This window comes from Coptis chinensis, chromosome 9 (genome assembly GCF_015680905.1).
Source record: "Coptis chinensis isolate HL-2020 chromosome 9, ASM1568090v1, whole genome shotgun sequence".
NCBI classification, from domain to species: domain Eukaryota; kingdom Viridiplantae; phylum Streptophyta; class Magnoliopsida; order Ranunculales; family Ranunculaceae; genus Coptis; species Coptis chinensis.
The window spans coordinates 29,435,589-29,496,536 of record NC_141464.1 but is presented as its reverse complement, the minus strand read 5'-3'; the positions used below and the strand labels follow the sequence as shown (position 1 = coordinate 29,496,536).

At 36.4% G+C, this 60,948-nt stretch overlaps 2 protein-coding genes and 1 pseudogene across 5 annotated transcripts; 2 read left to right on the top strand and 1 right to left on the bottom strand.

Moving 5' to 3' along the window:
• The first annotated feature begins 6,394 nt into the window (after window positions 1–6,394).
• On the top strand, window positions 6,395–12,928 carry CRLK2 (Protein kinase superfamily protein). Of its 3 annotated transcripts, none has more exons than XM_086582972.1 (8): window positions 6,395–6,537; window positions 7,526–7,925; window positions 9,318–9,471; window positions 9,925–10,051; window positions 10,588–10,673; window positions 10,796–10,867; window positions 12,031–12,234; window positions 12,335–12,928. In XM_086582972.1, the coding sequence occupies exons 2-8, from the start codon at window positions 7,618–7,620 to the stop codon at window positions 12,635–12,637; spliced, it is 1,254 nt and encodes a 417-aa protein (XP_086439098.1). In that variant the 5' UTR covers window positions 6,395–6,537; window positions 7,526–7,617; the 3' UTR covers window positions 12,638–12,928. The 3 variants fall into 3 exon arrangements, with proteins under 3 accessions (XP_086439098.1, XP_086439101.1, XP_086439099.1); XM_086582975.1 differs by having other exon boundaries at window positions 6,402–6,537; window positions 10,594–10,673; XM_086582973.1 differs by having other exon boundaries at window positions 6,411–6,537; window positions 7,531–7,925.
• A 2,225-nt stretch (window positions 12,929–15,153) lies between these two features.
• LOC147475476 (phosphatidylinositol 4-kinase gamma 7 pseudogene) lies at window positions 15,154–17,704 on the bottom strand (annotated as a pseudogene). Its single transcript, XR_015208450.1, has 2 exons — window positions 17,562–17,704; window positions 15,154–17,443 (listed from the first exon to the last, which is right to left on the bottom strand). The product of XR_015208450.1 is annotated as a phosphatidylinositol 4-kinase gamma 7 pseudogene (transcript).
• A 3,375-nt stretch (window positions 17,705–21,079) lies between these two features.
• Window positions 21,080–28,306, top strand: BIM2 (BES1-interacting Myc-like protein 2). Its single transcript, XM_086583444.1, has 8 exons — window positions 21,080–21,211; window positions 21,311–21,441; window positions 21,526–21,631; window positions 23,215–23,284; window positions 23,360–23,452; window positions 23,848–24,296; window positions 27,005–27,134; window positions 27,767–28,306. Exons 2-8 carry the CDS (start codon window positions 21,348–21,350, stop codon window positions 27,869–27,871), a joined length of 1,047 nt encoding a protein of 348 aa, XP_086439570.1. The 5' UTR covers window positions 21,080–21,211; window positions 21,311–21,347; the 3' UTR covers window positions 27,872–28,306.
• Window positions 28,307–60,948: the final 32,642 nt, after the last annotated feature.

The window sequence follows — 60,948 nt, the reverse complement described above, 5'->3', positions numbered from 1 at the left end:
AAAATATCATATTGACAACATTGTACAACTTAGTCGATCACTCGATTGACGTCCGAATCAACTTAGTCGATCACTCGATTTCCAAATCAAATCAAATAAAAGCCCAAACATCATTTCCAAATAACATAAAAATTAAATTAAATTACACTTGTTCCAAATTACATCAAAATAACATGTCAAAATGAATTTACAAATTACATCAAAATATCATATCGACAACATATACAAACAACTTAGTCGATTACATGTATTGTTAGGTCTTCAACGGGATCGTCTTCCCATATTAGATTGGGAATGTTCAATGCCATAAATTGCAATTGCCTTGCTGTGAATGCCAAATTCCAACTTTCAGCAATATCATATCGAGCTCTAAGCCATTGGTGCATTACTGGAGGAACCAGACAATCTTCAACAAGTTCAACATTGACAAAATGATTTCCACCAATATGTGCGCTACCCAACACTTTTTTCACTCTCTCAGGATTTGCTTGGGTTCTCAGCGGCATGATAATGAAGCACTGCGACTTCCTAAATGCAGGAGGACAACATTAAATCTTGACGCAAATAGGTATCCAACAAAAGGCATGCTCATCCACTTATTTAAAGGTGCGTAACTTTTTTCATGTAGGATTGTTTTCTTCACATAAACAACCTCATTTTGACTATATAAAGTACAATAAAAGGGGAGGTGGTCAATAAGCTCTTGGTACAAGTCCTTTCTCATCCATGACCAATCTTCTTAATTTCTTCCTAATGCAATGCACAAAGCGCATCTCTATAACCGCAATTGCCATCGCCAACAGGGTCATTGACTCTAACAATGTATTTGTGTATTTCTTCATGAATATCTAACCCATAATCCTTATAACCCATCGCCTTTCCAAAGTCTACCACATCTTTCACATTTCGTGGTGTGGTTGTTTTTGGAGAAGCCTTATTTCTTGGTGTGGTTGTTTTTGGTATTTTTGGAGAAGCCTTCTTTATTGGTGTGGTGTGGTGTGGTGTGGGTGTTTTGGGTTGTTGTTTTTAGATAAGGCTTCTTTCTTGGTGTGGTGTGGGTGTTTTGGGTTAGTGTTTTTGGAGAAGACTTCTTTCTTGGTGTGGTGTGGGTGTTTTGGGTGAGCGTAGTGTTTTGTTGTGACGTGACCCACTCCTTATGGTCACGTTGAGAATGTTCAAAATAAGATGGATCTTGCTTTGAAGAGTTCTCATCTCCACTTGGAAGCATTCTCTTGCAGCTACCTTTCGACTGACCTTTGGTTTTTGCTTCCTCACAAGGCGATACTAGCCATGTACTTTTTGGTATGGCAATCTCCATAAGCTTCCTAATCATAACCCTCTGCTCTTCTTCAGAAACCATTGCAAACCTTTTCATGAACAAGTCCATCAAAGGTTTAACATCGGGACCAACACCCACTGACACATTGGGAGAAGCAGACAATGTTTTCCAAAAGGGGTCGATAGCAGTCAAAAGAATGGACCGCTCTTGCTATTCAAACTCAATTAATTCATGAGCACATAACAGTCCATGGCTCGTGCGCAAATAGCACCAACACCTTATCTCTCCATCTTTAACACGTTTTACATAGGTATTTATTTCTTCAAATAGCAAGTCCAAACATTTGCGTGAGACAAGGCCTCTGAGTTCATAAAATAAAGGAATCTGGTGGTGGTGTTGAGTTATAATCATACTCCTCTCGAAGGTAGCTCTAATCTCGGACATCTGGATCTCTAGAATCGGGTGGATTAAGCTAAACATACTCAAAAAATCATGATAGTTTGCATTTCCTAGTACACGCTTCACCTAAGCATGAGACCCTTCAACTCTATTGGTCGTTGTACTCCCAAAGTGAATATGTTGGTCAGTCCAACAACATACGAATCAATCCCTGTGAGAAAACCAATTCTCTCACAAATAACTAACAAAATTAGAGTACTCAACCCTGTAATATTTTTCCAAAGCATCCCATCTACACTGGAAAATAACATCTGTCTTCGATTTGACTACAGTGTTCAACGAGAACTGGGACTTCTCTACAAGTTCTGTGCTTGGAAAAATATCGTAATATTTTGAAATGACGCACGTAGTAATATGCCATCTACATAGACGCTTGTGTGCGTTAGGGAAAACTTTATCAGCGGCACTCATCAGGGCCAAGTCCCTGTCAGACACGATCACGGGTGGGCTTTTATCACCAAGCAAGCCACTAAACTGATACAGGGCCCACTCATAGTCGACTGTTGTTTTAGACTGAAGCAGCACCTGACACACGGTGAAAGACTTCTACGTTGAATTCACCCCAACAAACTGTATGAAATGTCACTGATACCTGTTAATTTTGTAGGTAGCGTCTAACATGAAAACTGTTGGAAAAGTCCGAGCTAACTTAACACCTTCTGGATAGGCCCATAACAACCCCGTTATCTCCTCGGTATTTTCATCCTCTCTCAACTCCTCAAAATAATATTCTTTTGCTAACAACTCACGCAATCTCTACAATTGTGTGAGACCGTTCATATCCAATCTCCTCATCTTCAGCCTTGCAGTGTAGACTTGGGATATACTGGATATGTTTTCATGATACCTATTCTTGATGGAATCCAAAATTTGTTTAGGCTTTATTCCAGACTTACTCATCTCTGACAAGTACTCGAACTCTGGAACGGTCAGACAAGTAGCAAATGCATGTCCTTCAAGGGTCTTCGCCAATACATGGTTGTGAATACCATTTCTAACTTCTATTTTCCAACTATTGATAGTGCCGTGTTGGAAAACATCTTTTAGCTTAAATGGACATCCCAATTTCTTGGTTTCCGACTTTCTCTTATTAGCCCTCCCTTCGCCTTCCTTCTTGTGTGACCGATACACACCCGAGCACTCACAAGCCAAATTCAATCTTGCTACTCGGTTTCCCTTAGTATACTTCGACTTTTCAATTACCACAACCACATTAACTTGTTTTCCTCTAGCGGTTGCCCAACCAATTGTCTCGCTATGTGTATGAAAGACCTAAACACATAAAAAAACAACAACTATTATTAATACACTAATAATATTACATTTAGAAAATAAAATAAAATAAAATCAGTGCCTACTCCATCATACCTTTTCTATAGTAAATATTTCTATTGTATCACTTAAAATCAGTTGACAATCCACGTCATTCGAGTTTGCAGAGGATCGGTTCTCGGATAGCGGCAAAGGATCCTACATATAGAATAAAACAAGAGTCTAAAACAATTTGTGTAATGAGGGATTTCAAAGTCACCAAAAAAAATGAACTTCTCACTAAATTTAGTCCAAACGACCCAGCTACATTGACCAATAGGGACCCTAAACGACCCAGTCATGTAGTTCCATAGAGGGTCCAAATGACCAGGCCATGTTGATTGCTAGAGTCCCCAAACAACCCAGAGTTGTCGTTTGGCCTCGAGTTCTAAATGTTGTTGATTGATTCATTCATTCATTCATTCAAGTGTTTTGAATTCATTGATTCATTCAATTATTCAAGTGTTTTGCATTCATTCTAATCAATACTCTCTTGTAGATTCATTCATTCATTCAATCAATCAAGTATTCTGTATTCATTCTAATCAAGTGTTACCTCATTGAATTGCACAAATTCTTTGAATATTTAATTCCGTCGCCTAGAACTTGTCAACCAACAAAAATCTCAAAAACTGCAAAATAATCAATAAAATATGATTAAAATAGCGGTAAGTGAGGTATCGATCCACATCTTGAAGTGAATAAATGGGGGAGAAAAGATTTCATAAACCAATAGCTAACTTGGTGATTAATATTAAAACAATTGTTGAAGATTTCTAATTTCTTATCTAAACTAAAAATAAAAGTAACTTGTAAGGAAATAATGACTAACTAAAGCAATTAATTTTCAAATATCAATTTATCAAAACCCTTAGTAGAAAGTTACTAACTCACCAATAATTCTTGTATTTCATTTTTATACCTCTTGTTAAATTTTTCCGAAACTTCACTAAATCTTAAATGCTAGTTCTAGAATTAGTGGAAAATATAACTTGAATAACATAATAAAACATCTCAATATTAAATTCAATCCTCTATTCTCTTTTACTCCAAATGAGGAATTTTCAGGCATTCAATGTCCACAATAAGAAGTACAAAAAATACCAAAAATCCCTTAATAACTAATAAAGTTGAGTCTAAAAGATTTTTAACAAAAAGAATAAACTAACAATGGAAAATACCTCGTATTTTTCACGGTGATAGAAACCATGCACATTTAACCTTAGTGCAAAAATCAATTAAAAAGAGATACCATTGGATTTGATCAAAAACACATACAGTGGAGATTCTAACAAAAAGGACAAAAACAAAATAACAAGAATTTCATGGATAGCTTTCACTTTCGACCATAGGGTGGAAGCTTACCCCTCTATGCTATTAATTAACATGAAAGAATAATTAAAGACGAGATAGAGTGAACATTGAAACCGCCTTTATTGCTTTGATGTTGATCTTCGAAAAATTACACACTCAAGAGAACTCTTCCTCACTAATTAAATGAAATAACTAAAGAACTAGCTTGCTATATTTTTCTCTCAAGTCTGGATGTCTTTAATGCCAATTCTCTTCTCTATTTATAGCTTCTACAAAGAATATCTTGGTGCATAATATCTTCACATGAAATGGAAACAATCTTTGTGATATTGGAAGATAATATAAGATAAAGAAATTTTGGAAATGAAATATAGAAGAGTTATTATCAAGGCATGATGAGGGAAGGAAATATAAATTGGTAATCAAATAAAAGATAAAATGGAATTATATGATTTTGAATTAGGAATGGAGTGATTGGCAAGAATATGGAGGATATGGGGGAATATATATGGTGGCAAAAATATAAGGTAAGAAGTGATTTTGAATTAAGGAATGATTTGATATGATAAAATCAAAATAATAAATGATTAATGGAAATGGGGATATTTAATGGGGTGAAAATGGTAAAGGATATATAGTGGTAGTTGTGATTATCCTTTCTTGATTTCCTTCCATAATTATTAATTCTCTAACATTTCCTTCCATTCTTGATAGCAGAATTTATTCCATGAGCTCTCACTTATTGATTATTTAAATGATCTTTTTTAGCTCATGGGCTCGGGCTTTTATTGGGCTTTGACCAACATCTTTATTTCCTACAAAAAAAATATTAAACCAAATTAATAAAACATATTTTACATGGGACTTTTCCAAAGACATGCACATATATGCAAATAAACCTTTATGACAAAAAAAATGTACATAATGTCATAGAATAAAGCAAATGTATGGTTTTACGTTAAAAATAATGAGCATAAATGATATTATAAAGTACCTATAAAACTATATATAAAATATACAATTTTAAACACTTATCACTCATCATTTAGGTTTGCTTGTCTTTGTCGTCGGCGATTTCTCGACATCTCATTTGCTCGACTAGTCGCATCTTCTATTTCTTCAACTTCTTCACCTTTACTTTCAACATTTTTTGTCACTTCTTCACTTTCTATTGGTTGTTCTTCACCTTCAATATTTCTTATATTTTCTCCTTCTCTAATTTGTTGTTGCACCTCAAGCATTACCTCAAATGCTTCTTCATCATCTTTGTGTTCCATTTAGGATGTTGATTGGGTTTGATTGAGTATGAAAATAGTAAAGAGTAAATGAGAAACTTGAGTATTTTATTGAGTATGAAAAAAGGAGTAAGGAGTAAATGAGAAACTTGAGTATTCTATGTATAGATATTTGAAATTTTGATATATTTCGAATAATTGAGTGAAATATGTTTGTAAACCCTAAACCTTAAACCCCAAACTAGTTTATTATTCACAATTAAAAAAAATAGCAAGTTTATATATAAAACAAATTATTATTTTAATCAGGAATTTCCTTGGTTTAGAACTTCTCAATTATTTTAGTCCAAACGACTCCCCCATGTTACTCTATAGAAACCCCAAACGACTCAGTCATACTGCTTGCATGTGATACCAAACGACATGGTCAGACCGTTCCATAGAAAAAGCAGAGAGCTCTGTCTCAAACGATATGACCAAGCCGTTTGAGTGTACACTCAAATGGCATGCTCAGACCGTTCCATGGAGAATCCAGAGAGCCAATTCTCAAACGACAAGCTCAAACCGCATGCATGTACAATAGAACGACATGGTGGTATCGTTTGAGTATACACTCAAACGACATGGCGAGACCATTTGAGTGTACACTCAAACGAACCGAGAGTTTCGTTATGGCGAGACCGGTTGAATTGATTATTGGGCCTGGGCTTTGATGGCAAACTTGTAAAAAAAAATAAAAAATTGGGTTGCCCAATCCGATCCAATTTTATGAGTGCCCAATTAAACTACATTTTACAATCCAACACGCGATACGTAAATAGAAGACCAACACCTGAAATATGAGTTTCGTCTTAGCTGTAACCAAATTATGTTTGTTTTTGGACTAAAAAAACTTTTCTCTGTTCAAATACAATTAGAACGTGTTTTCTGTTCTTGAAGGTATGTTTTCTTGCTATAGATCATTGTGTATTCGTTACTTTTTTGTACAAATTTTCTTGTAACTTAGTTAATGGTATTGTTTTTTTTTTTTTAATGCTTTATGACTTCGTGTGTAAATTCTTTGTGTGGGCAGTTTCTAGAACGACCTTATTATCGTTATAGTGTTGGCACACCATGTAGGAGTATGTTGGTTAAGTTCAAGGAGATCATATGATCAAGTACAATAGATTCTCGTCGACACAAGTGATTCTCTTAACATACGTACCCGAGGGGAACCTTACCTCATTTTGCAAGATTAAGCTAAACGTAGATCTAGTCGTCAAGATATATTGAATCTTGAATGCTGGGAAATGGGTTGGAATCGGTCTTTAGTCCTACCTTGTTGTATTTTGAAAGATCACATGTTGTGAAATGCTGAAATGTGACTGTGTAAGCAAGGCTTCGGTGAAATAATGCATAATATAGATGCTAAATTGCTGGTTAGTGATTTTGGAATATTCATGAAATTTTGCTCTAACTATTAAATAAAAAAATGAACACGCGCCTCCATAATCATAGGCATTAGGCAGTGTTTTCTAGTGTGGGTGTTGAACAACAATTTGAACCCTGAAGAGGGAGGGAAAAAACCATATTAGCAAAACTTAAGTCAACCAAGCAGGACTTTTTCTTTTTACTTATCTTTTGCGCGAGAAGCAATTAGTTAGTCGTGCTAGTCTTATCTTTAGTGTCTCCAAAAACCAAAGGAGTTGTCTGTTTGTATTTTTGTTCATGTTTCTTTACTATGGCACTCTTTGAGGTGTAGTACATCATTTTGGAACTGAAGAAGCTGATAGCTGATGGTATCCTTTATTGTTTGAGTAACTTGGTACTATTTTTTGTCATCTCTTCTTATTCAGTAGTTTTTTTCTAAATTATTAGAAACTACAAACTTGGAGAAGGAACATAGCTAAATATGCTCATCAATCACACTATTTACATTGTGATGTAGGGAAGATTACGTCAAGACTGTTATTGTGAGCTTGAAGTTGCTTAAGCGCCGCAAGATGCTGTTACTTTCCGAGTGTCAAAAGAGATCAAAGAATGGCACATCAAGCTGATCTAGTTATTGTTGGTGTCTCTGTTGGTGTAGCCATTGGCTTTGTTTTAGCAGCTTGTGCATTTTTCGGGGTTCGATGGTATAGAAAACGATCTCGTCTTCAGCACAGTTCAAGCTCGCGTAGTGTAACAACTCTTCCTATACGTATGAATGGTGTGGGCACAAGCATTGACTCTAGTGCATCACTCTCAAGTTCTTTTTCTTTTCATGGACCGCAGCAGCTCACAAAAATTAACCAGCGGTCTAAAGATCTTTATACACCAACCTCTGGCATTCTCAATTACTCATACAAGTATGTGTTCTATAGTGTGCAAACACAACTCTTTCTTCATAACAAGGAAATAAAACTAAGACAGTTTAACAGTTCTAAATTCTTTAAAGTTTAATGTTTCTTATTCCGTAATTGAATGGAGCTAGGTTCATCGCATCTTTGGATTTTAATATCGATTACAACATCTGATCTGAATATCATTTTAGAGATGTGTTCTTTTTCCCTCTTATCATTTTGAGTTTTACTGTCCGTTTTGATTGCCTTAGTATTTTGGTCCTTGGTTCATTATCTGTCTCAAATGGTATATTATGACATTGCTACCTATTTATTGGTTGTTGGGAGTGACACTCAATCAGCCAAGAAATTAAAGATAATTTGTAGACCCCTTTCTTTTATTGAAACCTCCCTTGTGCATATTCATTGTGGATTGATAAGAAGTACTCTGAAGATATTTGGGGACTCACTCTTTTGAAAGCTCTTCAGATTTTGATGAAGTTGATCATTTTTTTCCTTGAGAAACCTCTAATTAGGCTCTCCTGTGACAGTCCACTAGTTTTTTCAATGGAGTATTTAACGTTGAAAGGGATAACCTGGTAGCTGAACTAGTGGAACACACTATACTTGTTCTCACACACTTACGCATTCACAAACTTGTAAACTGACCCAGGGCCATGGACGACCCTTCTACTTGACAGGCTTTGTATATGGAACTTAAATTTTGAGATGCGTACCATGAATTAATAAGGGCAGATTTGTCATTTACGATGTATGTAGAACTATACTTTTCTTTTGGATATGAAGCTTAAGTGAGAGAAAGAGCAAACAGTATCGCCTGAATGCGAAGGGACTAATTGCTGCATCTTCTAATTTCAGTATGTGGTAAAGCTGGGGGCAACCTTGCAATTATATTGCATTTTTAAATTAGCAGTTGAAAGTCTGGCCTGGAGTGGACTACATGGATTGCTGCTTTTAGAATTAGTAGGGCCAATATATTTAGATGAGGATAAATCTAACATATGTGTATAAGGCTAGGTGTCCTCTACACCTGTTTATTCCAACACTTGGATTTACAGTTGCTTCTCGATCTTTTTATATATGGACAATGGAGGCTGTCTCTCGAAAAGGTCCCCAACAAATAAAGGCTACAGCTCTCACAAGTATTGTAGATGAACTTTTATCTGAGAACACTAGTTACTTCTTAGCTCATGTGATTTGCTTTCTGGAAATTATGCCATCTTTGCAATTGATGGTCCATCTGTTAAAATCTTTGTGTTAAGCACTCCACATTGGGAGATATTATGGTCGTAGTTCTAATATTAGTAGATTCCCTTAAAGTTCAATGATCACCTAGTCAGATGATTGTAGTTTGATGTGGATATACTATGAAAATTTAGTTTGATTCCTGTTTTGTAGGGATGTCCAAAAGGCAACACAGAACTTTACAACTTTGTTAGGACAGGGATCTTTTGGTCCAGTCTACAAAGCTACGATGCCTACGAGTGAAGTGGTAGCCGTAAAGGTCCTTGCTTCTAATTCAAAACAGGGGGAAAAGGAGTTCCAAACAGAGGTAATAGCTACTTCCACAGCATACTCTTTGACAATAACTAGAATAAAAGTGATGAGATGCAAGAGTATGACTGAAATGGATGAAACTTGAGATGTTCATAATGTCTTCACTAGTGATTCAAATGAATTCTCTTATTATGTAGCATGTGTACCCATGAAAAGTTCTTAACCATGATTGGGGTAGATTTTCTTATTCAGTTAGAGAATGTTGTAAATTGCTGACTAGACCTACTTGTATTTACCTATGAGCATGTATTTTGGATGTAAAATTGTTGTTGCCTTCTAATCATCTTTTGCTTCTAATACAACTTCCAGTGGTTGGTGTCATTATCAAATCAAATTTTTTGTTTTAAGTCATGTGGCCATTTCAGAGGAGAATGGATTCATCTATGGCTTTCCATGGAAATATTGTGTGAGATCTGTGGATTTTGTATGTAAATCTGGTGTTTTGCAGGTACTTTTGCTAGGTAGGCTTCATCACCGCAATCTTGTGAATTTGGTTGGATATTGTGTGGATAAAGGTCAACACATGTTACTCTATGAATACATGAGTAATGGGAGTTTGGAGAACCTTCTGTATAGTAAGTTCAGATATCTTACTTTTCTTATTTATTCTTGTTTGTGTTGTTAGAAGATTTTCCTTGAATTTGAAACCTGTGTATCTTGTTTCCTCGTAAAGAATAAGACTTCTTATATTCTGACCTTCTGAATCAAAAGGTTGCTTTGGTAACAATGAACCGGTATACTAAACGCCCATAACGAAGTTGTTATCCGTATGATTCTTATGTTTTTCGGATAAATTCGTTGATTACTAGGATTTCCAGTTACATGGTGGTTGGTTATTCATAACTTTGGGCTTTCTATGTTGTGAACTTTCATTTTCACTTGATCATTTACACAAACAACATGCTATTCTTATGCCCTTATTTTTTGATTAAGTCCAATATGTGTGAGCCAAGATTCAGAACTTTTAACAGCATAGCAGCTAGTTATGAATATGATGAATTGCAATCTCTATGTGTGTCTGTTTTTATGGGAATTATTCTGACTGCTGAATCACAATGTATTTGATGAAGTGTGATGGAATTCAATTCTTTGGTGGTCTAACTGCATTCAGATGAAGGTAAACAAGTTTTGAGCTGGGAGGACAGACTTCAAGTTGCTCTCGATATATCACATGGAATTGAATATCTTCATGAAGGGGTACGTTTTGCTTCTTCGTAAAGCCTTTATTAGTCTCCTCAGAGAAGTGAGCAAGTTTCAATATATATATTTTTTTTATTGAAGCAAGTTTCAATTTTGAAACTAACACTTTTTAGTAACAGGCCATCCCTCCTGTCATACATCGAGATCTGAAGTGTGCTAATATATTACTGGACAAATCAATGAGGGCTAAGGTATGATGATTGCCTGCACATACTTGCATTAGCATATTATTTTTATATATAGTCGGGATTACAACAGTGCATTAGTTAAATTGTGTATCGACTTGTCTGACATCCTATGTACTGTTTATTCTTGTGTTTTATAGAATAGTATAATACCCAACTAAATTTTAGAAATGAGCAATGCTTTGCGGTTAATTCTTGTTGTAGTGTTTTATTTGATAAACTGAATCTTGTTTTCTTTGTAAATATGCTTAATGAGGTGATATCTATCCCTTTATACTGTCTGCTCTCATCGTATTCTGGAAGCATGGTAACATGTACCCAACGACCTGGTTTGTGGTTTAGGCTGTTACAAGTACTGTATCGGAACTCAAACACAGTCCATTGCAGTAATAGAAATATGATGAGATAGATCATGAATGAACAACTTATTGAAAAAGTTCTTGTACAGCCCACAAAGGATAACACGGATGCATGTGATAAGTGTGTTAATGATTTTGAATTATCAAATAATTGGAGCTGTGTTTACACAATACTATTCAAAGGATTAGATCAGAAGCACGATACCTCTCAGTAATAGTTGTTTTTTTTACATAGTTGTCACAATTTGTGTTTGTGTGTGTCATGAAAGATACTTCGTCAACATGACAGGAAGCCCTTCGAATATGTGACCGTGTGTGCTTTCTTATTTACAAAGATGAGTTAAGCTTACTTATGTGACTGAATTTCTTTTTCATTTTGTCAATCTGCCTGCCTTTTTTATGGCAAGAAATCTTGGAAGTGTTTGTTTGTGTGCAGACTGTCAAACAGTCGTTGGTTCCCATTAAACTCTTGTCCATCAATTGGCTGGGATGTGTGCATGATTCGTTTAAGAACTGAAATGGTAGTATCAGCACCTTTAGCCTCATGGCCCTTGGTGTCATCCTAAGACTAATACTAAGATCCCTTTCAAAGCATCAAAAGAGTAATATCGCATGTCTGCCTGTAAATTTTGCAAGTCGGCCTGCATATTCGTAATTGCACATTTTTGTATCAGCATATAGAATTATAGTACATGAAGAAACAAGAAGTTAGTCAATGACATCTGTGGTTATTAGAGCCAGGCCTTCTTTTGGCGATTTGTTCTATGACTTCTATCATGTTTTCCTCTTCATTACATCCTGTAATATTAGGTTGCAGATTTTGGGCTGTCCAAAGAAGAGGTGTTAGATCGAAAGAACTCTAGCTTAAAGGGCACATACGGTTACATAGATCCTGAGTATATGTCTACAAACAAGTTCACAAAGAAGAGTGATATATACAGTTTTGGAGTCATCATGTTCGAACTCATAACCGCAATCCACCCACAGCAAAACCTAATGGAGTACGTCAATCTGGCAAGTATTCCTAAATCCTTTCAGCAAGTATTTGAACCCTTAATGAAAGCCACAGGCAATAGCTTTTCTAACTTCAGTTACTTAATATCTTCTCTTAAAGGCCAGCATGAGTCCAGATGGCATAGATGAAATACTTGATAAGCAACTCACTGGGAAATGCAATCTTGAAGAAGTGAGACTTCTTGCCGGTATTGCGCACAAGTGCTTACACAAAGTACCAAGAAAACGTCCACAGATGGCAGATGTTTCACAAGCCATATCAAAGATAAGACACCGACGCCTTCACAAGGAAGATACCATGTCTTTTTCAGTCAGTGATGTTCCTCAGATTGTGAAACGGATCGAGGATCAACAAGTGGAGATGAGCAGTATGGCCAGCTTGAAAGAGAGTGTAGAACAGTGATCCCAAAGTTCGCAATCTTGCTTTGAGCGTGAAGTTTTGTATGGCGCATTTCAAGCACTCTGGAATGAGTCAGAAGCGTTTTCATGTTATATTCAGAACTCCCATCATGTCTTATGGGTTGTTCAAACTCGTAATTGATATATTAAAAGAATGTTAAAAGCATTTGTAGATGTACTCATATTCCACTTGATCAAAATTAGTTAGGAAAAATTTGTATAGTTTTTTTAAAAACGTGAACCTGTCACTGACGAAAGGATGTACTCATTAACAAAAGATGCTTTGTTGCGGCTCTTCGTTCCTCTTTTATCCTGTGGTCTTTTCCGCACGTACGATATTTAGGTTAATGTGCTTGTCTTCATTACTCATTCCTGCAAGATAAGAAGCTATGGCTAATTTTGGATCAGTTCTTGTTGGACCATAGATAATTTGTAATAAAGGGAAAATGGTCGCCATTATATTTCGTTTGTAATATCGTTTGGTTTAGGAAAGTTTCATTTGTGTGCTATCATTAAGTCACTGTAGTGAGTATTAAAACGAGGAATTGTATCCGTACTTAAATATAAAAGCATATGCCCATCACTCTAGCCATGGCACCGAAGATGAAATATAGAGTCTCTCAACAAATAAATAATTGCCTTCCTCTATTGGCAGTTGCGGGCTCAGACCACAGAATGCAAGATTGCAAAACCCACTGCCACACATACTTCACATTTGGTTATTCGCAAGCGCAAAACTCGAGAAGAATACCAGTTCATTGTTTATCTTCTGGATCGTGCATAAGTTGCACATCATAGATTGTAGGACTAAGTAAGTAAGTTCCCAAAGTGTTTCGCGTATTTGTAGCTTGTACAAAGAATTCACCATATAAATGGCATAACTTTGAGTCCGAGCCTTGTAGCATGTAAAGATGAAAGTAAAAAATCACCAGTCAAACCCATCTTTAAACACTAACAGTTTAGCTTCAATGGTATTAACAGCCATAATAATAAGCAAGAATATGTTTCTATGGTAACTTATCACGCTAGGGTGGCTTTAGATATATCATGGCCTTGCAAGTTGCAACCATGAAAACCTTGTCTTTTGAGACTTCACTTTTTAGTAATGTTGATTACTGGTGTTGGTGATGTCTGCCTTGTGCATCTCAGTGGTTTGTGAATCTCTTCAAACACAGGGTAGCTGTGCAACTCCATGTTATTTACGCATATCTCAATATTCAGATACGAGGTGTGCATTTCTCTCATACAATGATTTTCCATTTGGGCACTGGCTCTTAATTAGACTCCAACACAGAAGTGAAGAAAAAAATGCGTTCCTACAAATATCGGATAACCACGATAAAGGCCTTAAAGGGTGGGTGTGCTGACTGAAAATTAATTGGATTTTCGTTTAGGATTGTTTAGTTTTAACCAATTTCACTATATCAATTTGATATTTTAGGAAAAAAAGGAAAGCAAACTTGGAATGACAAAGACATCAACTTTGTCAAAGGAAAATAAAATGATAAGGCATCATGTATTGGGGATTTTTATACACACTTCTTGCATTGAAGCTTAAAAAAAGCAAGGCAAAAAATCTCGGATATCTCGAAAATTTGGTTAAAAAGTGGTTAACAAGTCAAACGAGATATCTGTACATCTAGTTCATCCCGGAAATTTGGTTAAAAAGTGGTCAACAAGTCAAACGAGATATCTCGTTCATTTCAGAAATCTCGTCGATATCAAAATTCATTTCGGAAATTGCGAGATATCTCAGAAAAAAATACGTTAAATATTCGGTTGAAATATCTCAAATATTTCGATTTCGGACCCTTGAAATACCAAGATATCTCATTGAGATCTCAGAAATCTCAGCGAGATTTTCTGCCTTGAAAAAAAGCCATTAACGTGATAAAGGCAAACAGTATTTCACATTTTCACGTGATCATTTGGTATGTTAGAAGTATAAAGTTCCAAATGAGCTTTGTGCCTTTGTGTTTAATCACCTCCCGAACATGGTTTCGGTTGTATTCAGTATCTCTTGATATATAAATAAACCCCCCTCTACCCCTCTATCCCCCCCTCTACCCCTCTATCCTTTCCGGAGTTTATTTTGCCGTTGTTAAGCAGATACTTCATCACATGATTTTTTAATCTGAAATAGTGCTCAGCTCATAAGCTATGTCAAACTGCCAATACACTTGGACATACACTACGTCACTGCAACAAGTAAATGGATGTTAATGTGTTATGAAATACTGGAGGGAACCAAAACATAACAATTCATAGAAATGTGCACATTGGCGTGCGACCTGAATGAAACTTCAATTGAGTACATTTTTTCCGGTGACTTCCCTCCTGGGAATATTTACAGTGTCACTCCCAATTACAAAAATGGAATGCTCATATCTGAGTTTGGGGGAAGCAGATAAGATGTGACTCTTCTTATCTTTCTCCCATTTGCTTGGGATGCAAAAGAAATCCAAAGATCATCCAGCATTGCAAATGGCCTCCCCTGCTGGCATTGGTATAGTCTTTAGAGATAGAAATGCTGGTATAGTCTTTAGAGATAGAAATGCTCAATTTATGTTTTTGGGAACAAGTGGTATCAAGCAACGTCTACAAAACCTTTATTCAACCACGGCATGCAAGACTTTCAACCTGAACTCTCTCTCTCTCTCTCAAAAGCACGCTGACAATTCTCTTATTTATTCTTTTACACTATTACCTAGTTCTCTTCAATAAACTAATCGTCTCAAAACTTGCATGAAGTTCCAAGCCTCTGCCTCTGTCCATTGCCAATAGATTTCCTGCTGACAAAAGCAGGGAACAGCAACTCCTGGAACTTCTCAAGGAACACCGCCCACTCCTCCTCGTTCATGTCTGCCAGCTTCACAAAGCATGTGCCGCCAGGAAACTGGTCATCTGCACTCCTGTTGCCCGATGAAGCGACTCCTAGATGATTACCTTCTGGTTTTGTACTGTCAAATTGTCGGCTTTTCTCACCCAGACTTGTATTCTTCAGCGATTTTGAAAGCTTGGAAACTGTTGGTCCTACTGTTTGATGTTTTACACCTGTGAACTTATCAACTCTAGCAGAATCTTCTTCACCACCACTCTCTCCCTCCTCTATGCACTCCTCTAGTTTAGAAAGTAGGTTTCGGCCATTCCCATACTTGAAGTTACAAGAAAAGGGTCCTTTCACAGTTGAATTATTTGCACTTTTAAATATGAAGTCAAGTTCAGCATCCTCACACTCCATGTCGAACTGGGATACCTCCTCCGTGCATCCTGCCTCTGCATCGGGAAAGAACAAGTTCCCCTCTACTATTTTCATCCTTGCCTCAATGCAAATTTCCTCAAGCTCGCTTGGTTTCTCTTCCCTGCTCCTGAATTCCCTGCTCATCATCTCACCAATCTCAGAAAGAGATAGGCCAAAGGCTGCTGCTTCCTTGAGAAAAATCGTGCAAAGAACCAACACTCGGAGGCAAGCCTCCCTAATCATGGGAAGCTCCATTCTAAGCATCTCTGAGTCCCTAACTGGGTCAAGATTCATTATATACTCGAGCTCGTCTTCGGAGAATGGTAAGGATGCTTGAGGCCAATGGACCCACTCAAAATATGGGTCTTCCAAGTTCTCTGGAAGGCAAAGGCCATGATCAATTGGAATGAGCTCCACCTGGCCAAACCTCCCAACTCCATCAAGCTTTCGAACCAAAAGATTTCCTGCATGCCTGTCTGTGTTGAAGATCCTTACATCTAATATACCAATCCTGTGCACCGCAGAAACAGGAAAGCTTGATGTCCCAGAATCACTAGCATCAAAATCATGAGGGATATATTGCTGAAATGATGCAATCTTACTCACCTGCTTTTTCTCATGACCTCTAGTACTGTTTACTTCTCCATTGACATTAAATATAGAGTGAGTAATCTTAACAAGTGCAGTGGGGGGAACATTTGCGAAGCGGTCGTAATCGAGGAGATAAGCTGCAACTTCTCGAAACCCTGTCTCACCAACCCTCACAGACCGTTTCAGGCCTGGCTGTCCAAGAGCTTTTCCAACAAACCCTTTTGGATTATTTGGTGCAAAGGGTTCTTCATCAGTTGGCTTAACAATTGCAATGCTCTCGCCACTATGGCTTCTGAAATAGTAAGCACCTCCAAGTCCACTATGAACAGGGAAAGGATCCACACCAACCTTTATGGCCTTCACGGCATCCTTTGCTAGTTGTTTGGTGCTATCATAGTGACTTGAACACCCTAATATTTCAATCAGACTGCTCTGATCCCTCTTCTGAAAATCCTTGTCATTAGCTGATATACATGGAGTTGATGAGCTTCTGTGTAAAAAGTTACGTGTGAGAAGAAGCGGAGAACCATTTCTAACAGCATCCAGATCATTCTTTAGCACATGATCACCAAACATCAAAGAAGTCTCCTCTGCTGGAACATTGAGTGCTACCTGCAACTTCCTTTTCAATATATGAGCATTGTCACTCCGATCTAAATCTATCCCCAAAACGCAACCAGTGTCAGTTTGCACAAAAACACGCCTCCTCCCTACAGCTTTTCCATCATAATCACCGTTAAAGACCGAAACTACCTTTTCCAAGTTAGGAGACATGGAAAGAAAATGAATACCACTGTCTTTCGCTAAAGGTGGTAGAGTTGGCGGCAGCTGCAGAGAGCTTCTTCTCCTCCTCTCTCAACTGGGCAATAATGTAAAAGAAAAAAATATATGTTTTTTCCCAAACAAACATTAATCAGTCTTGAGTTGGCTTCACCGATGGTCTCCTCATGACAAATGGATAAGCTGGGTAATTATCATCTGACTCAGCAACAAAAATAAAACAGAAGAATCAAAATTAGTAATAAGAAAAAATTCGACATGGACAATTATTACGATATAATCTTTAACTTCATCCAACAAATAATCTTTAACTCACCAGATTGATAGAGAGAGACCGACCGCCGCCTCTTAAAGCTTCTTCTCCAAGCCAAACAATATTCTCTCTCTCCTCACCTGGCTTCGATTCTGCCTAGATTTCGTTCAGAATCTAATACTTAAAACTAGAGGCTTTTTAGTTTTATTCGGTAAGAAGTTGATGACTATATATATATAGGTGACCAGGTTGTTGACTTTTAGATTGAAGAAATAACCGATGGTAACGTGGTAACGTGGAACTGGAGTGACCTCCTACTATCGTGATCTCGTCACAACATTTTTTATTTCAAACAAGAAAAAGCGAGTCAGTAATTACGGCCCAAGACAAAGCCCTTTGGCAATAACCGGGCTAATATTATCATATGTAAATTTTACATAAGAAAATATAAATTTATATATACTATTTAACACTAGAGACAGTATGAGGATATGTTATACCTTCATACATCAATAGAAGTTATGCTTATGTATTCTTCTTATGAGGATCTCCCTCCCTCATATATGCACTATGTTATACCTTGATTCATACATCAATAAAAGCAACGCTTATCTAAAAAAAAGAAAAAGAAAAAAAAAACTTGTTCCGATTGCCATTATTAAAAGAAAGCCAAGGTCCATGTTTCACTCCTTCATACTGTGAGTCAACAGAGAAACAATGGCAAACCATGGTTGCATCAATAGAAATGTAGATGGTTTTAAGTTCTTTTCACATGTGCCTGTTATTGGTTTATATATAGCTGCAGCTTCTTTGGTGTGCATGCTATTGATGCTTTGTGATATCGTAGCTGGAATTCGTGCTAAAAAGCAATGGCTACCCTGCAAGCTATTAACACTCAATTCTGTTTCTCTAACTCTTCTTTCCATAGCAACTAAACTCTCCGTCAATCTAACAACCTCAATGCCGAGTGCCCAAGATCAATTTTCTAAACTCTGTGGGACTACATTTATATGTGTTTGTATGGGTTTTCTCATGCCTTCTATTGGAAATAACAGGGATAGATGCTGATATTTTTTCAAATTTGATGCCCTTGAGCATTTTTGTCATATCCATAGTCGTAAACATCTGTATACAAATACATATTGGAGTTATTGTTATGTTCATCATAGAACATATCATAGTCTTGTGCTTTATGGTGTTATTGCTCTTAACGTTATCGCAGATTTATCCGTATATTAAAGAGGATAATAGTTTCACCACTAGTAGCTATAATGAGCTTGTTAGAAAAGGGAGCAATAGCATGTTTGGTCGATTGAAGGGATGTTATCTGTGCAATTATTGCTATGATCCACAACTTACAATAAGCACAAACCTGGTGTCTGCCGGTGTTGGCACAATCTGCCTGTTGTGTTTAGTCATCGTAATACAAGCTTTACTAAGATCTCTCATTTTGAAGCGGGTGAAGTTTTGTTCTGGGATGTCTGATTATGACTGGTCGATGCCAATAATAGTTGTCATCCAGATTTTGACTGTCATAGTTGGAACTTTCCCAATTGTCTTTAGATGGCTAGCATTGTTTAGTCGCATGAAATTCTTCCCATAGAGAGTTAATTCTTTTGAAATAAGTAATGTACTCGATGCTCTATTGGGAACACCTCATATCGAACCTTGAAAAAGGGGGCGACTGTCTATAGATTATCCAAGTTCTATTCATCTTTATTCAATAGAATAGTCTTTATAGTGTCGTTGTTGATGGTGTTCCCAATAGCGCTAATGTGTTGCTTATTTGGTTCGTACATAGACGATACATTCCCCTATGATCTCTATGATGAAGTTTGAATTGACGCTAGTGAGTATATTGTGCTAAAAAGTGTGGATGATATAATCAGATTTAGGGAGGTTTGCTGTAGTGAGCCACTTACTAATCTACTGCAACTCTTTCGAAAATACCTATACCACCGCTCTGATTTTATTGATAGAATGGAATCTACAATGGAACATCCTATCACTCTTCCAATGGTACTCCTTGTGAAAATTGCACAAGTTTCCTTACCAGGTAATCTTCGCATTCAGACAAGGCCAAGAAATCATTCTCTTCATTGAGCAAACACTAATGCCACCAATGGGGTTGTTCACAAAAGATTGGTTTTCATATGCAAAAGATTTGTGCAGAGATGGCGACTTTAGTGGTCTGCTCCCTGAGGAGTATCATCAACGTCAATATCCTTTTAAAATTGAAGGAATCAAGGGATCTGGAGCTTCTTTGGTTTCTTCGTGATGACATTATTGATCGCATCCTTGCTCAAACCTCCTCAACACTTGAAGATCTATATACATCTATAGAGCAATTAATTGTTTGCTGTAACGTTGCATTGGTCTTTTAGTCAACTACCGATTGCTATATTCAAAAGTTTGAGTGAGAGCCCAACTGAGGAGTTCGAAGAAAGAGTACGACTTGCCATGAAATTCCTCTTTCAAATCGAATCTTTGGACGATCATATTAACTGGTCACTTCCCGAAGGATCTTATATCTCATCTCAGAGTTTCTAACCGAAATGGATAAAGCTTCGACAGAGTTTAGAGGTCCACTGGCACGGCTGAATGAGATTGTTCGGAGGCCTGCAGGGGAAAGAGGAGTTTAATGGGTGAAAACGAGACATAAGCGCCAAAATAAGGTTTTTATTTTTTATTTTTTATCTGAAGTGTAAATGCTAAAGTTTAATTAACTATTCCATTTCATTTGTTTGGAACTAGGAGTTGTCCATGCCTATGCCCGTCGAAGAACAGTCAAGACACTTACCCTTTAAACCTTTAAGCCTTTTACCCATAGGCCCAAACCCAACAGCCTTTGTTGACTTGTAAGTCTGATCCAGTGTCACCCAGCAGCCTTCTAACCATCACACTACTTGAGCTCACTTGAATGTGTTATATCACAACTTGTGAAATACAATGTTAGCCATTTGATGGCCCCCCAACCCCCACACCAAGCCTTTTTATTAGATAGCTAATAAATGTAAACGTCAGCCTGATTTTAAACTTACAGTGAAATTAAAATGGGTAAATTAGCGATTGCCCCCCTATTTTGAATATTGGTTTTGCAATACCCCCACAAAATAATTTAATTCGGATTACCCCCCACATTCTAACTTTTTGTCAATCAAACAGTTAGTTGACTTCGTTAACCGTGGTCAAGATTTCAGGCAAATGATAGATGTCTTGTATCATCGTGATACATGTCATGTATCATTGTGTAAGAGGATGATACATGTCATATATAATGATGATACATGTCAGTCATATATAATAATGATATATGACATGTATCATCCGCCACGTCACTGTGTCGGATGAATATGTCAATTTGACTGATGGGAAGTTAGAATGTGGGGGATAATCCGAATTAAATTATTATGTAGGGGGTATCGCAAAACCAATCTTCAAAACAGGGGGCAATCGCTAATTTACCCAATTAAAATTGAAATTGAGGCGAACAAATTTGGGAACAAATTATGTAGGGCTCTCATCCATCCATGGTCCACGGGCTTAAAAAGGCCCAAAACATAGTAAGGCCCTACATGGCCCTCGTAAATGTCAAACTTGATCACGACAAAGCGCATATTAGCATAACCCAGAATCAAAATTTCCAGCGAAACAAAAAATCGGAGGCCAGAAAAAGTGAGTCAACCCAACCCAGCTGCTGTTATTTATTTCAAGTAAGTCTCTCTCTTGTTGTTTCAATTACTATTTCAAAATTAGGTTTTTTTTTTTTTTTTTTTTTTTGTATAAATAGATCTGATTTGTATATATTGAAGGTGTTGTTGTAAAAAAGAAGAGATTTTTATTAATTAAATGGAAAGTATGGACCCAATGACGAGAGATTTACAAGAAGATGGAGATGACGATGAAGAGGAGTTTATGAAGAAAGATGGTTCTTCTCACAAAGGTATGTATATATATATATTATCTTAATTTTAACATTTGTTTGCATTTGTAGTGAAATTGGTATGTTTTTTCTTTTTTTTTTAAGGTTCAAGTGGGAAAGGTGGGGATGGAAAGAGTGGTGATAAAGCTAACATGCCGCGGTCAAAGCATTCCGAGACGGAGCAGAGAAGGAGGAGTAAGATTAATGAAAGGTTAGTTATTATTAGCCCTTTGACAGTATTTTTATGAGCTGGTAATTTGTTAGTTGATTTTGGACACACCACACTTACAAACGATGCGCTACAGCTTCCTATGTCACATATATAGTCATTGCATACTTGAGACACTTGTAGTGAGATGTGAAGCGTATGATAAGGAAACTGGGGCCTTATTACTTGTTAGAAATCAACAATTGGTCGGTTTGGTTAAAATGGAATTCGCAGTTGGTTGTTAAAGATGGGTAACCCGGATTGATTCCCGTACTTTTTTTGGGTGAGAGGGTTGATTCAAATTGAGTAAAGGTTTTAAGAAGTTAGATTTCCACTGTTTCAGGATGGTGTGCTGAATAAGAGCCTAATGGCGAGCTTAGTGGTATGCAGTGTTAAAAGCACATAAAGTGATCATAGGGTTTCTTAGTTGACGTTATTTTTACATAGACTTTATGAAGATGGGAAATTGGGAGCAAATTGATTATGGGTTATTTATCTTGAGATGCTATGTGTGTTAGCGTAGGCATTTTGCAAGAAAAGTTGAACAAACTTTTCATTGTGCTGAAGGCAAACAGAACCGTAAAGTGGCATGAAAGGTCTAAAATTCAGTTGGGAATTTTAGAGGTGGGGATATTTGTCATTCGTAGTGCCGGTAGGTGCAAGTAATTCCGTTCATCGTTCTTTTATATTCCTTTTCCTTTTCTTTCTTTGGTGGTGGCTTTTAAGAGAAGGAACTGTTGGAATATTTTTTAGAGGAAGAAGTACTTCGGAATGATCTTTAGAGGACATGAAAGTGGGTTTCAAATGCTAAAATTACTTAAATGAAGTGTGGAAGGATTTGTTAGCTGTTGTTTTGAAGTAGTTTTGTGTAGATTGGTTTAGATAAGAAATCGCTGGAAGTTCTTAGGTTTGATATTTCTGGGAAAATACATTGTGATGAGTTGGTATGTAGACAATCGATGGAGTTAGTTAAAGCCAAGATTTTGAGAAGATCTGAAAGTGGGGTATAGATACTTGCTTTCACAAATTGGAAATCATCTGTGCATCTTGTGTTGTCACTAGTATTGACGTAATGACATCAACTTGGGGACCATGGCACTCCTTTTTCGTTTATGAGGTGAAGTTTTGTATGGATGACTAGGCTTTGCACAATGTATCTAAGAGAGGGTGTAAACAGGCATATGCGTAGAAACTAAGACATCCCAATTAGGTTGGCGACCTCTGTTGCATGAGAACGGCTTGGACATGGGATTTTCATTTAAAAGTGGACACAGGTGCTGCTTCCATTTTGAAGCACCCATTTAACAGAGTTGGCGATCCTTGGCCCACTCATCCTTTCATATTCTACCTATTTCACCCAGCCTTGTGAGCTATTCAAAAGGAAATTGTGTCAGAGTTACATCCGATTGTTACAACACAATGAAATCTCTACGAAGTACCAACTCGTGAATCCCAGCCTTCTTTGTACTTTATGAACACATTCTTTTGTTGGCCAACCAAAGAGATCCTTTTTACTGTCTTTGGTTCTTGTTTATATGTAGCAGTGACTGTTGACTTATGGTACAAATTTCATCTTTATTATGCAGGTTCCAAATATTGAGAGATCTCCTTCCCCCAAGTGATCAGAAGAGAGACAAGGCATCATTTTTGTTAGAGGTAGCTTCTGAGATTTTTTAGGTCTTGAATCCTCATTTTACTTAAAATAGGTGACCTACCGAAGTTTATGTGCAGGTTATTGAGTATGTTCAGTTTCTTCATGAGAGATTACACAAGTATGAGACCCAGCATGGAGGGAATCAGGAGCCTACAAAGTTGGCCCCTTGGGTAAGAATTTTAAGAACTTCCTTTATCCACCGTGGTATTGTCAACTGTAGCTTGGTCCCTGGACATGCAATGGTTATAGAGTTAGGTCTTTGGCTCCAGTGGATCGGTTGAGGACATGCAATTTACTTCTGTGCATTTGCATGCCTACTTCTCCCTCTGGAGCATTTGTAAAATGCTTAGTCAAATGAGTTGGTTTTTTTGGGTGGTAAAGTAGACCGAGCTCTGCATCGGGATAACTGGATAATTAATCTGGTGTCTGTGGCATGTGTGTTTAGTACTTATCTGGAAATGCATGTGCCAATAATTGGGAACATTGCATGTTTTTAGTTTAAATATATTGATAAACACCCAATATTAATTTGAAATATTCTGACTATTTTTCTTTTCTAATGCAGAGATACAGTTACTGGACAGGAGAAGGTATGGTTGAAAATTCTCGACTTGTGAAGAATGGTCCTGGTTCGGGAATAATGTTTCCTGGAAAGGCCAGTGAGAATAATGTTAGTATCATGCCCGCAATTCCACCGAACCCAATAGAACCTGACCAGAGCATGGGTGGCGTCTTTAAACCTGTGGATCAGCATGGACTTCCAAGCAGGGAAATGCCTCCTCCAAGTCCTTTGCAGCCAAATGTTTACACTCCTGTTAGTACGAGTGATGGGATTGTCCAGCCTCTACAGAGACCGATCTCTGACGACGAGAACATGGCATCCCAACCTCCGACGCAGTTATGCCAGAATCAACCTTGGACGACAGATTGTCCAACAAACGAAACATTGAATCAGCAGGAGGAGATGACAATGGAAGGGGGCACTATCAACATAGCCAGTGTTTACTCTCAAGGGTGAGTTTTTGTAAAGTTTGTTACCTGCCAGTATCTTCATATTACAACCAAACAAATTAGACATGCAATGTGTGCTTTATCCTTGTACATTTATAATCTGTAAAGCTGATATTGACAAGCTTTAGTCTGCATTAATCTCACAATCATTGCTTATATTGATATATAATGCAGTCATCAAGGTTAGAAATACATGTAGACGTCTTGGTCATGTCGGTGACATGGTTTTCACATGTTTGTTTTTGTTGTGCGTTTACTCATTAGCGAGACTTTTAGTTTGTGAAATAGGTTTTGCAAAATGAGGTAAAGTTGTACAATGTGATTTGTTACTTTTCATGAGGATCTTTGCCCGAGTGTACTTTCTTGGAGATAATGTTGTCCCATTACTATGATTCTCTATGAGCTCTGTAAGGTTCAGTTCAGCTTCAAGCTTATTATACTGGTTAAAAATGTATGTAGAAAATGATACTTCTTTATCTATTTTAAGACAGCAGACTATTGTATTATCTGAACCTTTTTTACTTGAATTTTCAGCATGAGACAAAGACGAAATGAAGCTTTATGAATTATATTTTTCTGGTCTCTTGTTGTTTGCTTTACCCCAGTGTGACATAATATTAAGCATAAGATTGCGTTCATATTAGAGTGTTGGATTCCTAGAGGGTTTCAGAGTGGGCGAGAACCAGGTGCTTGTTTTTCATCTGTAGTATGCAGATGCCATTGTAGTGTTCTCGAACAGGGACCTTACTCAATTGTGATTCTTTCGGGGGATTCTGTGTTGTTTTGAAGCTGTGTCTGGTCTTAAGGTAAATATGGAGAAGAGCAAAGTTTAGGGTGTGGGCGATACTGTTGGTATTGATGGTGATGTGTCACGCAAATAGAGTGTGAGGGTAGTTTAGTATTTTCTTATTAGTATGTTTTAGGCCCAGCCCATTCGGCGTTGGTTAGGTTTGAGGAGGTTTAGGTTTTAGTATAAATAGAATAGTGTCTCCATTAGTTTTTGGTGGTTTTTGGTTAAGTTATTTGATTTATAAAAGATTATGATTTCACGAGTGATTTTATAAAAGATTATTCTTATTGAGTGAATTGGTGTGGGGCGGGTACTCTTCCCTCGGGCTACCCTGGGCTCCCTCTAGGAGCTCGTGGTAGATCCGTGGCGATTTGGGACCCTATGGTTGAGAATTTCAGGTGGAAGTTGGAGGTTGGCATGGGAGTCCTAAGGAGCTCATGTGATTTTGATTAAGAGCACCCTCTCAAGTCTCCGTGTCTATGTTATGTCTCTGTTTTTTATTCCATGAAGTGTGGCCAAGGGGATTGAGAAAATTATTGGCGAAAGGTGTGTTTGTCTAAGAGTCAGGGTGGTCTGGGTTAGTGTAGGATGCATGTGTTTAGTCTGACCCTTTCAAGCTGATGGTGGTAGGATTAGATCCTGGGAGGATATTTGGTTGGGTGAGAGACCGTTGTTCTTGGTGTACGCAAGATTTTATGCCATCCCAGTCTTTAAAAATCACCCCATATGTGACATCATGCGAACTGATAATGGATATCTTGGTTGGGATTTGGATATTCACCATGCTAGGACAGATAGGGATGTTGTAAGCTGTGCTGCCCTCTTGCGTATGTTGGAGACGATCCCTGATGGAAGACAGGACAGAATATTGTTTCTGGATTTGTGACAAGGACGGAAACTTTGTTAAGTCTTTCTATTTTTCTATTTGTGCCCGCGTCCCTGTTAATTCTCATGTCAGTCCTATACCAAACTTTCCTAGTTCTTTGATTCAGAGTTCTAAGGTTCCCTGTCAAGTGATTTTTACTTTGTGTTGTGCGCAACAATACAAATTCTCACTATAGATTATCTCATTAAGAGGAAGAAAATCATTATCAATTTCTCTTGGAGGTTTGGACTTACTTTTCCACCAGTCAGTGAAGGATCTATTAGCTGCTTGGGTTCCAAGGGTAAATTCCTGAGAGAGTTGCAAGCTGTGGAATATCCTTCCTTGTGTGATTATGTGGTGGCTCTGGATGGAGAAGAATAGAAGACACTTCGAGGATAGATTGTCATCAGTAGAAGAGGTCATTATCTCGGTTAAAGGCTTGATATTGCTTTGGTCGAATGTTTGGGAGATATTGAGGGATACACCTTTTGAAAGATTTGTGTTTGGTTGGGAGTCTTTGCTTCACATGTTGTAATTGTTTTTTCTTTCTCTGTTTCTTTTTGTTGCCTTGTGATGCGATATCTCATCCTAGTTTGTCTTTCTATATTAATATGAATCTCTACTTTGCCAATAAAAAAAAATTCTATTCTACAGGATGCGTATACTTCTCGTTGTCTATTTCATAGACTTTTTGTGTTATCTTATTTTCTCGTGTACAGTCTATGTTACCTGGAAAGTCTGTTGGACTTATCTGTAACAAATTATACTGCATCCATACCATATCCTGGTTATCACTCTACCATACTCGGGATTATATCTCTAGTATATTTAGAGATGAGTTGATTATTGTTACCCTGTCAATGAAGTTGTTTAGTTTTTCTTATTTTATCTCTTTGAATGTCGTGCCCTCAATGAGTTATGCTCTTTTTTTGTTTGACCAATATAAATATGCTTTACACATTCAAAATCTGATGATCACAGTTGTGTTGCAGTGTATTTCTCTGTAGAAGGAGCTTCTTAGTAAAAGTGATAAGTTTTATTTATGTATTTGAACAGTTTATTGAACAATTTGACTCAAGCACTGCAAAGTTCGGGTGTGGATCTCTCACAAGCTAGCATCTCTGTGCAAATTGATCTTGGAAAACGAGCAATTAGCAGGTCGACCACTACAACATCTAGTGCCAAGGTACGGATGTTTTAAATTATCAATTTGTTTTTTCTTAAAGCAGACGTTAAAGTTATAATTCATCGCTGCTGGTCTGAAATCTAGTTGGGAGATTTGGATCCAGTATTTTTTATGAATATAAGTATATTAGTAGTAGCTTATTTCTAGTTCTGCTGTCCTGTAAACTGGTAAATCCTCAATATTTAGTTAGGTACCTTGATTTTTGTTCTGATTAATTTGACGATGCTTTGTTGAATATACAATTTGGAATTAAATTCTGATTTTGCCTTTGTTTAAATGTAGTCAGGTCCCCAGCAGTCACCAATATATATTACTCAGGCCTGTCATTGTTTGTATTGATTTTTCATGTGCACGGAGTTTGGAATGTTTTCCTGCATTTTGTTTTCCATTGTGTTCACTGATAAAACTTTTCTTCCGTAACTATGGGGAGTTAGAGCGTTTTGTAGGCCCAATTATGTTAATTAACTTACAAAGGAATCCAACTTATGGTTTACCTATTTTTCCTTTAGATATATTAAGTGGCTTGAGGTTGAAGTTTTGCCTCAACCGCAGTATTTACACCAGATGACTCTGGACTCCTTGTTCATAAAGGCGATTCAGCTGATGGAAATATTTCTTTTATTGCCCCTCAGGATCATGGGGACCCTTCTACCACTAATCAAGCTATGAGACATTCTAGAAATGGAAGCAGTGGTGAGGATGTGGATGAAGCGCAGAAGAGGCAGAAGATAAATTGAAGCTAAGTATGGAGCTCTCCGTCCTACATTTGCTCAAGTTTGATCCAACAAAAATTCATCTTCAGTTTGGGGTCATTTACTTTCTCTGGTCCGTGAACTATCTTGACCTTGTGGTCGACTGTACATGCTCTGATTTCTCGGGTTGTTTTGACGCAGAAGAATCCTTTAGACTTATGTATTCTTTTATTTGTATTTCTCTTCCTTCTAGAGGCTTCTTAAAGTTTTTGTGAAGCCGCTTTCTTTCAAGGCTTCCATTTACATGTGAAGTATTTTTTTTTTCTCCTTGTTTAATTACACCATATTTATATTTTGAGTTATTTAACAGTCTTCTGGTTCTGCAATGTCATGGACTCATGGCTGCTTGGGAGCTAGTTGATTAGGTAATCTTGAAATATGGACCAGGAACAAATTATAATTGGAAATCACTTTGTTGTATATTCTTCTCTTGCAAGCTTGTCGACATTGATTTGTGATCTCTCACTTAATTTCTACAATGTTGCATTTAATTTGTATCAATCACACAATTTCTTGTTTAGGACTCTGCCTAAAAGCATCTTTGTATTGTATTAACAACTTGATGCAGCAGTCAAGAAGGGATCACATTTGCCCGAAGGTGTATCCCTTTTGGCCTGAGTTTGTTGGAGCTGTAGAATAATGTTCTCGTAGAACTTATTTTTGGTTTGCCTAAATTGTTCGATATTCCCTACACTCTGTAACATTTTTTCTCTACACTAATACGAAATACCTTACTTCGCTATGCCAAAAAAAAAAAAGTATTAACAACTTAAATGTCCGACCTCGTGAAAGAGACTGCTGATTTCTGTGAAATGTGGAGCCTGGATATCCTCACAGAATTCCAGTCAAAGGGTTCCCAAGATAGTTGAACTTGAGTCGCGGCTGTAGGTTTTAATCCACAATGAACAAGCTGGCCTGTGCCTTGGGTACGTTTCCTTATCATATGACTTACCAACCATGCAGCCCGACCAAACCCAGTATGTCGTCTGGGACTGTTAATTTTTCAAAAAATATTTTGATTGGGCTTTTGTTCACCTATAAATTTAAGGCCCAGTTAATTTGGGTCCTTTTAATTTTTAAAAACTTTTGTTAGACTTTTGTTAATGAATTTAGATTACGTAAAAATATAAGTGCGTACCACTTAAGAGTTCGGCACTTTTTTCTGAGAACAAAGCTTCAAACATTACCGACAATTGGGGTAAAAAAACAATTAAATAAGCACTTGGAAGTTGGTGTACAATATTCAATATTGTTTCTACTTTCTACTTTTTTTTGGTAACCAATATCGTTTTAACTTTATCATGGAGCACCAGCCTATCAATGAAAACATACATTCTTGAATGAAGGTTTCTGCTGTCAAAACTTGAAAATAAATAAATAAAAGGATTGTCACCTCTCCAGCCTACCTTCTTTTCTAGCAAAAAGTGAAATCAATCATTTCGTCTGTATTTCATCTAAATCTTGGCTAAGTGATGCGACAAAGCCAATCTATGCCAAAGAGTAGCAAAACAACAATATTCACCTGGAATAGAGACCGACATCTTACAATTGTGCAATTTCATCCCCTAGATATATGACAATAATGGAAATCTTTTAGGTTGATATCATTACATTCTTAATAGCATCACCATGCCACCACAATTTTATAGGATTCTTACACATAAAAAAAAAATAAGTTTAATTAAAATACACCAATTAAATGGATAGATCCTTGCCTCTTTGGGCAGTTTGTAACAACATAGAACCATCTCAAAGACATTAATCATTCCCCTACAAAACGGTATGATAAACTCATTCACATCTGACATGCCTACAACAAAGCTTCTCAATTCTAGGCACACAAGCAAGTTATGAACTACACTCCTCATTCAAATTCAAATGAATTCATCTCACCAAACTTAGCAAAAGGGCACAAAAGTCAGTGCCACATAAAAGGGCTCTCGCTTATACTAATATCCTCCAAATTTCCCCTTCTCCATATTGTCCTAACTATCCATCATGTAAAACTGCCACAAAAAAGCCAACTGCTGCAAAGTCATAAATCATAAATGTAGGGGGAATAGTAAAATGCAAAAAAGTAATGAAAACGATGCATGAAAGGGTTAGTTTTCATCAAAATTATGTTTTAAATCCATCTAATGTAGAAGAATAATCTATATCAAACATAAGTTACCTGATTTTTATGATAGGTATTTGAAACAATTTATACAACAAAATGCTTTAGGCAAATTTGGATGATTAGTACCTTTTTTTTGTAGCTTGAACAACAGATGATGTTGTGAAGCTTTCTCTTCCATTTGTTTACACCAATTATGTCAAATAGACCATATTGGTTCATTAAAAAGAATAAAAACCCATCGTTTGGCCACCACTGGAGTCATAAGTCCTATGAAAAATTAATAATCAATACAAATCTAACATGCTTCAATCGAAATGGCGTATAAGAAAGACTATCCATAGTTACAAATAGAGAAATGAAGACCGTGTTAAAATACATGAATCTAACCAAAAAAAGGAACTCAAATCTTACCGAAAAATTTCACAATAAAATTTTCGTTTCTTGAGCAACCGCCAAGATATGAGCAAATTATGACAGCCATGAAGAATTTACTAAAGCTATAAGCCTATAATTCCAAACAAACACCAAAGTTAGATGGGATTCACTAAAATTGATACGAACAAGTGCAAATGTGCAATCATTCACGCTAAAAGTAGTAGCATCTATAAAGCTTGTAAACGTGATTATATTTAAGCTTTTATATAACTCGCACCACATAAAACAAAACAATATAATAGGTAAATTTTATAAGTGAAAAAGAATAAATATGTTATAAATATATTAGGAAAAAAAAGGAGATATTCTAAGTAAACACCTCTATATATTAATCAATAAATAAACCCTACGATAACCTAGCATTTGAGTATTTATTCAATCTTTTAGCTTCCAAAGACATATCTTAAATATATATATATGTATCATGTATTGAACTAAAACGTTTTTTTATTCATTCAATGAAGTTATAGGAAAGGCACCATCTACGTTTCCATTTCTTTGTGGGTCTTCAGTAGTTCAAACTCAAAAACTTTGAATGTCAATTCCTCTCGCACTATGCACTGTACTCACTTAACAATTTTTTCCCCCAACAAAGACGCCATGTAAATTCATTCTCTCATTCAAAATGGTTAAAACCATCTTGGCATTGTTTTTATCAATAGCAGGCTAAGCAATTGTATCAATCAAATCACACTATCTAATTATCGTAATATTAACTATGCTTAGTTATGCAAGACTTGCTCAACAAATTACACAGGTAATGTACTTAGAATTGAAGCATAAAACTATTGAAAATATGATACATTGGAGCAAAGGTGTTTGAGTGTTACCACGTAAAAGAAAGAAAATTAACAAATTCGGGTCCTCGAGTGCACTCACATATACAAACAATAAACATAAGCATAGATGAACACCATAAACGGTACCCATGCAAGACATTAGCTATAATCTCCTGTACTACAACAACAATGCTATAATGCATTGCTTTTAAATAAACACCATGAAAAGCAGATTAAGACACTTCATTATATTCAATTGAATGTCTAACACCTCAAATATATTGTCTCTTAAACATCATTACCTAGTATATTAGATAGCATGGCATCGCATAAATAGGAATGCATAGGTTATAAACATAATCAATAGCTTTGCTTTCATTGAGGGGCTTCAAAATTCTTTAATGATGATCTGACAACCCATGGAGTCCGATACAACTCTATTCTTCTTCATCTTATACCAACAACTTGATATAATGTTGCTTTTATGGTATGCAACTTTTGCATTAAGACAACCTTTGTCGCATAATAGGCAAACTGGACATCGATCACCTAGATTTAGATCCACCATCCCTAACTGCATAGATTGTCAGCAAGGTACTTAATTTAATAGTAATAAAACTGATATTAAAAGAAAAGGTTCAATTCTTTTAATTGAGGGTTATTGCAAGGATATTTCAAAACTTTAAATCAACCTCAGCCACCCTTCATATGGAACCAAATATTAGATTTTTAAAGAAGCAATTCGACCAAATTGCATTGGTGAAAAATCAAGTTTGATCAGAGTTCATCTTTACATGCATGTCGTATATTATAGAAAATATACTAATTGAATTGACATAGGAAAAGTTGAACATGGAGTGGTAGTAAACAAATTCTCGTGTTTAATAGGAAGAGAGAAAATGAGGAGACTCATCACCAAACTTGGAACTAAATTCCAACACTTCCAACAAAATCACTTCAAACCCAATTGATCTCCAAATTACTACCATAAAAAAAAATCCGCTATTTCTATATCTTAAACGCAAAACCAAAACGATATTTCCATAAAATCACAAAGTCAATTCCTATCCCATTTTAATTTTAGCTTAACTCTTATATTACTGAAACTATAAAGCATTAAAAACTTGTTTAACGAAAGACTATCCGCATCCCACTCACTCCTATCGACAAATGGATCATTTCCCACCTCATCATAACCAAAGAATATACCGACCTAAGTCTCCACTGAAGGCCTTTGCAGTTCAGGACCACCGTACTTAAGCAACAGAATGTCAAAGGTACATAGAACAAAATAGCTCTAACTCTTATCTATATACCAACAAATTTGTTGTTTGGCTAGTTAACCAAAGGATTAGAATGAAATCTAAAAGGAACAGAAGAAGCTCTAATGAAGGGTTGGGAGAGAGTTATGATGAAGGGAAGGAAAGGTGGTACCATACATGATCAATAAAGTAAAACATATGATAGCAATATATAACATCATCAGAAAGCTACCCTAATCATAGGCTTATGTTTGCTCACATAATTGAGCACCACGATCCAAATGTTTGCCCATGCATCCATGATCCAAATGCACCAAAGCCTCACTGAAAGTGTGAAAATGTAGAGAAACTTGCGTAAATGAGACAAAAGTTTGTGCGATTATGGTTGCAAGTTTTAACTGAAAATAACATCTTCACGTAAATATATGATATAATTATGAATTTATGAGAAGTTTGTTATGTCTATCACATAAGTAGTAGTGTGCCATGGAAACACTCTTGGTCACATTACATTTTTGTTTTACTTTTTTAAAATATCAATTTTTGTATCATTCAAATTTCTTTTCAAAATCTCATATTAGAAGTCCCATTAAAAGTATAAATGGTTTACTACAATGCAACCTGCTCACAACGGGTAGAACTAAAAATATAAAGTTAAACCTCTAGTGAATAGATTGCATTGGCAAAGTGGAATTAACTTTAACAATGAGGAAACACCTTTAATAAAAAAAAACTTGACTTCCATAGGAGTACATCAATGAAAAAACAAATAGATTTTAACAATGATGGAACACCCCAAATTAGAAACTCAACTTGGATATGAGTACATCAATGAAAACACAAATCAACTGGGACGAAATTGATAAGGAAATGAACTCTAAGAGAAGTGTCAGACCAACCTGTATTCCATGAGAACCTGATAACTCTTAGCTTTGCGGACTTTCTTTAAGTATTTGCATAAGTTGAATTTTCTCTCCATTGAGCTATGGGTGGTCAGAACTCTGAAGTAATGTATACTCCTAAAATTTATAAGCATTGGTTGAGAATGGCATAGACCATGCTCCACTGAAAAGAATCATTACTGAATGAGTATAGTTCGTGATAAGCAGGCGCGGTATTTTAGGAGTCCAAACAACATCACCTCACACTGGTTGAGAATGGCATTGACGACCTTGCTCCACTGAAAAGAATCATTACTGAATGAGTATAGTTCATGATAAGCAGGCGTGGTATTTTAGGAGTCCAAACAACATCACCTCACATTGGTTGAGAATGGGCATTGACCTTGCTCCACTGAAAAGAATCATTACTGAATGAGTATAGTTCATGATACGATGGCGTGGTATTGCTGATCCCACAACTATATATCATCAGAGTTCGCACTATATCCGATCCAAAACCATAATCATCGTTACATTCATTTTTCATATTTATCCCTGGTAAGCCCAATCATTTGGGAAGAAAAAGGAGTGCTTGAATCAAACTTGGTAGCCTCTGACACTCTAAGAGTAGTACACATCCTAAAGGAGAAAGGCAACTTGGTACTATTGGAATGTCTCTACAGCTATAAATTTATGTACTTTGGTTTGGGTTACGCGTTTAGAGAGGCTAATAAGATTATTGATTCAGCTTTTTAGCTTTTTAATATGTGAGTGATTCAAGATGAACTTCTAATAAGTTCTATTGTTGATGAGCATAGTTGTAGTAAGATTTACTTAAGAAATTAATACGTATAGGGTTTGCCTAAAAAAAAACCATTCCTTCCTTTTACTATTTCCAATATATTTGAACAGGATATATAATCACCAATTTGTTCGGGATCCATTTATTACTTTGAGACTAAAGTGATAATCAGTTACATATGAAAGGATGTCATATATATGTAGTGCGAAATTAAAGAGTAAGTATAGTATGCAAAGGAAAAGAATCATATACATCATGAAACAATAGTTTATATGGGATTTTTTAAGAAGAGAACGCATGCCTGTTAAGAGCACGCAACTTAAAATTTCAGAAATAGGGTAATATATTTTGAGTACTATTATAAATTCACCCACACATGCATGGTTGTTCATAAAAGATTTCGATAACGTGCATAAGCTTTTAAGTATTCCTTGGCAACACCATAGCCACTTTAGTATTAGAGTCTTATAATGCAGATTTCGAGTCAACGCTGATATCAAGTCTATATCATTGTTCACATGAAATGAAATCTTTAGAAAATGAAGCTTAATTAATTGACTATACTCACCTGAATTTTTGTTTATAAGGTTCAAATCTAGAATGCATTCTCAATCAGCATAACATCACAAAATTACAATGGATCTAGAATGTTCAAAACTACACATACTACACATACTACCAACTAACAATGTTTATAACATCACAAAATTTGAATATAAAAACAACACCCGTACACGAAGAACCAAAATAAAGGCTATTTGCATAGTAATGCCCATGTAAATTCTAATTATTGGCTTAATAATTTTGTGAATGTAAAATTATAGTCTTCAATTTCTCCTTGAATTACAAACTTATATTATTTAAGAACTCAGCAACAATGCACCGTTGAGTATAAAGTACACCAATCATATATTTATAATCTAATCAATACCAAATCTCTAAACACAAATTCAGTTCCAGCCCAACATTGAAATTCAGATTCTATATTCTATTTGTAATTTAAAACTAAAATAAATTAAAAAAAAAAAAAAACCACTTCGTACTAAAATTAAAAAATTCCAATTTTCAACCAAAATTCCTCTAGTTTTCTTGAAATTGTGGTATTTTTTCCTTTTTTCTTTTTATTTCACAATAAACCAATCAAAGCAGAATATCATTTACATATTTGACTACCATTACAAACCCAAAATATACTACCAAACCTATAAACACAACTTATATGCAAAATTCATTATTCACACACATGAAAACCTCCGCCATAAACTAATGGGGACAGACCGGGAGGGAAGAGATAAAGCACCCCGCTTACTTTTTATCTCCATTTCCAGGAAAGGGAAAAAAAATGTGTTTTGTGTTATCCTTCACTCCAAGACGTGTATCATACTATCATCATTTCCTTTACAGTTGTTATTAATATTAGGTTCACCCGGTCGGGGACAAAGAGATCATAGTAAGTAAATTTTTGTTTTAGTTAATTTCTCGATTCCTTTCTATAATTTCTTTATTGTTTAAATATCATCGACACCAATTTCCCGAAAAACAGAAACCCTTAAAAAACTATATGTTGTTTCAAAGTTAAAACATAACAATGGATTCAAATTATACACCTTATATTAGAACCAAGATACTCCAACAATTTATGACCCTCCAGACATAATAATCAAGCAATACAATGATGAAAAGAACACAGATATCAAAGAGACCCAAAGAACCAAAGAACCAAAGAAGGAACAAAGGAAGTGTCACACATAGTGCTGAAAATCAAAAGAATGGGAGCAAAATAATTTCTATGGAATTGAGCGACTCTAAGCCATATATATTGAGCATGGTTGTAGTTGTTCTTGTGGTGACTGCTTTGGTGGTGTATATCAAGTACACTATTAAGACTCCTTGGTAAAGTTGTAGAGAAGGACTACCTATAATTTCATATGTATAACAATGTACAACTATATGTATCAGGTATGTAAACAAATAAATCGAGATTACCAGCTTGTGCACATCCTTTAGCACATACCCTCCCCTTGGTGAACACCATGCTTGTGGAAAACAAACACATCTCTCATGAATTTTGTGTATTCCACATAGTGACCACTGAAATAATCTCCTCTAGCAAACTGAAGAACCAAATCCACTATGTCTAAATGCCAGAAAACCTACAATAAAGGTAGAATCAATAAAAGTTACATTTAAGCTTACAAAATTTTACATAAAAAAAAAAAAAAGATAAACATAATAATTTTTTTTTTTTTTTTAAATGTTGACGTGTTTCCTTGAGAGTATTCTCAAAATAAAGCATTTGACACGTATGCCAAATAATAGCATTCTCTTTCTTTGCGAGACATTTGAATGAATACTTTACAGATAATTATGAGGCGGACTCTGTATGCTCTCCTCTTTGGGGATTGTTTGTTTACAGCAATAAGATTATATTTTACCGGAAAAAAGTGACACCATAAATCACTAAGTGGAAGGATATAGTCACTATCTAAGAAGCCAGAAAGAATTCTCATTAAACATTCTTCTAAACCAGAAGTATATCTTTTAACATACAAAATCTTTTAATATCTTAAAACAGATAATGAAAATAAAAATAATGAAAGTATACAAAAGTTCATAAATCTAATCACCAAGAATAAGAAAAAAAAATTATGAAACATAATGGAGAATTGTCATTCTAGCACGTCCTTGGTATAACATTGTCTCCCCATTCTCCCATCAGCACCTGGGGATAAAAAAATCCATCATAATTAGCACTTGAATTAAATAAAATATATAAACGAATAAATCTCAAAATGAAAATGCAATTATTTTTAGTAAATTCAACCATAATTTCCTATTCAAAGTAATACTAGAATGCATGTCAACAATATGTTACAAAGTTGGAATTAAGGTTTGCACACAATATAATTTATCTCTCTCTCTCTCTCTCTCTCTCTCTCTCTCTCTCTCTCTCTCTCTCTCTCTCTCTAGGTTTCCAATTTATTTCTTCAAGATCTCATTCACCGACATCTCAACCTGATTTCGGTAAATAATTCCAACAAGGTAACAATCTCATAAATTGACTCAGTTTTGGTTTAATTTGTTATAGATTTTGGTTTTCATGTTTGGAGATCTGGTTTTGGGTTTATATTCATGGAGTTTCGATCAATAAATTCATGGTAATTTTTAGGCTTATTGAGCCGTGATTAGTTGATTTGGTTGTTTTTACATGAGATGATTATCCAAGTCAGAGCTCCAGGTGTGGTAGTATGTAACACTTTAACAACCAAAGTGTGGTGCATAAGATGACATCTTCACCAGCCTAGGTATAAATTTAGAGAATCATAAACAAAAAATAAAAGTGCCTAGTAATCTATGGCTCTATGATCCGTAGTGATACGATTGATATAAAAAAACATTTCAACAACAATCCATTGCAATGCATACAAAAAAATCAACTCCAAGTCCTCGACTGAGTAGTGACTCTACAAGATAAAAAATAAAAATATTATAGTACATAAAAACAAAAATAGATGTACAAAAAATACATATCACCAATGCTTACCACATAGTCTCCATATACGTGGGAGTACTAGCTTGTTTCTCATGTACCCCACCATGGACTCAGCTCTCGGCTTATGATCGGTTAAACTTCTCTTAGCTTGTACGGATGCATATCCACTGTGGCTAGTCTCTCCGAACCCAGGGCGTGTGAGCAACTCCTTTGCTTTAGTCTCAACATCACACATCCATGACGAAAAACATAAGCCTCTAATATGACGCAAATAATATCCCCAGTCACCGGACTGCTTAGCTTTCGCTGCATCATTTGCTGTAATGGCCAGTATCATTATCTGATCTGGAGTACCTAGAGCAGGATGGAGTTTCAGAATATGTTAACTATTATAATAAGAAACAAAACAAACGATTAGAGGATGAAATACCACCAAATAAAATAAAATACCATAAATGAATAGTTTTATCAATCCTTAGGCAGATATCGAAGGAAGTTCCTCAGACTTCGGACCTCCACCAGTACACAAAAGAAATTTCAGCAAACGAGAGGGATTGTATGAAGTTAATCTGGTCAATTTGACTATCTCAAACTATCGAAGGAAGTTAATCTGACTATTGATACCCAATAACAAACGAGACGGATTCTAGCTAGGGACATATATTATAAAAACACATAAACAAATCCAAAATCGTTAGGGCATTTATAAGTTTTAGATTTGGCTAATTTTTTGTAGATATAATCTCATAACTATTAATGATGTCAAGTAGGGCAAAAAACAACACCCTCATGCGGGTCCCACAAACTCCCACTTTCAACTCAGACCTCATTGATTTAATTGTCACTCTCACTTTTATTTTTCATAACACGTCTCTCTCTCTCTCTCTCTCTCTCTCACTCTCGCTTCTTGTTTTCAGTGACTAATATTGTTTTTCCTTGAGGTAAATAAACTCGTAAATCTCCACACATTTAATTTTATATTAACTTCATCGCAACAAAGAGTAACTTAAAAAAAATAAAGCATTAATTATTCTCTTTTCATTATGTTTATCTAATATTCAATGAAAAAACAAATTTTATTAATTCGATGCATAATGTGAAACTTGATTCCACGACGATGACGATACCTGTTGAATAAGATTCACATCTTCAAATTTCGAGTGACACTCGTTTTATTTTCGTTGATTTGTCTATATAAGGGCGAAATATCATAAGGTGTGAGAAGATAACTAATTTGATGAACATCCAATGCAAAGACAAAAACACCACACATTATTGTATCGAAATAACCCATGTAAAACATTGCTAACAAATACATACAATTGGATGCTACAAGCCTTTTGATATAAAATTTGTATGTCACGCCCCCCTCCTGGATTCCAGAGCTCAAATTCTCATAACATTTTATCATGACCGTTAAAAAATATATATATATATATATATAAAGTGGGTTAAATGTGTAAAACGAACCCCTAGTAATAAATCCCAACAAACCACTACTATACAAAACCTTGATACCGATATTTCTTATGTATATCGAAAAGTGATATCAAAATTCATCAAATTAAACGGGAAGTTTTTTCAGTTTCTTGTTAAAATGTCGGTTTTTAATGAAATTTAACGAAATAAAATATGAAACCTATAAAAGCATAGAAATTGTGTTTATTTGTGATATTTTATAGGGTTAATTTGAGATACCCTCCTGTTTGATAAGTTCTTTTTAGATACCTCCCTGTTTTGAAAATCATTTGAGATACCCCCTCAACTAACATTTTCCATCAGTGAAGTATTTTACACTGACCAAAACACCCCTCTAAAAACTATTTGAGATACCCCCCCTAGTGATTGAAAAATATATATTTACATAGTATTTTACATATGCAAATTTATATTTACACATAAAAATGTATTTATTTACATACGAAAATGTATTTTTATATAGAACAAGTTTGTAAATTAAGCTAACCTATGACAATATATATTTACATAGATCTATATACAACATTTTTTATACAACAATTTATACAACACTATTTTCTAAGTTGAACTAAGGGCTAATACTTTGTGGATATGATCCACAAAATTTTAAATCATTTCAAAGTCTTTGGCCCTGACAAAAATTGATTTAAAAACATGAGTTTATTTTAACGGTCGGTCAAGATTTAAAATTTTGCAACCCTCTTTTGGCATCTTTAGAAATTTAAATGAGCTCATTTTTCATAGGAATATTATCTATGGTAGAAAGATGACATCTACAAAAAAATCAAGTCATAAATAAACTTGTAGAGAGATGAAGGCCATTGTATAAATTGTTGTATAAAAAATGTTGTATATTGATCCTGTCCCTTTACATAGTAGTTTAACTATGACAATTTATATTCACATATGAAAATATGTATTTACAAAGTAGTTTACATTTGCAGATCAGCAAATGTATATTTGTAAATGAAAATTCACTTTTTTCAATTATTAGGGGGGCATCTCAAATAATTTTATAGGGCAGAGGGTATCTCAAATAGTTTTTAGAGGGGTGTTTTTGTCAGTGCAAAATACTTCATTGATGGAAAAGTTAGTTGGGGTATCTCTCTCGATTTTCAAAATAGGGGGTATCTAAAAAAAAAAAAACTTCTCAAACAGTAAGTATCTCAAATTAACCCTAGTTTCTAACATTCTTGGCCTAAATGATATATTATTAATTGGCAAAATATACATTTTTGTTGCCCTTATCAATACTGATAAGCACCCAAAACTATACTATAAAACCCCATAGAGACATAACATTTCGGTTAATTTTATGCTTAATAATCATGAAATAATCGCATTTTCGTGCTTTTGCAGGTTGGAGCAACTAACATACAAATGATGATAAAACCAGCATTTAAGCGCAGAATAGGGAGTATACATAAGCTTTCTGATCAAGCCCATGTGAAGCCCAACAAATCCGGACTAAAACCCAAATACTCAAACAGTACAAAATCCAGTCAGAAACAGGATTACATACACAGAAGCATCAAACTGTCGAAGCTCATATCTCTTGAACCAGGACTCCGAATGTGACAAGTGAGCTGCTCAGACGATCAGTGTGATGAACTTTACGCATAGGCGGGAAGTTGTGAAAATGCCAAAAGACCGGACTGCCACTGGACACAGCACATAGACTCATTATGCGGGCCCACAAGATTTGATGAGTCATCATGTAAGAAAAAATAATTGGTGCAAATTTGACACCTTGCATGAAATTAATGAAGTTGGTTGGATTTAGGTGATGATTATCTAGAAAATGAAAGGTGTCAAATGGGGTTAGTTTTGGATAAGAGGAAAGTAAATGAGAGGGGAGTGTTTCACGTGGGAGAAGAGAAAAAACTCTCTTATGTAAAAAGGGGCTGATTTTGGGAGTTAGCTAGCATTTACTTCCTTTATTGTTTTTTCCTTTTTACATTCTTTGTCTTTATGTTTTGGTTTTTAGTTTTTGTTTTTAGTAAAAAGCTTGTAACATGTTAATGGTGGAACACTTTCTAGTTTTTGAAAATTCTTCTTCATTAGGTAAAACAGGTTGTTAGCTTCTTGTTTCCCTCTCTCTCTCTCTCTCTCTCTCTCTCTCTCTCTCTCTCTCTCTCTCTCTCTCTCTCTCTCTCTCTCTCTCTCTCTCTCTCATTTTACATATCTTCTTATAGTTTAATTCAATCCTAGGATCATGAGCTAAAACCCTCCAAAGTGGAGGGTTAATGAAGCTCATGTGAGGATTCGTATAAATTTCTTAAAAGTAGGATTCACTGCCTGGATTTAAGGATACATGGAACACACTACCCCAAAATGGTAGTGTCCGGCTAAACTTGAGGCCTGGAAGTAAAGAAGGACTCGCATGCGCCTCCCTTTTTATGCCTGGGATAGCCGCGCGCACGGGTCTTATTTAGCTTCTTGATTCCAGAGTTGACAGGATTATGTTTTATGTGTCCAGGAGTTGAGATAGAGTTTTAGAGATGAAATTCCAGTTCAACTTCTTATGCTAGGGAAATGGACTTAGAGATGAGTTCATTTCGTTAGGGATCGACGCTCAAGCTGGTTCGGGTTTGATAATGAACCTAAAACAGCTTAGAGATGGTGGTAATCCGATACTAAGATAGGATAATATGACCTTGCATGAGCAGCATGATCCTCTACCCCTTCTTTCTCTTTGAATATCTTAGGAAAAATCTTAGTTTTTTACCATTTTTTGTATTTCGCATGTTTAGCGTCATTTAAGATTCAACAAAGCAACTTAGCTAGCAAACACTACGAAACTTACTCACTAGTTTCCCTACTTAGAGTATAAGAAAGTTGTATACTGTCCTAGAATTTAGGTTGGTTCGAATCCCTACTCGAGCTAAACGCACGAATACGTGTAGTGGTGTCAAATGGGCTGCCCTCAAACAATGAAGCCCTCATGTTTTGAGGGCTGGGCCAGCCCTACCCTCATTTACCTTGAGGGCCGGGTTGGGTCAGGACAATGTATGCTTAAATCTCGAAGCCTTTACCCGCCCCTCAACCCTCTCATGAGGGCTTGAAGGGCCGGGCTTGAGGGCCAATCGTGAGGGCCGGATACTATGTTATATATTTGATTTACAAAATAAATTTACAAACATTAGTTAAAAATGATAAAATCGAATGCACTGCACAATTAAACCTTCAAACTACTAAAAAAACTTGTTAAAGTTGTATTAGTCAATTAAGATCAGTTAAATTCATTTCATAAAATATTATAATTAAATTATAAGGTTGGCAAACTTAATAGATAAATATTCTTTTAATTGATTTTTAGCATATTAATGCTAAAATGAAATATATTGTAAAAAAATTTATTAAAATAGATGTAATAAATGTTGAGGGCCTAATAAGGGCTGGGCTTAAGAGAGGGATTAAGTTTCAAAGTCTAGGCCCTTACCCTCCCCTCAAAGACTTGAGGGCCGGGTAGGCCCAACCCATGAATGTGTGAGGTTGGGCCTCATTTTGAGGGCTTTTTCGGCCCATGGGCCAGGTCGGGGGGTGGGTGGGCTGAGGGTTTGAGGGCCATTTTGACACCCCTAAATACGTGAGTAAGGACTTGAGTCTACACCGAACGGAAACAAGACTTCAGTCTTATTACCGCAAAGTGATAGATATCAAATGGCACCGCTGCCATTCTAAAGAACCAAGGACCTATGCTTGCAAACTGGAATTGCTCCAAAGGGAAACCCCCCACTCTCATCCTTTCATTCATTTCATTTTTCTGTTTTTCTTCGTTTTTCTTGTTTTGAATTTTTCCCGCGTTTTGGACTTGACCCCATATCGGATTTTTGGTGGCACTTGCAGAAACCAAAAGTTAGGACCTGGAAAATCATCTATACATTGCTGTAAGACTACTGTCAAAATTTGAGCCTTTTGTACCGGATTACTGCGCGTGCGCGATACTGGACTCAGCGTCCGCCATTATACCCTCATGCGTGCGAGTGGTTGTAATCTTAACGTGCTCGATTTTCATCAGCAGCACCTACTGATCTATTTCATTCCAGTAAAGGGTCTAAGTTTCTGATCGTGCCACAACTACTTCAAATTGACCAAAGGTGTTCGGGACATCCACGGGTTGAAACGACAGTTTCATTTCTTTGGCGGCTTTGCAAGATGCTGCAGGTTCTAAATTTTATAATATTTTTGCATGATTCACATGTACATAGTTATTATGTCGTAATGAATGGACTATCTTTTGCGTATTAGATTAATAATATGTATGAATCATGTCAATACCCCTGTGAATATATATATGCGGTTAAGTGGTTATGAATTGCATATTAATGTATATATACATAATTATAGTACTGTTTTGCATGGATATATTTATCTATACATATAAGTAGCCGTAGTTGCATGTTTAGTATTTATCTACGTATAATTAAACTGTCTTGTTTAATAAGTCAATTTTGTCATGAAAGAGGAGAACATTCCAACGAGGGTTAAAATCTGAGTTGGGTAAGTTGTTTCTAAACCCTACGTATGATAATCGCAATCTCAATGAGTATTGACGAAATAGCAAAACAAGAATCGGATATTAGTCTATATATAATACGTTGCATGTTTAGTTTTTACGTATCTATTACGTCTTTGCCTATTAGTATATCTGTGTGTACATATAATATTTTCGCATACTACTGTATCTAGATACGTATGAGTAATTACAACTTGCCTGTTAGTGTAGATATACGTATACGTAATATATATCTACCTATTTCCCTACATATACGTATTACTGATGTGTATTTGCCTGTACGTATAGAAGTATTTATTGATGATACAACCTTGCCTATTCATATTGTTATACGCATGAGCGGGTATCTTCAGATGCTATTATCTAGTAATATATAAGTATGTTATATTTGCATAATTAGACTTCAAGTCTAAAAGTATGAGTCGTATTTCCATGCTTACATGATTTTACTTTCTCCCTTGCATAAAATTTAATAAAAAAAAAATTAAAAAAAAAATTAGGACCTTGCATAAATTTTAATTCCATAAATCTTAATCATATTCTAATGGTGTCTAGGAAACTTGACAGATTGAGGTTACTTAATTAGAACCGTGCTTGCACGGAAATCCTCCCTCATATATCTTTCTTGTAATCTGGCTGTTGGTTTATGTACACGTATTCCTAGTCATCTTTCTTTCACGTTAACAAATGCTTAGGCCTACGATGTTCAACTATAATGCTTAAAGATAATCATAAAATCTAAGTAATAATAAGTTCTTTCTGTCAATTAGATCTAATTTTATGCTTGCATGAGATTAAAGTCTAGTTCTACTAAAGAATTTGAATATACTTATCGTAGGAGAAAATACGATAAGCATTTGTGACACTCACTCCTTTTTGTGTGTAGATGGTGTATGGATGATGTATATAGATGATGGTCGTTGAACAAATAGAAGCATATCAAAACCTAATTATCCCTCAATAAGTAAAGGATGAGTAGGGTATCGTTCCACTTTTAAGTGTATGTTATATGAATGACAGGACTGGAAAGGGGGTTTAAGGGATTAAAAACTATGATTATAGAGATTTAGATTCTAATGCTAAACTAAACTAAACTAACTAAAATTTATAATTTATAAGGGGAATTCAAGATATTAGAATATACCAATACTTTTAATCTATGACCTTACGCTTCATGGTTGTTCTTACAAGTAGACTACAATTAGGCAATCGAGCAAGTGCCGATGCCCTCTTGAATGAAAACATCGTTAACAATTAACTCTACTTAAGGTTGTTCATATGTTTATGCTATTAATATCTTCTTTCCTTTTATGTAAGCTCGGGCAGCCATTCAATGTATTACCAAGAGCAACATCAAGGAGTACTTCCTAATAGAGGCGCCATTCAATGAATCACTACTTAAGGCAAACCTGAAAGAATACTTCCCACTAGGCAGCCACTCCACGAGCTACCCCTTCTAAGGCAACAAGAATACTTCCCTAACTCTAAAGAACTATACTACTAGAAGAAAAGTAAAGAATACTAGCATGATATTAATATTGCAAAACATAAATCCTATTCTATACTTCCATCCCCTGGTGTGGGCAATGGAACTAATAACTAAAAACATAAATAACTAACCTGATTGAAGAACACCATGAACAAGAAGAATCATTAAACCTTAAGCACTGGCTTCATCTCCTCCCTTGAAGGAGAAGAATAGCCTTCCATAAAGAAAGAAGAACACGAAGAACGAGAAGAAGAAGAGTCGAAGAACATAAGACTAGAAAGATTAATTTATTAAGACTCAGCTAGTTAAAACCGATCTTTTATTATTAATCTCTCTCTGCCTTAAGTTTTGGAGACAAGAATATAAGTGAATTGGCCATTTTCATGAGGCACTTAGGTCCTCTATTTATAGGGGTTACAATGAGTTCTAGAAGCATTCCAAACCGTCATTTGTTTCCTAATACAAATAAACTTCTTTCAGAGTCCAACTTCGTCTCCAAAACTGAGAAGGAATTGGCTACAGTGTCGATTCATGCGTCTAGACGCACTATTCATGCGTCTCAGACGCGATCAATGCATCTCGACGCTCGATCCATGCGTCCCAGACGCATAAGTCTATTTTGTCTCTTCTGCTCTATCCTTCTATCCTCTTTTGCGGGCTTTGGTCCAAGCAATGAGTCCTTTGGCCTTGGGCTTCCAAATAGGCTTTAAAATAGGTCCAAGTCGCATCTTTAATAGCTTCAATTCCTTGGCCTTCTCCATGATTGTCCACGGGCTTCCCATGTGATCCTTAATGCTCCGAATTGCTCCATTTTATCCCTTTTTCTCTAATATTCTACAAAACTCTCTTTCTCACCTGTAGAATCTTAAAACATAACTTACAAACACTATTAGTCCACTAAGATGGCTAAACAAGAGGCATAATCGAGGGTTAAATTGCACTTTTTAAGCACTTATCATAACTCCCAACTAGCCTTTTGCTAGTCTCTTAGCAAATAAGATAAAAATAGATAAGTGATCAAAATCACATCCTAATAACAAAAATAAAATCCTAACTCACTTTCGCAAGCATCGCGATTGCATTTACCATATGCAACAAGGCTTTAAACCTTTAAGTTCCCCAAAAAGGACGAGTTATAGTCTTGTGAGGGTTTTCAGGTGATGTACCCACAAAATCAATCAATAGCATGTTCAAGAATGATAGTATTTTTTAGAGAGAGAAATTCCTTACCCACTTAGTGCTTAATCCAATGATGATGGTATCCATTCGCGAACTACATTCTTTGCAAAGACTCATAGATTATGATGGGAGATAGTAAAATTGACAAAATTCTCAATCAAGGCTTATGTGTGTACTTAGTCAATCTCCTATACTCTCTTATCCAAGAAACGGAATCCCTAGTTTACCATAGGTAGATAATCTCGACTTTCAATCCTCACCGTCATACTACTCGAGAAAAAGAATCTCTCGAGAAGATGGTCTACTATTTTACCTCATATATGTGGGGAAAAGAATAATGCATACGAACATCTCACATACTACCTTGAAAAACAGACTTCTGAATAAAAGTAGTCTCATGGAAAGAATGCCAATCACATATGAAGTGTCGGGTCCTTCACTTTAGCATCCTCTCACCTATTCTAGACTTCGTACCATACTGTAGTGATAAGTCATGGGTTGGAACTTGGCTTGGGTTGGTTTATGAAGGAAAGGTAAAAAGGATTCTAAGGTTGTTTCTGAAAAGCACTAAGGGTTTTGCTTCTTTCTTTGAAAGATTTCTTCAAATTCTGTATTGCAGAGAAAATTCTTCCTTTGTCTTAACTTTTCCATCCATTCTGTTCAACTTTTTTTTTTTTTTTTTTTTTTTTTTTCAAAGCTCAGTGGTATATCCTTGATTAGTACTAGATATGCTTGTTTTCCACTAGCTTCTTTCACTTTGAACAGAATGATGGACTTCATTGTATCTCTCGATATTTCCTTGTAATCTTCCTTTTCGTGGGTCTTTCTTCTTCTTTGTGCCCTCGTATTCTCGAAAACATATGGGTATGGTTGATAAAGATTTTGGCTATACTCCTTTGCGGAGTTGGGTGACGGGTAAAGGGTTTTATGAAAGAAAATGCTTTATTGTAAGGCTCAAAAGGGTTTAACATGATGGTCCTACTAGGTGGTATAAAGGCTGAATGGGTTCACTACTTGACTTATCGATTATGATACTCTGTTTGAATAGACTACAAGACCTAATGGCTATCTCCCAGTTGATGTCACTTCGTGATTAACCAAATCAACGAATAATGAGACTATATTACAATGACATAAAGAACTCTGAACGATCTTTGAGTCACTAAGACTTCGGATTTTTCGTAAGAACTCTCCAAAGAATGGGTATAAAGCTCAAGTCTCACGAGCTAAGTCTAAAAATTCTACTTCTAGTTTACTAGGGGTTTAAATCTCTTTCTAGCAAAAGTACACAAAACCCGACCAAATACTATGGTGGTGCCTTGATAAAGAATTCTATCAATAAGAACTATGTCCGAGCAAATAAATAGTCTAAGCGGTAATGAAATCAATAATATTAACTATCTATCAAACTCAACACTAAGCAGTATAGAATATATATCCCAGACTCATCATTAAAATTCATTTTTCTCATGCTACTAATATAGAAACCAAAAATATTTTTGTTTTTTTGAAAACTAATTTTCGAAATTCATTTCTCAAGTACACCCTCCCCCTACTTATGCATGCATTGACCTCAATGTATAAAGAAGTAAATAAAATGGATGAGAAAAAGGTAGGATATTACCATTGATGCCGAATATCAGAATTAGTTCAAGAAACAAATTTTTAGGTCTTTTTACGTCAGATCCTCAAGACATAATGTGAGTCTTTTAAAGTCAGATCCTCAAGACTTTTGAGTCCTTTATAGTCAGATCCTCAAGACTAGTACTCCCACCTCAAAACTGATCTCTCAACAACATGCTTACTTCCTGTAGACATTTTATACTCGGTCTACTAGAGTTATGAGACTTTGACTCCGGCGTTTGCAACTCCTCTCAGTAAAGGATAAAGTTATGAAAATCTGAGGCTCGGCTATCGGTGGCACTTATACTAATGAGATCCTAAGGAGTCAAGCTTAAGACGTTTGGCTTCTTCATGCAAAAAACTTAAACTAGATAGAGTAACAGGTTCAGCAAGACATAGAATGTAATCTTTAAGGTGTGTAGGTAACTTACCCCAATTTTCCGCTTCAACAGTGGTCTGATAAACCGGATCCTTGAGAAAAACGGCATCCACGTCTCCAGTAGGTAACTCCAGAAAAGGCTTCAGTCGATGAGCATTTACTTTGAAACGAGTCCTTCTCTTTATGTCTTCTACTTCAATAGCTCCAAAAGGTGTGACATGTCTTACTATAAACGGTCCCATCCATCTAGATCTCAGCTTTCCAGGGAAAATTTCTAGACGAGAGTTGTAGACCAGAACCTTTTGTCCAGGTTCAAATTCTCTCTTCAAAATTCTTCTATCATGTAATGCTTTAGTCTTATCCTTGTAAATCCTCGACTTATCATAAGCATCACTTCTCAATTCCTCTAATTCACTGATCTGAAGCTTCCTCCTTTCTCCTGCTTGATCTAGGTTGAAATTCATCTCTTTTTCAGCCTTGATAGGCTTTATGTTCTAACTCAACGAGGTAGATGACACGCTTTTTTTCATATACCAAGCGATAGGCGCGACATCCCTATGGGTGTTTTGAATGTTGTTCTGTATGCCCATAGTGCATCTTGGAGTCTAAGAGACCGATCTTTCCTAGATGGATTTCTTGTCTTCTCGAATACTCTTGATTTCCCTATTCGAAACTTCTTGACCATTAGTTTGAGGATGATATGGTAAAAACTAGCTTGTGAATTACTCCATACTTTGCCATAAGATTCCCAAATACACGGTTCTGAGAGGTGAGAACCGTTATCACCGATGATGGCTCTCAGTGTTCCAAATCTTGGTAGAATGTTCTTCTTCAGAAAGTCCATGACGACTTTATGATCGGCGGTCTTTGTAGGAACTGCTTCAATCCACTTTGAAACATAGTCCACAACCAGTAGAATGTAGGTGTAACCAAAAGAAGGCGGAAATGGTCCCATGAAGTCTATACCCCATACATCAAAGATTTCTGAGATAAGGATTGGTTGTTGAGGCCACTCAAACCTTTTCGAGGTCTTGCCCAAAAATTGGCATCTCGAACATGCTTTGCAATAAACATTTGCATCTTTGAAAAGGGTAGGCCAATAGAATCCATCTTGTAATACCTTGTCTGCAGTACGTTGCGGGCCAAAGTGTCCTCCGCGAAGGCTCATCATGAATGATAGAATGGATTCTGTTCCATTCACGGGATGCATCTTGAATAATCCGATCCAAACACTTCTTGAATAAGTATGGATCATCCCAAAAATAATATCGGCCTTTGAGTAGAATAAATCTTTTTCTTGCTTGCTCCAATGTGATGGTACCTTATGCGTCACAAGATAATTTGCAATGTGGCCATACCATGGCGCCGATATCTTGAACAACCTGTTCATCCGCGAAAAGTCTCACGCATTTGTAAATTGTCTTCCGTATTCTCCACTAGCAATCTAGAAAGGTGATCAATAGCGACATTCTCTGTTCCTTTCTTATCATGTATCTCCAAATCAAATTCTTGTAAAAGTAGTATCCATCGGATCAACCTAGGCTTGGCATCCTGCTTAGCGAGTAAATGACGCAAGGCAGCATGGTCAATATAGACAATCACCTTTGAACCTATCAGATATTGTCGGAATTTGTCAAGAGAATAGACGACGGCTAAGAGTTCCTTTTCAGTGGTAGAATAATTAATCTGAGCTCCATTTAGAGTCTTGCTAGCATAGTAGATTGCATACGATACTTTCTTGTCTCTTTGTCATAGAACGACTCCTATAGCATAATCAGATGCATCACACATGATTTCAAATGGCTGGCTCCAATCGGGCGCACGAATGATTGGTGCTGAAGTGAGTGCTTCCTTTAACTTCATAAAAGCTTCAACACATGATGTATCAAAATCAAAGACAATATCTTTCCCTAACAGATGTGACAACGGTCTTGCAATTCTGCTGAAATCCTTGATAAATCGACGGTAGAATCCCGCGTGACCTAGGAAGGCCGCGGATATCTTTGACAGTTCTTGGTTTGGGTAGATCCTTTATAATATCAATCTTAAGCCGATCTACTAGAATTCCTTCCTTTGAAACTTGGTGACCTAGCACTATCCCTTCCTTTACCATGAAGTGACACTTTTCCCAGTTTCGAACTAAGTTGGTATCGCAACAACGTTTAAGGACTAAGGAGAGATGGTGTAGGCAATCCTCAAAAGATGATCCAAAACTGAAAAATCGTCCCATAAAACTTCCATGTATTTCTCCACCATGTCGTAAAAAATACTCATCATGCATCATGAAAAGTGGCGGTGCATTGCATAGACCAAAAGGCATCTGACGGTGGCGAATGTTCCGAACGGACATGTGAATGTGGTCTTCTCTTGGTCCTCAAGGTGAATATGGATTTGAAAATATCCTAATTAACCATCAAGAAAGCAGTAGTAAGCTTGTCCAGCTAATCTTTCTAACATCTGATCGATGAATGGCAATGGAAAATGGTCTTTCCTTGATGCACTATTCAGCTTCCTGTAATCGATGCAAACTTTCCATCCAGTCTGAATCTTGGTTGGAATCAACTCACTGTTCTCGTTCTCGATCACTATGGTTCCGGACCTCTTTGGCACAACTTGAACTGGACTAACCCATTGACTATCAGAAATAGGGTAGATAATGCCGGCGTCAAGGAGTTTGACGACCTCTTCTCTAACTATTTCCTTCATTTTCGGATTAAGCCTCCTCTGTGGTTGCTTAGAAGTCTTAGAATCCTCTTCCAGATGAATCCTATGTTGAACTATCATAGGGTTGATCCCCTTGATATCATCAATTGTCCAACCTATAGCTGACTTGTGTTTGTTTAAAAGTGCTACTAACTTTGGATTCTGCTCCATGATCAAATCGATGCAATGACTCTTTGGGTAGGTTCCCAAATCTCCCAAGAAAACATATTTGAGTGTAGACGGTAAAGTTTTCAATTTTAGCTTAGGCGGCTCCTTCTTAAGCTCTTTAGGTGGTCCATCAGGCATAGGCGATTCAAACTTTTCTTTGAATTTCTTTGTCATCCATGACGGTGATGAATCAAAATCGCATTGATTGCCTCAACACTAAGTTCTTCACAATCGAGATGCATTTAGAGCTTTCAATAACTTCGTCGGCCGGATATGAATGAGTCGGAAATCCTATGCTAACGCTTCAATCATGCATACCTCGTTCCGCGGCACACACCTCCCGTGGGTTCTTTGTAACATATGGAAAACATTGGTCCCAACTTTCATATTACCAAAGGATAACGTCATATTACCGTTTCGACGGTTGATGAGTGCATTTGCGGTGGCCAAGAATGGTGCGCCTAGAATGATTGGTATCGCCTACCGGATGTAGGTTAAGTATCGAAGTACTATGAAATCAACCGGATAATAGAAATCTTCGATCTTGACTATGACATCTTCAATTAGTCCTTTAGGTATCTTCATCGATCTATCCGCCAACCGTAAAAGTAACATCGGTCGGTTTTAGATCCTTCAAGCCCAACTTATAAAATAGGCGAAATATGGTAGAAGATTCACACTAGCACCCAAATCTAATAAAGCTTGTTCCTCCAAAGAATCTCCATTCTGCATGTAGCAGTTGGACTTCCGGGATCTTTCAGTTTCACAACCGATAGATTTTGTAGGTATGATGAACATCGTTGAGCGATAAAAGTTTCTTTCGGAATGTTGGTCTTCTTCTTCACTAGATCTTTCAGGAACTTAGCATACGAGGGAACTTGCTTGATGGCAATCAGAAATGGGATATTAATCTGTAAATTCTGAAATACATTGCAAATCTCCTTGTACTGGTCATCTTTTCTGGTATTCACTAGTTTCGAAGGAAACGGTGTTGGTGGATTCTTCAATATCGGTTCTCTTCTTTCGGCTTCGGTTGGCTTGGTAACAGATAGTAGAGTGACAGGTGGAGTCACTCGTGATGGCTTCTTCTTACTTACTTCCACAGTAGTTCCTTCAACTTCTTTTGCAACGGTTTCTTGGTGGGCACAACACTAGATATATCTAGAATGTTAAAAGCGGGTGGGATGGTGGGGACATAAGTTACCTTAGGCTCCATGAAATCTTTTCCCGGTTAATAGACAATCTTGTTATCAACTTTCTTGCGACCTCGAGTGGTGACAAAATTAACTTGGGCATTCGGTGAGTAATCTCTAGGTTATCCACTGCGGACACCTCTTCCTTTCGGTTTGGCTCGGCCGGCTTGGTAATGCTCCTTTTGATCTTTCGTCAGGCGGCAAATGATTTGCCCTATCGGCGTTGAATGACACTAAAGTTATTCTCCAACTTCGGGTTCTTTGATTTGTGCGTTTCACTCATTGACAATGGTGGTGATATCATCTTCCGGATGTGGGGTAAGCGCCTTGCTCGGTAGAGGTAGGGGCAATATATCCACTCATAAGATATGGTCCTAACTCTCTATTTGTGTTGGCTTGGTATTGCTTGGTTACGGTATGACCGTTGATTTACTCGTATGGTTCTTTGGTGGTTTTGAAACCGATCTTGGTTATTCGAACCGATTTGATCGATTCGGAATCACGGAGGAAAATTCCTCGATTTGTTTTTGTGGCTTTCAATAATTACGTCCCCTGATTGAACTGGTTATTTCTTCCTAAAGAGTTGATACTACATGCTTCGCATTAGTATCTAGATAGTACGAACACTCTTCAGTGGTGTGGCCTTCATCAAAACATAGCTCACAAATTGCATAACAAGGCTTGGATGGTTGAGGTTTAGCTTGGAAATTGTTTGCTTTTGGAGGATTCATGGAGAACTGATCAAACTTCTTGTTCAGATTTTTAAGTCCTGTTGATAGGCTTGCCATAATTGATAGCATTGCTTGATTTGGGTCTTCTTGAATTTGGTTGCCAAATTTCTTCGGCACCCCCTCCACTCTAGCTACGTCCTCGTTGCTAGTACTCCATTGTTGAGTGTCTTCAGCTAAATTCTCGAGAAAGTTGTAGGCTTCCTCTCCATCCAATGATGTAAACTTACCTTGATACATTGACAAGATTATCATCTGTTTGTTCATAGTAGAAAGTCCTCGAAAAGAAAAAATGAGCGGTGTGCTCTTATCATAACCATGATGTGGACATGAGACTAGCGGATTATTGAATTTCTCCCAAATTGATGATATTCTTGATCACCTTCCCTTTGAAATTGTTGATGGCTTGCTGCATGGCATCTGTCTTCTGGGGTAGGTAGAACTTGTTCATAAACTTTGTTCTCAACTTTTCCCAGTTGTTGATTGAATTGATCGGTTGTGCAGTTAACCATTCGGATGTTTTACCTTCGAGTGAAAGTGGAAAAAGAATTAACTTGATACTCTCATCCCTGATATTCTGGTTCTTGAAAGTTCTGAGGACTGATAGAAATTTGTTCATGTGAACATAAGGTTGAACACTATCTAAACCATTGAACTTTGGAAGCATAGAGATTACTGATGCTCTAAGTTCAAACTGATTAGCTTCTGTCTCTGGAAAAACAATACTGCTGGGTGGGTCTCCAATGATTGGCGAATAGAAATCACTCGACTTCTTCCCTCTATTGTGCTTGCATGGGTGGGATAGCCGGGATTATTGGTGTCCAAAACACCTCCATCATTGCTTCATGCCCATTGTATCAATCTCGTCTAGTATTCTTGTGAGTCGGTTATTAAACCTTGTCCATTTGTTGTGTTCTTACCCGGACGATGATATGGACGACGGGCATACACTAGAAAATGTTATCACGAAAATAACGAAAAACTATCCTACAATGCTTGAATAGTATGCAATTATTCTAAGTTATACTAAAATGTAAAACTACTTTCCTTCCACTGGGTTGGGCTTTGCAGCTAGTATCTCGCCCGTTGTCTAAAGCTGTCTCTTCTAGGGTTATAGTGAATCACTTGGATTGCTTAAGTACCATCACTTACGATCGATAGTCCGTTTGTCAAGATTCAGACAAGAAACACTAGAGTTTGATGTTTTGCTGTGTTGACTTACAACTTCAATTGTTGAAAAGGTCCTAAATATAATTATACTAGAAAGCAATAAAACTAAACTATGATGCAACTATACTAAGAATGAAATAAAAAGAATGAAGATTCGACTAACCTGGATGGTAGATCTTGTCTTCGAGATGTCCTTCAAGCTTCTCTCTTTCTTAAAAGGATGGATGATGCGGCTAAAAATTACCTCAAGATCCAAACTTATAATCTTGAAAGAAAATGTTAAACATAAACAACTTAAAACGGCAGCGGCGCCATTTGACACTCACTCCTTTTTGTGTGTAGATGGTGTATGGATGATGTAGATAGATGATAGTCGTTGAACAAATAGAAGCGTATAAAAACCTAATTATCCCTCAATAAGTAAAGGATGAGTAGGGTATCGTTCCACTTTTAAGTGTATGTTATGTGAAGGACAGGACTGGAAATGGAGTTTAAGGGATTAAAAACTATGATTATAGAGATTTAGATTCTAATGCTAAACTAAACTAAATTAACTAAACTATTGGGAATTTATAAGAGAGGGAATTCAAGAGATTAGAATCCACCAATACTTTTAATCTATGACCTTCTGCTTCATGGTTGTTCTTACAAGTAGACTACAATTAGGCAATCGAGCAAGTGCCGATGCCCTCTTGGACGAAACATCGTTAACAATTAACTCTACTTAAGGTTGTTCCTTTGTTTATGCTATTAATATCTTCTTTCCTTTTATGTAAGCTCGGGCAGCCATTCAATGTATTACCAAGAGCAACATCAAGGAGTACTTCCTAATAGGGTGGCCATTCAATGAATCACCACTTAAGGCAAACACAAAGAATACTTCCCTAGGCCACTCCACTCCCCGAGCTACCCTTTCTAAGGCAACACAAAGAATACTTCCCTAACTCTAAAGAACTATACTACTAGAAGAAAAGTAAAGAACACTATCATGATATTAATATTACAAAACATAAACCCTATTCTATACTTGCATCCCCTTGTGTGGGCAATGGAACTAATAACTAAAAACATAAAGAACTAACCTAATTGAAGAACACCATGAACCAAAAGAATCATTAAACCTTAAGCACTGGCTTCATCTCCTCCCTTGAAGGAGAAGATTAGCCTTCCATAAAGAAGGAAGAACACGAAGAACGAGAAGAAGAAGAGTCGAAGAACATAAGACTAGAAAGACTAATTTATTAAGACTCAGCTAGTTAAAACCGATCTTTTATTATTAATCTCTCTCTGCCTCAAGTTCTGGAGACAAGAATATAAGTGAATTGGCCATTTTCATGAGGCACTTAGGTCCTCTATTTATAGTGGTTACAATGAGTTCTAGAAGCATTCCAAACCGTCATTTGTTTCCTAATACAAATAGACTTCTTTCAGAGTCCAACCGTCTCCCAAAACTGAGAAGGAATTGGCTCTGATGTCGATTCATGCATCCGGATGCACTATTCATGCATCTCGAGCCAGCGATCAATCAATGGGCCTTTCGATCCATCGTCCCCGGACGCATAAGTCTATTTTGTCTCTTTTGCTCTATCCTTCTATCCTCTTTTGCGGGCTTTGGTCCAAGCAACGAGTCTTTTGGCCTTGGGCTTCCAAATAGGCTTTAAAATAGGTCCAAGTCGCATCTTTAATAGCTTCAATTTCTTGGCCTTCTCCATGATTGTCCACGGGCTTCCCATGTGATCCTTAATGCTCTGAATTGCTCCATTTTATCCCTTTTTCTCTAATATTCTACAAAACTCTCTTTCTCACCTGTAGAATCTTAAAACATAACTTACAAACACTATTAGTCCACTAAGATGGCTAAACAAGAGGCATAATCAAATTGCACTTTTTGAGCACTTATCAATTTGCGAAAATTCTCACCTCCACAAAGTTCTTCATCTATTAATCCAAATCAATAAGATTCCTTGTCACCATTCCTTTCATTCGTTATGGCTGACGAAAATCCACCAGCTGAGAAGCCCCTTTTGGACTTCTATACAGCATTACAAGAAGGACCTTCTTCCTGCATCAAACTCGAGGATATTGTCGGTGATTTTCGAATTCCGTCCAACGTTTTTAGTTTGTTACCTGTGTATCATTATAACACCCCGTTTATTTATTTTATTTTTTTTTCTTAGTATAATAATAATAATAGGTAAAACAAAATATATGATAACTATTAGTTAAGGATAAAAGCCCCGTAGGTAAGTAGATAACTTTCATCCTTGTTTGTCGATGGGGGTTTTTAAAAATAAAAAGGAATTCTCACGTAGAGTTTTTGGGAAAACACAGAGATTTATACAAAAAAAAAAAAAAAAAAAAAAAAAGGGATAGTAACATCAGTGAGTGGTTGTTGTTTGAGAGTAAAAAAGAAAAGGCTTTGAACGAGGAAGATCGTTTTTTTTGCGCGACAGTCGACTTTGGTCTTTTGGGATTTTTTCCGCTTTCGGAAATCTAGCTGTTCGGTTTACAAACAATGAGTAGTCTGAACATGTTCGTTTAAATTTTTGTTGACTGCTAATCATGTCTGTTATAGTGATTTCCTTATTTGATATATTGTAACTCTGTTAATGGTGGCCGGCTTTCATAAATTTTTTGAAGTACTACATCTACGCCAAATCTTATATTTTTCTTGATTGCTATACTGTGATGATGATGAGCATGTGGTATTAGTAAATACCAAATCATTGTTTGATTTGATTCGAATAGAAATTCTATTACAAGGGTTTGGTTTTATTGCTCCTGATGTCTTTAGGATTTTATTAGAGTTATTGGAAGTGTTTTGTGATAATGAGATGTTCGTGGGTTGCCGGAGGATGATGGGAAAAATTTGATTGTTGTTTTAGTGCTGTGTTAAGCTTTGACAGGGTCGTTAATGGCGGGTCGAGCGCGAGTTGTGAAATGTGAGGGTATTGAGATTTGAGGGTATCGGCCAGATTAGGTTTTTTGTGAGGAGTGAAACCGTGGGGTTTATAGTGGAGTTAGGTTGGTGGTTTGTGGTGGCCAATCGGTGGAGGTGACGAGTTGTGAGGAAGAAGAAGAAGAAGGAAACGATCTGTTCATCTCTTTTTTTTGTTAGGCTTGGGCTTGGGCCGAAATATGGCATGTGGTCTTAAGTTTTTAGTTGGCCGGGCTTGGGAAAGGTTAAAGACTATGGGCCTTAGTCTTTGGGTTTTTGGGGTTAGATAAGTTTAGATTGGTTGACTGTTGTTGACCCTTGGCCGGTTGACAGTTGTTGACCAGTTAACACTTTGACTAGTTGACCAGGGTTGACTTTTGACTGTTTGCTAGGATTAGGTCTAGTAGGATAAGTCTAGGGCTAATAACGTGCTTGGCTTTAGGCTAAGACCTTTCTATATATACGTGTGTATGTGTATTAAATACTATGTGATATTTCAGTCTTTTATGAGATACGACGCTATGACACTTAGATATTAATATAATTAATAACGCGTAAGCAATAATACATGAAATAATATACTCCTCCGTTCTCTGAAATAATATATGCAATAAAGTTCAATAATGCGTAAACAAATTTACCGCACCCTTTTAGAACTCTCCACGCCTCAAGTTTTGGAAATGAGTTTTTATGACTGATGATGTCATATGCTAGGTGGGCATTTATTGAATGTGCCATAAATGGCCCGTTAGCGTTATAAATGGGTATTCATTGATTGTGTCATGAATGACCCGGGTATTCATTGAATGACCAGATTGTTTGGACTGCCCTAAAGAGGAACTAAGGTATTCGCCTTGCGGGTTAGTTATATTTCTTGAGTGTACGGGAATGTAGGGTTGGGTATTCCTTGAATGTGGCGGGAATGACCCAGGGCATTCATTGAATGTGCCATGAATGGCCCATTAGTGATATGATAGGTATTCCTTGAATGTGGCGGGAATGACCTAAGGTATTCATTGAATGTGCCATGAATGACCTGAATTTTATGCCCAAAAAGGCTGTGAAATATGTGCATAAAATCCCAGAGATGGCTATGATATTGTGGTATTCGGTGGGAGAGAGGCACACAGGAATGTGTGATTTGGCAAATGTGTGGAGTGCAAATCGTGGAGTAGGTACTAAAGGGTGGGTGTATAAGAAAAGTAATTGATTATATGATAAAAGAAATTGATTTGATACTGATTGAACTTTGGATTCTTGAACTTCGGAGGTAATGACACCCTCTCTATATCCTTTTTCAATGGGTTTTGACTCACATCATCTGCTAGCTTACGTATCGAGGCTGATACCTTTTCCAACAACTGGTCCCCAAATTGCCTTTGTATCATCTCCTGCACCATTTCCTTCGTGATTGGTGCTTTTACCTCTTCCTATTGTATTGTTTTTGGCGTTGGTTTCGCTACTGATTGCACCTCTTCACGGTGGCTTTTCCTCATTTCCTTAACATGACTCTTCCTCATCACTGGAGTGCCTGAACTCGACACCTCTCCATCTTTCTCATACATTGCGTCTTCTGCACGCTTCCCATTCTCTTCACTCACAACTTTATTTTTAGCCATTAAAATTTTGTTTTGCTTTTCCAAATCCTTCAACCTTCTCAACAAAGCATTCACAGATGCCTCTTCTTCATGTATCTCCTCTACTTCTTCCATCACTCTACTTGTTGATCATCTTGTTCTCTCATTCTTAGACGCAGCATGAGAAGTATTTTCATCATTCACCATCATTGCTTTACTTGCTGTAGTACGCTTTGGAGGCATCTTGATTACCTTCTTCAACACTTCATTGATCTTACCGAAGTTTCTTGAACACAAACAGTTACTATTTTCTCAAAACTTCTAACAAAAGGACTCGATCATCAAAGAAAGAAGAAAAGAAAAAATAATCATTTCTTGTCTTTGAATCACAAACGGCGCCAATGTAGTGATCAAGAAAACTATCTAATTATCAATGAACTGATGAAGATTTAGAATTGAAATGATAAAAGAATAAACTTTGGCTATTGATCAACAATGGCGGTTACAATATTTTCTCTATCTCTCTCTATTTCGCTCTGGGTTTACAGTTTTTTGAGATTGAATCCAATTGATTCTATCTTCCTCCATCCAGTCTTTTTATAGTGTTTCAGCTGTAGTTTTGCCCAATCATTTCCTGCCATGTGTCTCTTCTCTTCTTCTTCCTCTTTTTCCCGCTTTCAACCTACAACATATAAACTTAAGCTCGAGATATCGACATTTATGTCGATATTTCGAGTTTAATTATGATGTATGTGCTGGAATATCAGGTTGACGATATTTGCCCACGATAGGTTCGAAAGCCTCTCTCTCTCTCTCTTCATATATGAATATCTTAATTGGAGTCTTCATTTTAGCATCTTCTTTGATATCAATTTTCAGCAAATCACTAGAATATTCTTCAAATAATTTGAATTTGGGTGGATTGGTTGTTGTAGAAAGCAAAATAGTGGTAGTTACCCAACGATTTATACTTCAAATGTGTAACAAGTATGCAAACCATGCTGGGCCATTTTTTTTTTGTTTTTTTTTTTTTCTGAAGTCTTAAAGTCTTGAAACCCGTCCCTCGAGTTTGATAGTTAACATGATTTTTTCGGATTCTAATTGTAATTGGTAATTGTAATTATGTAGGAAAGGCTCATCTATTTTTTTTTTTAATAAGGAATAATTATGTTATTTAAGTGACATTAGAAAGGTTTTTCTAAATTATTAATAAAAGAGAGCTTGTTCTAATATTAGCGAGGGAAATTGGGGATAATTATATAATTTAAGTGATATTAAAGAGGTTTTTCTAAATTATTAATAAATAGGGGGTTTGTTCTAATTTTTGTGAGGGAGGTGTTTCGAAATTGAGCAACTATGGAGATTACAAATTGCGTACTCGACAGTGGAGAGGGGTTCCTAAATACCCAACTATCAATTAGTGTAGAGAAGCGCAGTTTCAAAAATACAGAGCGTGGTTTTAGAATTAAGAGAGCGCGGATTTAGAGAGGTTTGTGTCGTAAATCACTAAAGCACGGTTTGAGAGTGAGATCGCTACCCACTTGAGGTGGTTTGTGTGACTAAGGTCATGCTCATGCCTTTTGTGTTTCTCCTGATGAGAGCAACCACCATGCTAACTAGGGGTGACTTCGGATCGGATCGGATTAAGGGCTTTCGGAAAAAATTCAATTTTTTTTGGATGACAATATCATTTCCAAATCCGATCCAATTATTTTTCGAATGACAATTTTTCTTCCGAATTCGGAAAGTTCGAAAAATTGGAAAAATTTCGAAATCTACAAAATATGAAAGTAAATCGGAAATTTGAATTATATAATCGGATTCTCTTAAGGATAACCATTTTTTATCCAATTAATATATTCATTTAGCAATTATTTTGAAATATATTAATTCAGTAAACAAGTTAGACATTTTAATACGTTCATTCAGCAAGTTTTTTCTTCATGTTAATGCATTAATTCAGTAAATAGGAAGATGGGAGAAATTGAAACATGTATTAGAATGACAATATATATCGGCCGATTGGGCTTTTTCTGAGGAGTGAAACCGTGGGGTTTATAGTGGAGTTAGGTTGGTGGTTTGTGGTGGCCAATCGATGGAGGTGACGAGTTGTGAGGAAGAAGAAGAAGAAGGAAACGATCTGTTC

Excerpts from the sequence above, each read along its gene's own strand:
- CRLK2 (XM_086582972.1), top strand. The coding sequence starts at position 7,618 with ATGGCACATCAAGCTGATCTAGTTATTGTTGGTGTCTCTGTTGGTGTA. Across the intron at positions 10,052-10,587 it reads TTTGGAGAACCTTCTGTATA|ATGAAGGTAAACAAGTTTTG; the intron begins GTAAGTTCAGAT and ends AACTGCATTCAG. Across the intron at positions 12,235-12,334 it reads TAATGGAGTACGTCAATCTG|GCCAGCATGAGTCCAGATGG; the intron begins GCAAGTATTCCT and ends CTTCTCTTAAAG.
- BIM2 (XM_086583444.1), top strand. The coding sequence starts at position 21,348 with ATGGAAAGTATGGACCCAATGACGAGAGATTTACAAGAAGATGGAGAT. Across the intron at positions 21,632-23,214 it reads AGGAGTAAGATTAATGAAAG|GTTCCAAATATTGAGAGATC; the intron begins GTTAGTTATTAT and ends TTTATTATGCAG. Across the intron at positions 24,297-27,004 it reads GCCAGTGTTTACTCTCAAGG|TTTATTGAACAATTTGACTC; the intron begins GTGAGTTTTTGT and ends GTATTTGAACAG.